Here is a 60,948-nt window from a genome sequence, read left to right as displayed (position 1 = left end):
ATGACATATTACAAATAGAAAACCCTGAAGACTTATACCTAATTTACAAATTCAGTAAAGTTGCAGGATACAAAATCAGCATACAAAAATCTGGTGCATTTTTATACACTAATAAAGAACTATCAGGGGCTTCCCTGGTGGCGCAGTGGTTAAGAATCTGCCTGCCAATGCAGAGGACACGGGTTCAAGCCCTGGTCCGGGAAGATCCCACATGCTGCAGAGCAACTAAGCCCATGCATCACAACTACTGAGCCTGTGCTCTAGAGCCCACGAGCCACAACTACTGAGCCTGCGTGCTGCAACTACTGAAGCCCACATGCCTAGAGCCCATGCTCCACAACAAGAGAAGCCACCACAATGAGAAGCCCGCACACTGCAACGAAGAGTAGCCCCCGCTTGCCGCAACTAGAGAAAAGCCTGTGCGCAGCAACAAAGACACAACACAGCCAAAAATAAAAATAAAATAAATAAATTTTAAAAAAAAGAACTATCAGAAAGGGAAATTAAGAAAACAATCCCATTTACAATTGCATCAAAAAAGAATAAAATACCTAGGAAGAAATTATCCAAGAAGCTGAAAAACTTGTACACTGAAAACTATAAGACGCTGATGAAAGAAACTGAAGATGACACAAATAAATGGAAAAACATTCCATTCTCATGGATTGGAAAAATTAATATTGTTTATATGTCCATACTACCCAAAGCAATCTACAGATTCAGTGCAATCCCTCTCAAATTTCCAATGGCATTTTTTCAAAGAAATAGAACAAACAATACTAAAATTTGTATGGAACAACAAAAGATCCCAAATACCCAAAGCAATCTTGAGAAAGAACAAAGCCAGAGGCATCATGCTTCTTGATTTCAAACTACACAATACACTACAGTAGTCAAAACAGTATGGTACTGGCACAAAACAGACACACAAATCAACAGAATAGAGCAGAGAGCCCACAAATAAACCCACGCATATATGATCAATTAATTTATGATAAAAAAAGCCAAGAATATACAATGGTTAGTCTCTCCAATAAAACTGGACAGCCACATGCAAAAAAATAAAGCTAGACCACTATCTCACACCATACACAAAAATAAACTCAAAAAGGATTAAAGACTTGAACATAAGACTGGAAACCATAAAACTCCTAGTAGAAAACATAGGTGGTAAGCTCCTTGACTTTGGTCTTGGTAATGATTTTTTGAATTTGACACCAAAAGCAAAGGCAACAAAAGCAAAAATAAACAAGTGAGACTATATTCAACTAAAAAGTTTCTGCACAGGAAAGGAAACCATTAACAAAATGAAAACGCAACCTATGGAAAGGGGAAAAAATTGCAAATTGTATATCTGATAAGGGGTTAATATCAAAATATATAAAGAGATCATAAAACTCAATATCAAAACCCCATACAATCTGATTTTTAAAATGGGAAGAAGATTTGAATACACATTTTCCCCAAAGAATGTATACAAATGGCCAACGGGTACATAAAAACATGCTCAACATCACTAATCATCAAGGAAATGCAAATCAAAACCACAATGAAATACTACTTCACATCTGATAACAGCTATTATTTAAAAGACAAGAAATAACAGGTGAATAGATGTAGAGAACAAACTTCAAGGGGGGATGCGGGGGGTTGGATGAATTGGGAGATTGGGATTAACATATATACACTAATATATATAAAATAGATAACTAATGAGAACCTGCTGTATAGCACAGGGAACTCCACTTCACTGTACAGTAGAAACTAACACAACATTGTAAGACAATACCCCAATAAAAAAAAAAAAAAAGAAAGAAAGAAATACCAGGTGAAGATGTGGAGAAAAAGGGAACTCCCATACACTGTTAATGGGAATGTAAATTCCTTCACTGGTAATGGAAAACAGTATACAGGTTCCACAAAAAATTAAACATAGAACTACCATATGATCCAGCATTTCCACCACTGGGTATTTATCTTAAGGAAATGAAAAAAGTACCTGGAAAAGATATCTGCACCCCCATGTTCACTGCAGCATTATTTACAATAGCCAAGACATGAAACAACCTAACTGTCCATCAATGGTGACATGGAGAAAGATGATATATATATATATATACACACACACACACACACACACATATGTATATATACACACAACTGAATATTATTCACCCAGAGAAAGAAAGAAATCTTGCCATTTGCAAAAACATGGATCGACCTTGAGGGCATTATGCTAAGGGAAATAAGACAGAGAAATACAGATACTGTATGATCTCACTTACATATAGAATTTTTAAAAAATGAAGTCATAGATTCAGAGTACAGATGGGTAGTTGCCAGAGGCAAGGGGTGGGGATGTCAAAGGTACAAACTTCCAGTTATAAGTCCTGGGGATGTTATGCACAATATTTGCTAAGATAGTAGATCTTAAAAGTTCTTAACACAAACAAAATATTTATAACTGTATGTGGTGATGTTAACTAGACTTGTTGTGGTGATCAACCTGCAATATACACATACACTAAATCATATTTTTTTTAATAAATTTATTTATTTTTGGCTGTGTTGGGCCTTCGTTGCAGTGCACAGGCTTCTCATTGCGGTGGCTTCTCTTGTTGCAGAGCACGGGTTCTAGGCGCACAGGCTTCAGTAGTTGTGGCTCACAGGCTCAGGAGTTCTGGCACGCGGGCTCTAGAGCACAGGCTCAGTAGTTGTGGCGCAAGGGCTTAGTTGCTCCGTGACATGTGGGATCTTCCCGGACCAGGGCTTGAACCCGTGTCCCCTGCATTGGCAGGCAGATTCTTAACCACTGTGTCACCAGGGAAGCCCTAAATCATATGTTTTACACCTGAAACTAATATAATGTTATGTGTCAATGATATTTTAATAAAAAAGAAGAAATTTAACTGAGAAAACTTATTTAAAAAAAAGAATACCACAGTAATAACTGCTTCAGGCAAAATGAAAATTAGTCAAACTCCAGGGTGAAACAGGATATTTGCATAGCCTCAAATTATCTCCCTCAAAATATTTATTAACATGGTGGTTTTAACATATGTCTACAAACTGTGATACTCCTCTCTCCAGGAGGTGTATCTCTATTTTCCTCCCCTCGTGTGTATGCTGGACTTCCTTCTAACAGAGTACAGAAAAGGGAAAATAGTAACTTCAGAGTGGAGAAACCTGACAGACACAACCTTAACGAAGTCGTCAAGGTTAACATCACCACTAATAGTTGCTGATATCATGTACTCCTTGATATGCCACAAGATGCACACTTCACCTCCATAGTAGTCTTACCAAATATCCTTAACTCTTGTTTAAGCATGAGAAAACATCAGGCAAATGTAAATTCAGGGCCATTCTACAAAATATCCAACTGGTACTCTTCAAAAGGATCAAAGTCATAAAAAACAAGGAAAGACTGAGAAACTACCATAAACCACAGAAGACAAAAGAGACATGACTGCTAAGTGCAATAGGGTATCCTGGGTTGAATCTGGACATTAATTAAAAACCTGGTGAAATCCGAATAAAGTATATAGTACAGTTAGTAGTTTTGTACCAATGTGAATTGCTTAGTTTTGATAAATGTACTATGCTATGTAAGATGTTAACACTAGGGGAAACTGGATGGAAGAGTATAGAGGAACTCTATCTTTACAAGTGTTCTGTAAATCTAAAATTATTTCAAAATAAAACATTACATACATATGCTTTATGTTTAAGAGTAATTTTTAACCATTCCTTTTACTTCTTTAGCTTCTATTTCCATTCCGTGTCCCTACTCAAATTGATCCTAATGTAATTATATATTTTTGTACTTAAAAGTTTTATTCACCATCCTTGGCACACTTCTTGGCAACATTTGAACTTTTTAATCTCCTGTAAGCGAAAGTTTCTAAATATTAAAGGAAAAATAACCTAGACTGAGTTATCATTACAGTTATCAACGAGCACTTGATCAAAACGTCATAATCAACACATTTTGATAACCACTAAAGAATATGCTGCTTTTATTGAAAATGCACTACTTAATGAGAGAAATGATGCTGTTTTTTCTCCCAATTAACCCATGTATTTGTGGATGGATATTACTTCTTGCTATAATGAGGTAGCACACCATCAATTGTTATTTTTTCTATTTTTTTTTAAAGTGATTTAACCCTTGAGAAGCCTTTCCCACGTAAAGAAATAGACGGGCATTTAAATTTTGTTATAACAATCTCACTCAATTCCATGAGTTACACGCCAAAACTCGTTTAGTAAAATACTAGTTAAAATATTTTAAACGGTCTCTCAGCAACACCTCCATCAGAGCCTCCTTCAATTTTCACAAGAGCAAAGAATTGAGGACAGGTACACTGGGTTTGCCATACCTGTTTTCAGGATTGTTCCTGGCTTGGCCCCATGTGAAGCTTCTGCAAGAGTCCAGGGTGGTTTTTTTCCTGTAAACAATAAAGACACCGTGAGGCCAAACCCTGTCCACACGGACCTTCTCAGAGTATAACTGGGGACAAAGCGAAGGGTTTCCTTGAAAAGTACCCACACACACAGGTAGCCCTAGGACTGCCTCCAAGGACCCTAGATAAGGAGGCCCCATTCCAGTGCTCTGTCAGGATGGAGTGGGTAGGGGGCAGGTGTGCGTAGAGGGCGTCGAGCAGGAGAGTGAAGGAGCCGAACTGCTCGACGTTACCGGCGTGCTCCAGCAGTCAAGGCGGCCAGGGGGCCTGGTTACCCACTTTCTCTCGGAGAGCTGGGCGCACATCCCGCGGCCTTAAACGTGCACGACGTTCCACGACGTTCCGCGGCGTCCCGACGCTTGGCGATGCAAGCCGTGGAGCGCGGCGGGCACGCGCAGGCGCAGGCGCGGGGGGCGGAAGCGCGGGCCTAGGAGACGGTTGGTGATTGGATGAGGCAGGGCGCGGGGGCGTCCGTCCCGGGCCTGCAGGGACGCCGCGAGGCCGCCTTTTGAAAGACGCAGCCCTGGCCGCCTGGTTGTCAGGCTGAGCGGTCTGAAGTGAGAGGTTGAGGCAGGGAGAAAGAAGCCACGGCATCGGCGGCGGCCGGCCGGCGAGCCCCCGGCCTGCGGCTCGGTCAGAGCTGCCCGCCGGAGGGGTCTGGCCAGCAGGGTTAGAAGGACAGTTTTGGTGGGTGGGAGTTGGGCTGGGATTTGGGAGGCCGCCAACGGGCGGGCCGCTGCGGGTCTCAAATGTATTCTTTTTGTTGTTGTTGTTTTCCCTGACACCCGAGGAAGGGCTTTTCACCACGGACCACCTCGTCCCTTCTTTCCTCCTTGTAGCAGTGCTTTGGGGAGGGATTTAGGAGAGACAGTTCTGTCACCCGTAAAACTGTAGGCACAGAGCAGTCGTGACATCATTTAGAGGTTTAGCGCTTGTCACGTGAGTGTGTGTAAAGGCCGCTTATGGGAATGTGGTTGGTTTTTATTTCAGAGTATTTTTAGTTTACGTAGTACTTTTTTTTTTTGTCTTCTGACAATTTTCTTACAATTTGTAGGTGAGAAAATGTCTGGCCACGATGACTGGTTTCAGAGTTCTCGGGTCCCTAGCTTTGCCCAGATGCTGAAAAAGAACTTGCCAGTTCAGCCATCAGCCCAGACGGTAACCACACCCACAGGGTGTTCCTCGGAAAGTTACAGCCTGTCGAACATGGCATCCAAGGTTACGCAAGTGACGGGTACAAACTCTTTTACATTTGTAATAACCCCTATGTTCTTTAAGATTCTGAGATGGCCAGTTAGTTTTGTTGAGCCCCCAGTTTAAATGTTTCCTGAATATATATCCATTTACCTGTGGCCATGTCCCAACTGAAACTTGGATTTGACTCCCAGCACAGTAGAAATCCTTCCCCTGGCTACTGACTTAATTGTTCTTTACCACTTGGGTGTACAACCACTTCCAGTGTGTCTTGCCTTTTTGAGGTGAGGCTGTGTCATCCCCTTCAGGAGAGAGGACTGGATTTATACTGGTTTCTATTCCACATATCACTTAGCAGAGTGTTAAGTGTAAAGCAGGGACAGACACACTAAAAATTTGATTGAATTCAACGTGAAAGGTAATATGAAATAGTGAATGGGAAGCAGAAACTAGGTTCTAGTCCCAAATCTGTCTTAATACATTTTAGGCCTTAGTGACATCATGGGTAAAACTGGATTAGAGAGCCTCTGAAGACCTTGACATCACTGAAATACTAGGATTCTTTGATATCACTTAATTATATGACAATGATAGCACTTTGCAAAATAGTACTCTAAAAGATATATACAATAACAGGTTACACTTCTTTAGTAGTAGAAACTCATTGTTAATGAAAAACACGTGACTAAATGTGTCTGGAACACCTTCCATTTTAGGAAAGGGTTTGGTGCTTTTGCTTCTCTTATTCTTTTTAATTTAACCAAGTTGACAAGCGTAAACATTTATTTTTAGGTAATTTTCCAGAACCATTGCTCTCCAAAGGGCTTTCATCTATTTCAAATTCTCTCCTTCCTCCGAAAAAAATATCTAAGGAATTTATAATGAAATACAAGCGTGGAGAGATAAATCCTGTATCAGCCTTGCATCAGTTTGCGCAAATGCAGCGGGTTCAGCTTGACCTTAAGGAAACAGTAACAGCAGGCAAGTACGAAGTCGTATCTGGTTGTTCCAGTGCTAGAAAATATTTTCCTATTGAAAACAGAGTATATAAGTGGTACAAAATTTGATTATCTTGTTTATTTGCCTAATGTCGGGGTTAGATAATTGCTAGTATGTCTTGACAAGGGTACTTAAGACATTTTTATGTTCATACTTCTTTAGCCTTTTGTTTTTTTAATTTTTATTTATTTATTATTTATGGCTGTGTTGGGTCTTCGTTTCTGTGCGAGGTCCTTCCCCAGTTGTGGCAAGCGGGGGCCACTCCTCATCGCGGTGCGCGGGCCTCTCACTGTCGCGGCCTCTCCCGTTGCGGAGCACAAGCTCCAGACGCGCAGGCTCAGTAGTTGTGGTGCACGGGCTTAGTTGCTCCGCGGCATGTGGGATCTTCCCAGACCAGGGCTCGAACCCGTGTCCCCTGCATTGGCAGGCAGACTCTCAACCACTGCGCCACCAGGGAAGCCCTTCTTTAGCCTTTTGAGCCTCTAAATTTACTCATACAAAAGTTCTAAAATCACTGAATTTTAATTTTTTGTGTATGGCTAGTTTAACGGAAATCTCATCAGCCTTGTAGATTATTTTCAAGTGTAAGTACTTCTTATAGCATAAATATACTTTTGTAGGGATGTTGAATATTTGGACTCTGATGATTTTATGAGTATTCTGTGATGATGATGCCTAACAAAAATTATAGTCAAATTTGGCTTCTGCAATTTATATTTCAGAACCTAATTTTTATAAAGTATAAGGGAAAATAGTAGTTACCTGATGGATTCTCTGTCTGCAGACTTGTCTGTGACTAAATTTCTCCATTCTCTCTTAAACTGTCCCCTGCCAGAAGAATCTGTTAGCAGATTGGGCCTGTGGAAGGCTACAGGAGTACAGATTAGTAAAACATAAAAAGAAGTTTCTGATTTCTTAACCTTACGACTAGTGATTAGGAAGATTAACAGGTGACAAAAATAGGGTCTTAATAATGAAGTGAAGTTTTCTTAGGTCCTATCACTGTAGGTTGGATAACTTCATGTGATCAATACTATGGACTGAATTTCTGTGTAATTAGTTAGCTTTCTGCCATTCTTCTCAAACTGCCCTTGGAAAATGTAAACTATTGGTCACAGTATGAAAAAAACTTACCAGGGCAGCTCTTCGTTGAACCAAGCAAAAACTCAAAAACACAATCCAGTGATTGTTAATGGTGTTCATTTTATGTGCATAGTACTAGCTGAATAATCAGATTCAGTAGATTTGGTAGAAAAACCAGAGTGTCAGTATCTTTTAACAAGCTCTTTAGTATGGATTTAGATGATGATCAAGTTTGAGAACTTGGGGTAGAAACAGGATGAAGCTTAAAGTCTCAGCACTCTGACGCAGAGTACTTATTAACAAATTTGACACATAATATCTCACAAATAAGAATCATCTGGGCCACTTGTTAAAAATATAAAATAGTCTCAGGTTTACTAAATTTGGATTGGAACCCAGGTGATCATGAAGGAAGGAATTTGGGAAACATAGATGGTCATAGATGTTAGGAGGAAAACAGTTTACCCTGATGCAGTCTGGAGTTGCTTCTAAAATCTTGATGTACATCTTAAAGAAAAACCCAGCAGTTAATGGAATATGTAAGAAAACAAGATAATACAATAATAATGAGGCTTATATGGAGTGACACTGTATGTAGCCATTTGTAACCGGAATGGAGACTTAAAAAGGCCTCCTATAGTCTGAATACCAAGTAAAACTTGAACCAGAAAAATCTTTGGCTTCTAAATTTAGAAGATGGTTCCACTTCATTTTTCATCAGGCAAATATGAAAACTAGGTAAATGTAACTGTGTAAAGGTAATTTTTCCGGTAATTTTGGATGACTGGACAGTTTAGTTCTTTAGCATATCTTTTTTTATTATTATTTACGGTTTGGTTTTCCTTGTAAATCCCCCACACACACCGTAAGGCTATGATGGGTTGGATTGCTTATTGTGACTCCCTGATAGAAACGTTAAGATTTCTTCAAAGGGATTCCTTCTGTTCCGGAGCTTATAAGAGTATCAGGGCACTCAGAGGGTAGGAGTTGTTCAACTTCATTGGTATTGAAGTTCGAAAGAAGAGACATGTTGCCAGAGGCTCCACATCTTCCCTCTCATTGGTCATTAGATAGATATTGGGATGCTTACCATTGCCAGGCATTATACAAGGCACTGTCACTCTGTGTGTGACATGTACTCTAAGCTGGCCCTATTCATGCTGAATCTGGAGCCAAACTGGCTGCTTGAAGGATTCCTCAGAACTAGTTCAGGGGCCCACTCCGCTTTACTTTTAACCTGTATTGGCTCTGCAGAATAACTGATAGGCTGAGATAGTTTTCTGCAGTTGTACTGGGATGTTTTCCTATGTCACAGACATCTTTTGCAAGATCATACTGTGAAGTATTACAACATTCATTCTGAGTTATTTTTCAAGGTAATGTTTTGGGACCATATTTTGCTTTTTGTGCTGTGGTGGATGGTATTCAATACAAGACTGGACTGGGACAAAATAAAAAGGAGTCTAGATCCAATGCAGCAAAATTAGCTCTTGATGAGCTTCTACAATTGACTGAAACTGAACCAAGAATTTCAGAAACATCAGGTAAATATTCTTGATTATAAAGTAGTGTTTATAAAGTGTATCATTTTCCAGAAAGAGTCACCTGAAAGATTTATGTTAATGAAGAGTTACTTGGCAACTACAAGATAGAAGTAGCAGGATTTGAATAATTTTCTTCCATTGCTGATTGCTGACTTATTTAATAGTAGTTAAAATGCTCTTGTATATTTCAACACCAAAGATGTAAACATGTTGCTGAACTGTTTGATAACTTGTCAGATTGTAGATGGGTTTGAGTCCTGAAACTTAGCTTTCTCTGTAATTTATTGGATTCTTATTATGAACTTAACACTGTGCACTTCATATGTAGAGGTCTTTAATGCAATTTTTGTGAAGTTTGCCTATGTTAAATTCGGTAATTGTAGGGTTACTTGAGAAAATAAGGGCCTAAGGTTGCATAGCAAATAGGTTGAGAGTGTAAAGTCCACAATTAGATTGCTCAGGGTTGAGTATAGACTCTGGACAAGACAAGTTGTTTGCCTCCTAAGCCTAAGTTTCATCATTTGAAAAATGGAGACAAGGATAGATACCTACTATGGCTGTCATTAGGATTCAGTAAATAATGGATGCAAAGCTTATAACCAGTGCCTGGTGAACAGTAACATAATCAAATGACAGTGGTTCTTATTAAATATTAATCGATTTGAGGAATATATATGTTAGCATAGTAACCAGTTTTTGTCAATATTCATTCATGTTAGATTACATTTTGGTTTAGCTATAAATGAGGCAACTTTAGTAAAGAAAAACATTTAAATTTGATTTAAACAGTGACAATAAATTCTAGTTAAATTCAAATCACCTTATGACTGGGCTTTTTTTGTTTGTTTATAACCTATTAATTTTAATATTTCTTTTTTAATACTTTCCTTAAAGTCAGTTTGTTCTTTCTTTAAGTTCAGTTCTTATTCCATATATTTTAATTTTTCTGTTGTTTAATTAAAACCATTATTAAGTTTTGATGTGTAGTCTTTCTCATTGTTTTCAAAATACTGATAGTTTGTCATAGTTTGGATTAAATAAGTACTGAGGAAAGTATTTTGTTAATTTTCATATTTCTGTTCACTATTTTTTAGATTTATTAATTAATTTTTTAGGGCTGGGTATGATAATTTTGGTGTCTTATCCATGCTGGCAGTTTATCAATGGAAATTCTTTATATGTGATTATTTTATAAGCTATCAACCCACCTAGATATGTCCCCAGCAATATTTTCCCCGTTTCTTTCCAACCGTCACATGCATTTGAATCAATAAATCTATGTTTTGAGGATGTGCTATGGTAAATACTAGGACTGTGATAACTTCCAGGGACTGTGGTAAATACTAGGAATCTAGAATCAAGTAAGACCCATTCTCTACCCTCAAGGAACTAAAAGACTTCGTTGAAATCAAGTTAAAATATATCTACAGAATTTCCCATGCATCTAATTTAATTATCAGAAAATGATATTTATAATTGGCTTCTCATGAAAAATGCATTTCCCCTAAGGGTTTTCAAAATGTTTATCTACAGCTAGCAAATCTTTTGCCCTGTGGGCCACAATTTTTAGTCTCTAAACATTTATCTTTTCCCTTTTTGTGAAAATTAAAGTAACATTTTCCCATCTCCACTGATGCCACTTTTATATTCACCATTGTTTTCTCAAAAAGTGCCAGTAGTGCCTTAATGATGACTAAGAGTTCTTTAATAAAAGGTTTTCTCTTGGCATAGAGCCTGGAAATAATTCAATTAGGTCATCTTTTCCCTTATAATGAACTACGTTTTCTTTAAAATGTTTGTCCTAGACAACTGAGAGCTTAACTATTTATTTTTCTTGTGAAGGGATATGGAAGATAAGTATTGAGTATTTATTTCTTTTCTTTGCTGTTAATGTTATACTTGTTTTTCTAGTCTCCTTCTCCCTATTTATAATGTAAAATTTTAAAAACTTATTTTTAATTTTTTCAAAATTCTGAACTCATCAGAATTACTTTTCATGTATATCTTCTTTCATATATTGTACATGGTGTTTTTGAGAGTATATTCTTAGTTTTTTGTTAACCATATAAATACTTTTTTGCTCTCTCTTCAAGAACAGTATGATTAATGATATTATGTTAGGTTTTGAAAATCTAACACTTTTTGACACAGTGATTTAAGAATCTGGCTCTGTGTTTATTTTAGTTCAATACCCCTTAAAAAATCATTTAATAATGTGGTAAAAGTAATGTAAACTTTTTGTAATGCATGTATTTAAAACATAAAAATTACCAAGTTAACCATTTTAAGTGTACAGTTCAGTAGTGTTAAGTACCTTCACTTTTTTGTGCATCCAATATCCATAACTATTCATCTTGCAAAACTGAAATTCTATACTCATTAAACAGTTACTCCCATTCCCCCCTCCACCAAGCCCATGGCAATTACCATTCTACTTTCTGTCTATATGAATTTGACTACTCTAGGTACCTCATTTAAGTAGAATCATACAGTATGTGTTTCTTTTGTGACTGGATTATTTCACTTAGCCAGTTTATCCATGTTGTGGCATGCGTCAGAATTTCCTTCCTTTTTAAGGCTGAATAATAATTCTATTGTATGTGTATACCACATATTGTTTATCCATTCATCTGTTGATGGACATTTGGGTTGCTTCTCCTTTTGACTATTGTAAATAATGCTGCTATGAACATGGGTGTACAAATATCTCTTTGACACCCTGCTTTCAATTGTTTGGGTTTTATACCCAGCAGTGGAATTGCTGGGTCATATGGTAATTTTGTATTTAATTTTTTTGAAGAACTGCCATATTGTTTACCATAATGGCTGCACCATTTTACATTCCACCCGCAGTGCACAAGGGTTCCAATTTTTCCACATCCTTGTCAACACTTGCTATTCATTTTTTTTGATAGTAGCCATCCTAATGGGTGTGATATCATGTCTCATTGTGATTTTGATTTGCTTTCCCTAATTATTAGTGATGTTGAGCATTTCTTTCATGTGCTTATTGCCCACTTGTATATCTTCTTTAGAGAAATGTCATACTCGTGTCCTTTGCCCATTTTTGAATTGGGTTGTTTGGTTTTCTTTTGAGTTTTAGGAGTCTTCTGTATATTCCGGATAACAATCCCTTATCAGATATGTGATTTGCAAATATTTGCTCCTCTTTTGTGATTTGCATTTTTACTCTGTTAATAGTGGCCTTTGAGTCACAGAAGTTTTCAATTTTGAAAAAGTCCAATTTGCCTATTTTTTTTGTTTCCTGTGCCTTTCATCAGATCCAAGAAATCATTGCCAAATCCAATGTCATTAAGCTTTTTGCCCATGTTTTCTTCTAAGAGTTTTATAGTTTTAGCTCTTATGTTTGGGTCTTTGATCCATATTGTGTTAATTTTTGTATATAGGGTTAGCTGAGGGTCCAACTTCATTCTTTTGCATGTGGCTATCATCTAGTTTTTCCAGCATCATTTGTAGAAAAGACTGTCCTTTCCCCTACTGAATGGTATTGACACTTTTGTTGAGAATCATTTGACCACCTTTGTAAGGATTTATTTCTGCGCTCTCAATTCTATTTCATAGGTCTATAAGTGTCTGTCTTTATGCCATTGCCACACTGTTTTGATTAATGTAACTTTTGTAATTAAGTTTTGAAATCAGGAAGTGTGAGTCCTCCAACTTTGTTCATCTTTTTCAAGATTATTCTGTCTGTATGTGGTGTTTCAAAATGCAGACCAACTTGCACAGTCACATTTTCTTATTTATTGAAAGCATTTGTGCTTGATAAACAGGATTTAATATCTTTAGTTTTCATTTCACTTGATCCTCACTGAGTAGATGGAAAAAAATCCATCTTTCTCTGAGTTTTTAAAGTTCTGCTTATTTAAAGTCCAGAGTGTATATATCTAACTATAGTCAACATTTACTTAACTAATGTGAACCCCAAGATGACATTGTCAGTCTTTCTTTGCTAATTTCTGTGTTACAGCCAGTTTCTCATTTTACTCAAAATGAAGTCCAGAGTAGCAGTTCTATTTTCTTTCTTTGTCTTTATGAATGATTTCTTGAGAGATATAAAGTAGATATCAACTACTTTAGTTGAACCTTTGCTCCTGGACCTTTCTCATTTAAGCTTTCCTGATCTTTTGTCATCCCTTTAGTTTAGTGTCATGTTCTTTTCTTGTTTTTCCTGGATTTCCCAACTTGGGAACCAAATTGGAAAGCTATTGCAAAGAATGGGACTGAAAGCTTAGAAAACTTTGAATGAAGTATTCCGCTACAAACTACTCTGATAAAATAGCATTAAAATGGTTATTTTTTACTTACTAAATTTTTCGTAGAATATTAAGTTTAAATGTTTTACTTAGTATTATTGTAAATATAAAATTGTTCATAAGCATTTAGAACAGGGTTTCATTTTAACCGATTTTCAGAATGTTGAATCTATTACAAAGCAAGCTATATAGTAGCATAAAAATAGGCAACCCAGAAAGGTATTTGGTGTTTGTAGAATTGATTTCAATATAGGAAAGACATTTAGCAAGGCTGAGCTAATGGATAATAGATGGCCTAGAGTTGGCAGAAGTATACAGAAAAGATAATCATTCTTGGATTGCTGTTTTATTACAGAGTAGTATGATACCTGCTCTTTGGAACATTTGATGTTTCATTTTTCCTTATGTTTTTGTTTTATTTACAGGTCCCCCTCCTATCCCTGCAGAACCTATTGTTCCACCTGAACCAGTATATGTTTCAAAAGTACATTATGGTAGGAAAGTCCTTTATGATAATTTTTTTTTTTTAATTTTATTTATTTATTTATTTATTTATTTTTGGCTGTGTTGGGTCTTCGTTTCTGTGCGAGGGCTTTCTCTAGTTGCGGCGAGCGGGGGCCACTCTTCATCGCGGTGCGCAGGCCTCTCTTGTTGCGGAGCACAGGCTCCAGACGCGCAGGCTCAGTAGTTGTGGCTCACGGGCCTAGTTGCTCCGCGGCATGTGGGATCTTCCCAGACCAGGGCTGGAATCCGTGTCCCCTGCATTGGCAGGCAGATTCTCAACCACTGCGCCACCAGGGAAGCCCTATGATAATTTTTAAAGAAGATTAACCCAATTAAAAATTTTAACAGCATATAATTAAAATATGCATAGGTATGAAAATGTACATTAGTATTATTCAAACCTGTTACACTTCTACAAAGATGAGTATTTCCTTCCATACTCTGCTAAAAATTAGAGAAATAATAAAATTGGAGAGGAATTATTGAAGAAGTGGTTTTTTTCCTATAAAGAGATGGCTTATCAATATCATATAACTGCTTTTTTGAGAACTCTTTGCTTCAGTGGGCTGGTCATTAATGAAATCCAGTGGCTTTCTGGTGTTTGATGGTTGGGGTATTCATTTCAAGTAATCTATTCACTTTCTTTTAATGTTAGTTATTTGTCACTCAAGCCCAAAGAAAACTACAACTGCAATTGAAATTACTAGTTATGTGACCTAGGACCAGTTAGCTCTCTGTGCACCTTAATTTCTCTATCTATAAAATGGGTACAATAATAATTATCTCATAGGGTTATTGTGAGGATTAAATTATGCATGTAAAAAAAAACTTGATCAGTGCCTGGCACACAGTAGGTGCTCACTAAATAGTAACTACTATTATTTTAACATTTTATTATATTCAACATTATGTGGATTATTGTATACTTTTCCCATTAGTTTGTGAATCCCCTGAAAGGCAGGAAATTATCCTTAATTTCTACATTGCCTACATAGTAGTAACACTTCAGACTTTAAAGTTTAGAGTATTTGTACAACTAAAGTGAAGAACAGCGTTTCTTTCTTTGTCTTTTCCAGGTCTGAGGATTAGGATTTATGCCTTTTCAGGTTTGGTTTTCCATTGTCTTTCTGAGACAGAAAAAAGCTACATTTGTGTGCTTGTTTGGAGTAAAACGACCAGACCAGGGAAAATAGGCACATTCAAAAGGGAAAGTCTACCAATAGTAAAATGTAGTCAGTCAAATATAGTCATTTACCCTAACAGTCATAGGAATTGTTGAACAGAAGGACAGTGAGTGATCAGTCCAACAGCAATGATTTCTTAATATGAGAAGGGACTCTAGTCTTTCTTTTCAGCCTCTGTGGACATTTTTAATGAATAGTTAGAAAGAATCCAGGGTTGGCAAATAATATAGACTACTGTTACCCTGAGAAAACAGATCAATCTATGCGGAAGAAAGAGTATGTGGTTAACAGTATGTTTAAAGAAATACATTAGTAGAGTCAGGTTTGGTAGGCTCAGGTAAGGAGTTAAAAAGTTAAAAATTGACAGTTTTCTTTTAGTCAGGAAATGGAGAACAGACATCATTATCAGGCTTATAGGTAAACACGGGAGTTGGATGTTAATCACTTTTGAAGAAAAAAAGATTTGAGATACATAAAAATCTGAACAGGTCCTGTTGGGCTAGTTATGGAGGGCATCACCATTTCGCAGCCTGTGTGCTTTGCCATATTTTTACTGGAGTGTATCTTCATTTAATATAGTGATATTTTGGCTCTGAAGATAGGTTCAGGTTACTTATGATACTAAAGATCACTTGAAATTAGCAACTGGAAATCAAAGAAATGGTGTTAATTAGCATCATGTATGTCATGTTTTTATGTCACCCTTCACTTCCGATAGTTTGTGAGAACATTTTATTTCCTCAGCAACCAGCGCACATGTATAGGAAAAATAGTATTGTACTTGCTCCTTATTCCTTCATATGCATGCTAGTAAGAGATACATTTAGTAACTAAGATTTGATTATATTCACAACATTTGTTACTTCCTTCAACATCAGTTAAGATCAAGAGCTATATCAGTATGTTGTTAACTTCCAAACATTCTTTATGATATTCAGGTACAACGTTTTTAATATGCAGCAAAATATTCTCTTGCCACACACATAATTCTTGATCTGTCAGTACTAATTGCAGTGTATTTTTCTGTTCTATATCATTGCACAAAATAATTGCTAACTATATAGGACATGATTAAATAAATTACAGTGCATTCATTCTGTGGAACCATTAAGAAGAAGGAGGGTAGCACTCATGTCTACCTCTGAATGATGCCCAAGACCAAGTACAGTAAGTCCCTTACATACAAACGAGTTCCATTCCGAGAGCATGTTTGTAAGTCCAGTTTGTTCATAAGTCCAACAAAGTTAGCCTAGGTACCCAAATAACACAATTGGCTATATAGTACTGTACTGTAATAGGTTTATAATACTTTTCACACAAATAATACATAAAAAACAAACACAAAAAATAAAACATTTTTAATCTTACAATACAGTACCTTGAAAAGTATAGTAGTATCAGCTACATCACCGCTGCTTTTATACTTGCTTCCAGGCATCCTAGGCTTGAAATAAAGATACTGTACTACTGTATACAGTACTGTACAGTAAAGTACACAAAAGCACAACCACTTGTAGAGGATGCACACATGTGACAGTGTAATGACAGACACGTGAACTAACTTACGTGATTGGACATGTGAACGCACCTTTGCATCTTTGAAAGTTCACAACTTGAAGGTTCGTATGTAGGGAACTTACTGTAAATGCAAAGTGGATTTTAGCATGCCCCAGTTTTTATTTTTTAAAGTAGTGTATGTTTAGATGTATTTTTTGTTTATCAAAATATCCATACTGGTAATAGTGGTTGCATTTGGAGAGGGAGACTTGTGAATGTACATCTCTTATATTGCTGTTTCAGTGGGAAAAAAACGTTTAACTTTATAATATCATCAAATGAATATGCTTCTCCTGTATCATAAGTTTTTGGTAATAAGCTGAGCCAAGTTGTTGAGTGCTTCTCAGTCATATTTTTACTGCATAAACACCAAAAGCTAATTTTTACACCACACGATAGTTTTACTAATTTAAATGAAATATATGCTAGCATGCAATTACAATAATTTGCACCTTCGCATTGTATGCTTTGTGGTTAGATAAAAGAATATAGCAAGTAGTTCATTCTTCTGATTGTGTTTATGATGTTCTTTAACTCTTTTTTGATGTGACTTTACATGTTTTTGCTAAAAGAGCATTAACAGTATTAACAAAGAAAAATTCAAGTTTGACAAATATAAGTAAAAACTTGTAAATGGCCTAACTGAAATGAGTTGTATTATCTGAGACTACTAACGTTAAATTTTTATCATGTGCCTTTTCAATATAATTATTAAGCAGGTAAAAAGAATTTCTGTGAAAAATATAGTTATACAATTCATATATATGCAAGGTATGAGAGCAAAATTGTTTCATTTACTTTTTTCTTCTGAAGATATAATGGACTGCGAACCACTTGATAGACTACTTAGCAACTATCATGCAACTAACAGGAACTATCAGTGTTTAGTAGACAACTAAACTTTGAGAAATACTATATTAAGTGATTCTGCAACCTCTCATTCTCTAGAATAATGATTCTTCCCTGGGGATATGCAAGCATACATACACAAAGCAACAGATGGCCAGGGCCCTGTCTCAGAACCTCAAGTCTTTCAGTTTTTTTAAAAGGTCCGTGGGTGACTTTTGATGTATATTCTTGGTTATAACTGTTCTATGGTAATCCTGATTACTTCAGACTATCTCCTTTCAAGATTTGGGACTTTTTTTTTAGTGGGAACGTGGAACTATATCAAGAGTCTAAGTGTTTAGTGCTTTGCAGTGGTTCTCAGTGGGGCAAATACTTAGAAGTGTATTTTGATTGTCACAATGATTGGGGAAGACTGCTGGCATTCATTGAGATGTTGCTTGTCAGGCAATGTGGGACAGTCCCATACAACAGAGAATTGTCTTGTGTCCTGTGTGACTTTTGAATGTTTTATCAATTATAAATTAGTAATCCTCTAATGTGTAATACTTGTACATCTTTTTACAAGAATCTATCCAAAAAGCTCAATAACTTGTGTTCTTTTAGAATGGAATACTTTAAAATCTCAATCATGACATAAATTATAAATTTGCTTACATATCTCTATAAATTAACTCATTCAATTGAAAGGTTATAAGAGGAATAATAGAGACCTCTGGGAGAAAGCACAGTGTTCCTCAAATTCATGTTGCATTTGATTTTTTTTTCTAGACGGGAGACATATTCAGTTCGCAAAGATTTCACAGATTGTTAAAGAAACATTTTATCAACTAATTTCTAATCATTCAGAGTATCTGAAATGTAGCGACTCATTAGCTGCTTTTATAATTGAAAGAGGTAAGTGCAAGTACTTGGGATGTGTTCATTTGTACAAAAACTATTAAGTAACTTAATGATCTGAACTATGCTATAGTAATATTTTAATTAACTGTCTTTGCCCCTGTTGACAGTGGTGCTGCATTGATTTGAAGTGGCCTTTTCTAGTAGGTGTGGGTCATTAAACACAAAGATTCTCAAAGGTAGAGATAAAGTATACTGAACAGGAACCAATAGAGAACTGCAGAATGGTAAAATAATCTAATATTTTAATCAGTAACTGTGTTGGAGTCACTACCAGCTTGAAATCTAACCTTATTATAACAAATATTGAGAGGGACTCTATAAAAATTAACATATTTTCTTCACTTTCAAATAATAAAAGATTAAAGTGAAAAATCATGAATCTGTTTTTTCCTGTGAATATTATGATGTGATTCCAATTACATTTTATCTTTTATTTATCCTGTAATGTTCTAGATTGATCATTCATTAAACACGTTTGAATTTTATATTCATCTCTGAATAAGATATTATAGATGACACAAAAACAATTTGATATTTGCTTCTTATTCTTGAGGATTTTTTGTGACCTAGGTGGGGAGAAGATATGTATGATTGTTCAAGGGTCAACTTTAGTTTGAAATCATGGAGCATGATACCTCCATGCTTTCTCATTCTCTCTCAAGATCACTTTGGCTATTTGGGTGTTTTTGTGTTTCCATACAAATTGTACAATTACTTGTTCCAGTTCTGTGAAAAATGCTGTTGATATTTTGATAGGGATTGCATTGAGTCTGTAGATTACCTTGGGTAGTATGGTCATTTTAAGAATATTACTTCGTCCAGTCCTTGAGCACGGTATATCTTTCCATTTATTTGTTGTCAACTTCAATTCTTTCATTAACGTCTTACAGTTTTCTAAGTATGTCTTTTACCTCCTTGGTTAGATTTATTCCTATGTATTTTATTCTTTCTGATGCAATTTTAAATGGGATTGCTTTTTTAATTTGTGTTTTTGATAGTTCATTATTAGTGTATAGAAATGCAACAGATTTCTATATATTAATTTTGTATCATGCAACTTTACTGAATTCATTTATTAGTTGTAATAGTTTTTTGGTGGAGTCTTTAAGGATTTCTATATATAGTATGTCATCTGCAAACAGTGACAGTTTTCCTTCTTCTGATCCAATTTGTTTTCCTTTTATTTCTTTTTCTTGTCTGATTACTGTGGCTAGGGCTTCCAATACTGTGTTGAATAAAAGTAGTGAGGGTGGGTATCCTTATCTTATTCCTCTGATATAAGAAGAAATGCTTTCAGCTTTTCACCATTGAGTACGATGTTGGCTGTGGGTTTGTCATATATGGCCTTTATTATGTTGAGGTATGTTCCATTGCTACCCACTTTGTTGAGAGTTTTTTTTTTTTAATCATAAATGGATGTTGAATTTTGCTGAAAGCTTTTTCTGCATCTATTGAGATGATCATATGCTTTTTAATTTTCAGTTTGTTAATGTGGTGTGTCACATTGATTGATTTGTGGATATTAAACCATCCTAGCATCCCTGGAATAAATCCCACTTGATTATGGTGTATGATCCTTCTTTTAATGTATTGTTGAATTTGGTTTGCTAATATTTAGCTGAAGATTTTTTTGCATCTGTGTTTAGGCATATTTGTCTGTAATTTTCTTTTTTTTTGGTATCTTTGTCTGGTTTTGGTATCAGGGTAATGCTGGCCTTATAGAATGAGCTTGGAAGTGACCCCTCCTCTTCAATTTTTTGGAATAGTTTGAGAAGAATAGGTATTAACTCTTCTCTGAATGTTTGGTGGAAGTCACCTGTGAAGCTATCTGGTCCTGGACTTTTGTACGTTGGGAGTTTTTTAATTACTGATTCAATTTCATTACTAGTAATTGGTCTGTTCATATTTTCTGTTTCTTCCTGGTTCAGTCTTGGGAGATTGTATGTTTCTAGGAGTTTATCTGTTTCTTATAGGTTGTTCCTTTTATTGGCATATAATTGTTCAGAGTAATCTCTTATGATTCTTGGTATTTCTGTGGTGTCAGTTGTAACTTCCCTTTTTTCATTTCCAATTTTATTTATGTGGGCCTTCTCTCTTTTTCTTGATGTATCTGGCTAAAGGTTTATCAATTTTGTTTCTTTTCAGAGAACCAACTCTTAGTTTCATTGATCTTTTCTATTGTTTTTTTTTAGTCTCTATTTCATTTATTTCTGCTCTGGTCTTTATGATTTCTTTTCTTCTAACTTTAGGTTTTGGTTATATCTATTTTTCTTGTTCTTTTAGGTGTAAGGTTAGATGATTTATTTGAGATTTTTCTTGTTTCCTGAAGTAGACTTGTTTTTTTCTAATTTTTTTAGAAGTTTTGTAGTTTTATTTTATTTATGTATGTATGTATGTATGTATGGCTGCATTGGGTCTTTGTTGCTGCACTCCAGCCCTCTCTAGTTGCGTCGAGTGGGGGCTACTCTTCATTGCGGTGTGCGGGCTTCTCATTGCAGTGGCTTCTCTTGTTGCGGAGCATGGGCTTTAGGTGTGCGGGCTTCAGTGGTTGTGGCACGCAGGCTCAGTGGTTCTGGCTCACGGGCTCTAGAGTTCAGGCTCAGTAGTTGTGGCACACAGGCTTAGTTGCTCTGTGGCATGTGGGATCTTCCCAGACCAGGGCTCAAACCAGTGTCCCCTGCATTGGCAGGCAGATTCTCAACCACTGCGCCACCAGGGAAGCCCTGAAGTAGACTTGTTTTAATTTCCTTCTTACATCTGCTTTTGCTATATCCCATAGGTTTTGGGTCGTTGTGCTTGCGGTTTCATTTGTGTCCAGGTATTTTTTTATTTCCTTTTTGATTTCTTCAGTGATCCATTGATTGTTTAGTAGCATGTTGTTTAGACTCCACCTGTTTGTGTTTTTTTGTGCTTTTTTTTCTTGTGATTGATTTCCACTTTCATAGCGTGGTGGTCGGAAAAGATGCCTTATATGATTTCAGTATTCTTAAATTTACTGAGACTTATTTTGTGGCATAACATGTGATCTGTCCTGGAGAATGTTCCACGTGCACTTGAAAAGAATGTGTATTCTGCTATTTTGGATGAAATGTTCCATATATGTTTAATTCCATCTGGTCTGATGTGTCATCCAAAACCGACGTTTTCTAATTGATTTTGTGTCTGGATGGTCTGGCCATTGATGTAAGTGGGGTGTAGTCCCCTACTATTACAGTATTATTGTCAATTTCTCCTGTTATGTTTATTAATATTTGCTTTATATATCTAGGTGCTCCTATGTTGAGTGCTTTACATTTACAATTGTTATATATACTTTTAGGATTGATCCCTTTATCATTGTGTAGTGTCCTCTTTTGTCTTTTTACTGTCTTTATTTTAAAGTCTGTTTTGTCTGATAATAAGTATTGCTATTCCAGCTTTCTTTTCGTTCTGTTTGCATGGAATACCTTTGTCCCCTTCACTTTCAATCTGTGTGTGTCTTTAGATCTGAAGTGAGTTTACTGTAGGCAGTATATATGTGGATCTTGTTTTCTGATTCAGCCACTTTATGTCTTTTGATTGGAGCTTTTAGTTCATTTACATTTAAAGTAATTATTGATAGATATATACTTATTACCATTTTGTTAACTTGTTTGCAGGTTATTTTTGTAGTTCTTTTTTGTCCCTTTCTTCTTTTGCTCTCTTCCCTTGTGATTTGATGACTGTCTTTAGTGGTTGTGTTTGGATTCCTTTCCCTCTTTTGTGTGTGCATCTGTATTATAGGTTTTTGGTTTATGTCTACCATGAGGTACATATATATATATATGTGTGTATATATATATATACACACACATATATATATATATGAGTGATTATTTTAAGTTGATGATCTCTCAAGTTCAAATGCATTCTAATCACCCTGTATTTTTACTCCCCCCAAAGGTTAATGTATTTTACATTTATCTTTTTGGCGTGTGTATCCCTTAATTACTTTTTGTGGCTATAGATGATTTTACTGCTTTTGTTTTTTAACCTTCCTACTAATTTTATAAGTGGCTGATCTATCAACTTTACTGTATGTTTGCCTTTACCAGTGAACTTTTTCCTTTCGTAATTTTCATATTTCTAATTGTGATCTTTTCTGTTTAGAGCAGTCCCTTTAACATTTCTTGTAAAGCTGATTTTGTGGTGCTGAACTCTTTTAGCTTTTGCTTATCTGTAAAATCTTTGCTTTCCTTCAAATCTAAATGATAACCTAGTCAGGTAGAGTATCCTCTACTGTAGGTTTTTTCCTTTCATTGTAGGTTTTTTTCCTTTCATTGCTTTGAATATATTGTGCCACTCCCTTCTGGCCTGCAAAGTTTCTGCTGAACAGTCAGCTCAAAGTCTTATAGGAGTTCCCTTGTATGTAACTAGTTGCCTTTCTCTTTCTGCTATTCTCTTCCTTTATCTTTAATATTTGCCTTTTTAATTATAATATGTCTTGGTTTGAACCTCTTTCAGTTCATCTTTTTGGGACTGTGTGACTCCTGGACCTGGATTTTTATTTTCTTCCCCAGGTTAGAGAAGTTTTTAGCTACTATTTCTTCAAATAAGTTCTCTGCCCCTTTCTGTCTCTCTTCTCCTTCTGGGACCCCTATAATGCACATGTTAGTATGCTTGGTATTGTTTCAGAGGTGTCTTAAACTATCCTCATTTTTTAAATTCTTTTTTTTTTCTCTTTAGCTTAGGTGATTTCCACCACTCTGTCTTCCAGATCGCTGATTCATTCCTCTGTACTAGCTAATCTACTGTTAATTGTTTTAGTGTATTTTTTATTTTAGTTATTGAATTCCTCAGCTCTGTTTGGTGGTTCTTTATATTTTCTACCTCTGTGTTCATCCATTCTTCTCCTGTTTTCAGTGAACATCTTTATGATCATTATCTTGAACTCTTTAATCAAGTAGATTGCTTATCTCCACTTCATTTAGTTCTTTTTGTGAGGTTATATCTTATTCCTTCGTTTGGAATATAATTCTCTGTCTCTTCATATTGCCCAATTCTCTATGTGTTTATTTCTATGTGTTAGGTAGTTCAGTTACATTTCCCCCTCTTGGAGAAGTAGCCTTTTGTAGGAAACATCCTATGGGGCCCAGCAACACATTCTTCTCTGGTCACCAGGGCTGTATACTCTAGAGGTGCCCCTCTATTTGGAATGTGTGTGCCCTTCTGTTGTGGTGGGGCCTACTACTCTGGGCATGCAGGTAGGCAGGGCTGGCCCCTGACCCAGTTGGCTGTAAGACCAGACCCTGTGTGGTGCCTGTGAGCCCAGTGGAGGACAGGGTAGGCTTCCCTGCCATTTCCTCTTACATCTTCTTGGATTTCTTCTTTTGGTTATTCCCTCTTTTTCCTACATTATCAAACTCTAGTGTCTCCCTGAAACATTGCAGTTTGAGTTACAGAGAAAGAAGCTGAGCTCTTGGCTACACTACTGCCCGTTATAACTCAGAACATACATCACCATTCCAGAACTTACACTGACACTATATGATTCCCTTATATCACCCCATCCCCCACGCCCATACTAGAACTTTTTGGCCAACCCAATACATTAGAGATAATAGAACATTTTTACTTTTCTCATCTAATCCTACTCCTCCAGCTTCCTTTATCTCAGTAAATGGCATCCATCCAGCTGCTAAAAATCTAAGTCATCCATTATTTATCCCTTCCCCTAACATCTTACAATTTATCTTCAAGTCCTGTTTATTATATCCTCAAACTCTATCTCAGATCTGATCTTTTTTTTTTTTTTTCATTTAACCTCCATCATTTGAGTCTTAAGTCATTATCTCTGACCTGGACTACTGTAACAGACCCCCTAATTCAGCTTCTTGGACCTTACTGGAATATCCTTTACCCTGCTCCTTGTGCTGCTCACTCCTCATAAGGAAACTTAAATTTCAGTTTCATAAGGAGGGATTCTGCAACTGGTCTTCATGAGGTAATCTTTCCTCCTAATATTCTTTAAATTAGCCGTGTATCTGTTTCCTTCAAAGCTTTTATTACAATTTGTGGTTTTAGTCTTTTTTTCTTCTCTCCTATTAGAAGCTTCATGAGGGCCTGTCTTGTTCAGTGTTTTATTCCTAGCATCTATTTCACTGCCTAGTATTTGGTAGGACCGCAACAATTTTTGTGGAATTAATGGAAGTCCTTTCTTAGGTAGTTGCAAATGTGGAACTGAACTTTGAAAGACTAAGACTAGAGATTTTCTGAAATCATCAACACAGAGGTAAAATAGCGTGAGATAGGTATTCAGAGAAGAATATTTAGAGAAAAAAGAACAACGATCTAGCGACTAGGGTATAGAAAGGCCACACAGTTAGGAGGTGAAAGGAAAAAACTATCTTCTGAGCATAGAGTTTCAAAGAAATCTCAAATGGGGTACAGCAAAAAATGATTCTATTGATTGTAGGAGAAATGTAGACAAAGTATAATATAAAACATCTGCCTTTTAAATTGAGATATTATTGAAGTATTTTTAAAATTTTGCTTCTTAGAAGACTCTCAAACTCTTATTTGAAATTGTGGAATTATTTTTCCAACTTTTTGGTCAATATATTTTACTAACTTTAAAATGGTAAGGTAGACTTCTTCATTGAACTACTGGTATAATTAATTCATTTAACCTACTCTCTTTTTATACCAGGCATTTACTAGATGCTCAAATAAAAGTTTGTTGAATATAAATGGGAAAAAAAATGGTAAGAAAGAGGTGGAGGTTGAACATAGGGAAGAGGAAGGTAAAAATAACCTGCTACTGTTAACCTTTTCTTTCAGCTGGACAGCACGAAGTTGTAGCTATAGGCACAGGTGAATACAATTATAGTCAGTGCATTAAGCCAAATGGAAGAGTGTTGCACGATACTCACGCTGTTGTTACGGCAAGGAGATCTCTCCTTAGGTAAGGTAACAAATATATTTAATTAAATATATTAAATATATATAAATATATCTGTTAATATTTAACAAATATATATAATGCCATCAAATATTAATGCTCTTAGCCCAAAGCAATCACATATATATGTCTTTATTTACAAATGGAATTTTACTCATCATTGAGCCAAGGGTATGGCAGTCTCTTACTTATCCAAGCCATCTGATATTTTCATGTCACTTTTGGAAACCTTATAGTAATTTCAGTGTCTAGCCTATGAATTTTAGTGGCTTCTATTATCAAGACCTTATGAACTCAGTTTTAAGAGTCATACAACCTTTTTTTAAGATAAAAATACTGTCTTTATTACTGATAAAAGTAATTGGAGAGTATAGCTTTAGATCTGGACCAAGTACGCTTGGTAATATTTCACCCCTGAATTAGCCATACTTATCCAAAGGCAGAAATCAGTGAGTTTCCACTCATGAGGTCTGTACAAAGTTTACCATATAGCAGAGTGTCGATAAAGTATTTTTTAGGCTGGCAGATATCAGAGAGAAAGAGAGAAAGGGGCTGAAGTGAGGATGCCTAGTTTCTTTTTACAAACTTATCAGTCACTCTGCTCCTTATAAGAGGCATAAGTAGCAGATAGTAGAGAAATAAACCAAGAATGTTACTCTTTGGAATTCCTTTTCTGTAAAAACATGAAAAGTGGGAAATGAGCATTACCTCCTGCAGTATTTACCAGCTTTTGTTCTCTTAAGTCATTAAGCTTACTTTTTATAAAACATTGTTAATCAAATTTTTCAAACAAAAGTGAGAATCATAATTCCATCATTCAGTTGTCAGCATTCTGATACCAATACCCAATGATCATATCCAATTATTAGCATATCCAGTTATTAGGATTCTGTTGTTCTTATTTAATTTATGCACCCTCACTTTTTGCTGGTGGTGTTTTTTTGCTGGAGTATTTTAAAACAAATTTAGACATATTATTTTATCTGAAAAACTTAAGTATATATCTCTAATAATAAGGAAAGAATCCTGTAATCTTAAAAGGAAAGCTTTTGGGAAGTCCGTGAAGGTAATGCAACTCATTGTCCTCCCATCCCCCTTGGTGCTTAGTGAATTATTTGACCCCTTTAAAACTACCTCTTTTGTGTTTATTTCTTGTCATGCTTGGCACTGTCATTTATACTGGTGCTTAATATTTTATTATATATTTCTGATGATAGGATTAAAATCATGGTTTTTTAAATAAGCAAAATAGTATTTGTCCTCTGATTTGATTAGTAGTTGTCTTTCAGGAAATCTATTTCACTTCTTAATTTAACTTACAGGCTTTGTTATGTTATTCCTACGCTCTTGTGTTTTTGTCTTCAGAACCACTAAGCAGCAGGAACCACAGTTGTTTGTCTGCCTGTTTTATCATGGAAGGGAAAATAGCAGTAAAGCAGAAAATTGATACTTCACCTAGGAGGCTGGGAGCAGAGCTGTCTAAGAAAGAAGGGAGGAATCAGTAGAGAAATGGGTCTTTTGCAGAAAATGATAGTTGAGTACTTTAATGTGAAATGAGAGTGGAGTGGCAGTCGAGGAATGATGCTTTAAGGCAGGTCACCGGGCAGACTGGGCTCTAACTGAAGACTTCTCAAGGGATTTAATTCTTCATTAAGTAAGGCTAAGATTATTTTACAAGTTTCCTATCAATATGAAAACTTTTGACATATAGGGACATTGTTCATAACATGAATATAATGTTTGTTTAAGATACTTCATTTTTAAATTTTCTTACTTGATAAAGTTCTATCTCATTAATTTTAGGTACTTTTATAGACAACTTCTACTCTTCTACAGCAAAAATCCTGCTATGATGGAAAAATCAATATTTTGTACAGAACCAGCTTCTAATCTACTCACTCTCAAGCAGAATATCAACATTTATCTCTATATGAACCAGTTGCCTAAAGGATCAGCCCAGATTAAGTCACAATTGTAAGTATTATGCAAGCTGTTTTTAAAAGCATCTAGGATGGCCATATCATGCATTCTGAATCCATACAGCAAAAGAACAAGTAAATTCATATCTATCCATATTCTTCCTCCAGCCTTGAGGTTATTTGTAGGCTGCAAGAGACCACAAATTCTTTCTCCTTCCCCACCACTCAGTCTGATCCATTACTACTACTTAAATATTCCATGTACTTCACCGCTCTCCTTTTGATGCTGTTGAAAATCTTCTATTCCTTTCTAGTTGTAATACTTCATAAACTTTAGGAAGTATGGATTTATACACTCTTCACATACTAACACAAGAGTTAAGGAATGCAGTCTATTCTTCTGGTAAGTCTGTGGCCAAAACTTCATTATCTTGATGAATGGGTAGCATCAGTTAGCATGAAGTTTGAACAACACAGGCAAACGCAAAAAGAAAGTAAAATTCACTTCAAGTCCAACCATCTAGAGATAACTGCGGTTTATAGTTTGTTTAAAAGCCTCCCTGTAACACCTTTGAAAACAAGAGTGAGTGTTTCTCTTGAGAGAAACCTCAAGAAAAATAATTTTAGATTTTATTGTTTTAACATATTTTATTGGAGGTGAATCTTGAATATAAATTGTCAGTTTTCTTTTTTTCATTCTCTAATTTTGTAGTGTTTAAAAATTTTCATATGGAGAAAGGAAATAACTCACAAACTATGGCAGGGACAAAAATTAGGTTTTCATTTGATTTTAAGGGACAAAGAATGGCAATAATATGAAATTTATCCTTGCTGGAAGCTCTAAATATGGTTAATTTCTGTTTGGTTTTAATCTTGTGGAACGAAGTCACTCCATCCTACCTTGCTTTGGGTTTGCATCTATTTCTGTTACTGGAATTAAATGTACACTGGCAAGTTAAATATGTTTGAGGACAGTTCTTAGGTACATGCAGATTTTACTTTGTCGGCTTTGGGGTTTTTTTTTTGTTTTTTGTTTTTTTAACATCTTTATTGGAGTATAATTGCTTTACAATGGTGTGTCAGTTTCTGCTGTATAACAAAGTGAATCAGTTATACATATACATATGTCCCCATACCTCTTCCTTCTTGCATCTCCCCCCCTCCCACCCTCCCTATCCCACCCCTCTAGGTGGCCACATAGCACGGGGAGATGAGCTCGGGGCTTTGGTTTTTAAAGGAAGAAACTTTCTTTTCTTTCTCTAGGCGTCTGAATCCACATTCTGTGTCTGCATTTGAAGCCAATGAAGAGCTGAGTCTCCATGTGGCTGTTGAAGGCAAAATTCATCTGACTGTCTACTGCCCTGCAGATGTTGTTAATAGAATAAGCAGCATGGCTTCAAGTGACAAACTGACGAGATGGGGAGTGCTTGGTGTACAGGGAGCATTGCTGAGTCAGTTTATACAGCCAGTTTATATCAACAATATACTTGTTGGTGAGTCGGATTACAGTACCTCTTGACCTCTTTCACTAAGTCATTTCACTATATTTTATTTACCAGTGTAAAATCAGAATTTGCATGCATGAAGCTTTACTTAAGGTAAAATTCAGATCCACTATTTTGTTGAGGTTTTCATTTCATGGTAACTGGTCATCACATTTAGTATAATATGACTTTTGCCATCTTATCAGGAGGCTAATAAGAATTAATATTTTACATTAGGCAATTACATGTATTCTATTTTAAATGTATACTTTTGTTTGTACAGTAGTCGATTTTTCCCTTTCTTTTGGAAGAAGATGCTTCTTTGAACTTATCAAATTTAAAAGCTTATATTTAGTTATTCCTGAAATAAAAAATATTAAATGCCCATTTTGGTTCTTTCTTACTTTTATGCTTTTTTTATACATTTGGTTATGATTTGGATCCTTTTGATTTGTGAAGTGAGTGGGAAGTAACTAGAACACAAATAATGTGAACTAGTAATTTATTTCTTTCTTTGGTAGGGGCTATTATAGAATGCTGTATTTATATTTGAATGGTTTTCCAGATATTATCCCATTGACAGACATTTTGGGCACTCAATTCTATAGTTTTCATAAAGCCCTAAGAGTTTCAAAGCTTCAGTTACCCTTGGGAAACAATTTAAATACTACCATTACTTGGCTGTTCTTTGTTTACTGCTAATTTTTGGTAATGATGGCCCATATGCAAGCTTTGGATCCTCACATGAGTAGTAGTTTTACTTTTAGAAAGTGCTGTTTCTTTTATTCTTGTGGTTTTTTGTTGCTGTCGTTCTATATATTTTATACCCATTTCTTTAGGAATTTCTCCTATAGACAGTATTTTTTCAGTTCCATGTATATACAAAATATTGTATTTTCTTGCCATTTTTGTTTGGTTTGGCTTTAATAAATGATAAAAAGGAAATAGTAGTTATTTATTTTTCTAATATTAAGCTTATTTTCTTTTTTAGGAAACGTATTACTTGGTTCACAATTCAAAAGATTCAAAAGGGTATTCAGTGAAGTCTTCCTTCTATCCTAGTGCCCTGGGAACCCATTTTACCTCTGTGGCATCCATTGTTACTAGTTTGTTTTTCTTTCCAAAGATAGTTTATGCTTATAAAAGTAAATGCATACTTTGTATTTTACACCAGTGGGATCATACAATTCATACTTTTCTGCACCTTGCTCTTTTCATTTAACAAAGTGTCTTGGAAATTTTTCCATATGAGTATATGAAGAATTTTTCATTATTATAATTCATAACTCTATGGTATTTCTTTGTACAAACGTATTATAATTTATTTAACCAGTTGTGGGTTGATGGAACTTTAGATTGTTTTTAATCTTTTGCAGCTACCAAATGCTATCGTGAATCATGACCTTATTACATTTGTTATTGACACGTGTAAAATATATCTATAAAATGAATTCCTAGAAGTAGAGTTGCAGGTCAAAGAGGTATGCATTTGCAATTTTGAAAACTATTACCAAGTTACCCTCCAAATCATATTCTCACTAGCAATATTTGAGAGTGCCTGTTTGCTCACACCCTAAAAAGTGGTTATTTCTAACTCTTTTTCCAAATATTTATTCTTGTAGATGATTTATTTCTTAGATTTAATTTGGATACCAAAATTATGCTTTATGACGTTTTCTTTTAGTCAGTTCAGATACTCTGTCAGACATTTCAAACTTTTCTCAATCTTCTTTAGGAAAGGCTATTTTTGTTCTTGATAAATGTCTACAAAATGTCTAATAAATGTCTGTGCATTCTCTAGAGTCACAAGTTTGGCATGCAAGGCTTTCTTTGACTTTTGTGAAGAAAGATATTTTACAGTTTGTCTTTTGTATGACATAACTCCGTACTGTATTTAGTTTCTTAAAAGGGTAGAATCTTAAATAGATTCTTTTAGAATTATTTAGTATTTAGTGGTTTGGACAGGGGCTTAAAAATTAGATATCATCATTTTGCCTGTCATCTTGCACGTAGCAGTAGGAATACCAGGTAGCAATAAAAATACTATAAAACTTGGTAAAATTGCTTCTGATCTCTTTCTTTGCATCTTTATGGGACATATCTAAAGTTAATTAATTGGTGTTCTCTCTGGCATAACCTAAACAGATTTTAGTGTTTGTTAAAAATGCAGATTTCTCAGCCTCTTAAGATCTCTACTGTATGTCTGGGGGATAGCCCCAGGAACGTATGTTTTAAAAGAGCACCACCAGATGATTCTGATACAGATGATGTGAATGGCTTACTTTGAGAAATACTCAAAGTGTCTGTGTACTTAAAAGTATGATATGTACAGCTAAAAGAATCTTAAGAGTTTATTGAACTAGTGTAGTACAGCTTCTCACTTATTATGCAAACTCTTTTTTTTTTTAACTTTTTATTTTACATTGGAGTATAGTTGATTAACAGTGTTGTGATAATTTCCGTTGTACAGCAAAGTGATTCAGTTACACATCTTCCCGTTTAGGTTGTTACATAATATTGAGCAGAGTCCCCTTTGCTATACAGTAGGTCCTTGTTGGTTATCCATTTTAAATATAGCAGTGTGTACATGTCAATCCCAAACTCCCTAACTATCCCTTTGCCCCACCCTTCCCCCCTGGTAATCATAAGTTTGTTCTCTAAGTCTGTGAGTCTGTTTCTGTTTTGTAAGTAAGTTCATTTGTATCATTTCTTTTCAGATTTCGCGTATAAGTGATATAATGCGATATTTCTCTTTCTCGGTCAAACTTACTTCACTCAGTATGACAATCTCTAGGTCTGTCCATGTTGCTGCAAATGGCATTATTTCATTCTTTTTAATGGCTGAGTAATATTCCATTGTATGTATGTACCACATCTTCTTTTTCCATTCCTCTGTCGATGGACATCTAGGTTGCTTCCATGTCTTGGCTATTGTAAACAGTGCTGCAGTGAACATTGGGGTGCATATATCCTTTCGGACCATGTTCTTCTCCACATATATACCCAGGAGTGGGATTGTGGATCATATGGTAGCTCTATTTTTAGTTTAGTTTTGTTTTGTATTTTTAAAATATTTATTTATTTATTTAGCTGCGTCAGGTCTTAGTTGCAGCATGCGGGATCTAGTTCCCTGACCAGGGATCAAACCTGGGCCCCCTGCATTGGGAGCGCAGAATCTTAGCCACTGGACGACTAGGGAAGTCCCTATTTTTAGTTTTGTAAGGAACCTCCATACTGTTCTCCATAGTGGCTGTACCAATTTACATTCCCACCAACAGTGTAGGAGGGTTCCCTTCTCTCCACACCCTCTCCAGCATTTATTGTTTGTGGATTTTTTTATGATAGCCATTTTGACTGGTGTGAGGTGATATCTCATTGTAGTTTTGATTTGCATTTCTCTAATAATTAGCGATGTTGAACATCTTTTCATGTGCCTCTTGGCCATCTGTATGTCTTCACAAACTCTTTTTATGCCATTTCTGATAGAGGATCATCTAACCCTACCTTAAAAGGATCCAATAACCTGGAGTATAAGATTTAAAGACAATCTATTCCATTATTGATTGCTCCAATTGTTTTTAAAAATTACTGTTTAGAATTGAAATTTGTTTCCCTTTAATTCTGAACTAAATGACAGTACAGATTAAATCTAATTATTTGATGATAATGACCTTGTCCCCTTTTCTCTTAAGTCTTATGAAATCTTTTGCAATTCTTTATTTTGATTCTTAAAAACCTAAGTTATTTTAATAGATCAATTAAAAATGGAGAGATTATTATAAGACTTCATTTAACTTTTCAGAAAGTTTTCGGAAACTAATTTTATACTGTAGATGTTCTCAGATAATTCATTTTGTCATTTTATGGTGATAGTCTTTCTTTTTTAAGAAAAAAGTCTTAAGCTTGCACTGTAAAAAGGCACTATTATTTGTATAGAAAATAATCCAGAGTAATCTGGGAAAAAATTCATTTTGCTTAGTTATTAAAAGAGCTGGATTTATATTAGTTTTCAAGCTTTTTAAGGTGTATTTGCAAATTTGTTATCCTGTTAAGATAAAGTTATCTGAATAAATACCTCAAGAATGTTTATCCAGAGGTGTTTCCATTCAGGAGTCCTTTTCATACGCTGATTTGAATTGTACAATTCCATTATAGGGAATACTAAATTCTGATTCCCTCTTAGTGAGGGAATCTATTTTCAACATAGTTCATGAACTTTTAAGAAGCATGTGATAACCTTAGAGATTCTGTTGTTCATTTCTTTCTTTTTTTTTTTTTTTTTTTTTTTCAGGTCAGTAATAGGAGGTTTAGAATGTTAATAAAATACGTGCCCAAAATCATTCAGTTTGCCTACTGGCAGAGCCTGGACTCATACTCAGTTTTCATAACTTCTCATGCTTCTGCCTTTTGTATTAAATTGAGCTTTGACAGCTTTGTCTGAGCCTAGCCAGTGACTAGAATCTCACTATTGTGTCTGTTAAACTTGACACTCTTGAAAGGCAGGTGCTTTGCGACCCTCATCTTGGTCTGGTTTGTACCAGGAGGTCAGTAAATGTTTCATAGATAAATGCTTTGAGTCAGCATGTTTTATTTTTTAAAGTGCTTTTATTTTTCTTCTTAATACTAATTCTGCCACCTGGAACACTTGAAAAATAAATTTTAACTATTATTCTTTACTCTTGTTGCATTTCAGGTTCACCTGGATAGCTTTTAAAATAATATAGGAATGGCATTGGTGTTAATATCCCCATCCTTACTGATTCTAATGTGTATCCAGAATTGATGATTACTGCTCTCTGATAATCTAATCTTTTATGTTCCTTTTTCATCCGGTGTTTATTGAGCCACCTACTATACGCTAGGTGCTGTGCACTGTTACATAACTCTCAGGGGCACCATTCACATAAAATATAGAATGAGAATTAAGAATACAAAGATAAGATGCTTCTGCCTTCATATCTTCTCCTATCTAGACATCATTTGTGTTTCACAGGAGCATGATTTGTTTTCTCTAGATGTTCTGTAATTTGTGGGTGGCGGTATTAAAATGTAATGCCTCAGACTAAATATGATGTTTCAGATATGATCTGAGCAGTGCATAGTTCTATAATAATGCTGAATTCTTTGACTTAGAGACTGTATTTTTATTAATGCAGCTTCAGTTTGTATGGGCACACCTCAAAGATATTGTGGGTTCAGTTCCAGGCCACCACAATAAAGTGAATATCACAATAAAGTGAGTCACATGAAGTTTTTGGTTTCCCAGTGCACATAAAAGTTATGTTTACACTATACTATAGTCTGTTAAGTGTGCAATAGCGTTATGTCTTAAAAAAAGCAAGCGTACATACCTTAATTTAAAAGTACTTTATTGCTGAAAAAGGCTAAACATCATCTGACAACACAGGGTTGCCAGAAACCTTCAATTTGTAAAAATCATAATATCTGCAAAGTGCAATAAATTGAGGTATGCCTTCATTACCTGTTTCAGCAGCTGTTTCTATTCACTTATATTAACTTATGGTAGACTAAGGTCCTGAGAACTTTTTTTTTTTTTTAATTTTATTTATTTTTTTATACAGCAGGTTCTTATTAGTTATCCATTTTATACATATTAGTGTATATATATCAAGCCCAACTGAGACCTTTTGATGCAGAAAAGTTCTCAGGTCAGGTTTGCTATAGTCTTTGCTAAGATTTAACCTTTGCCTTTAATCTTTGAGTTTTATGTTATTATTTCAAATCATTTTAGATGAATCAGATCAAAATTATGTGATATAATTTTAGAGATATATTTTCCTGGGAACAAGATTTAGCCTCAAGATATAATCAAAACCATACCTCAGATATAGTTAATAATTAAAGCATACATATATAAATGGAGAAAGTAAAATTTGTAATAAAATATTAATATACTTGATTTTTTTCTATTAACTTTTATACCACCACATTAAAACATCTAGGTGAAACAATTTGATGTTTAGAGAATCTTAACGTGGGGTTACTGGTAGGTTTTTTTTTTTTTCGTTTTCCAAATGTTATCTTGCTGTTTTAGGCACAACCAATGTCATTATCTTATTACAGTATGTCTTAGTCTGTTTGGGCTGCTACCAAAAAACAAAAAAATACCATAGACTGGGTGGATTAAACAATAAACATTTATTTCTCACGGTTCTGGGGGCTGGGAAGTTCAAGATCAAAGAGCTGAGAGATTCAGTGTCTGCTGAGGACCTGCTTTCTGCTTCATAGATGACTGTCTTCTCAGTATTTCCTCCTATGGTGGGAGGGGTTAGGGACTCTTTTATCATAAGGGCACCAATTCCATTCATGAGAGCTCTGACCCTCATAACTTAATCACCTTGCAAAGGCCTCACCTCCAAATACCATCACATTGGGATCAGGTTTCAGTATATGAATTTTGTGGGGACACATTTAGTGTGTAGTACAGTGTGTAATACGTAACATTTTTTTTTTAATCCATGTTTTCTGTTCATTATAGGTACAATGACTATTCCACAGACCTTATTTCTTCTTAACTTTTTTCCTGTGTCTAAGTATATCTTAACTAGCCTGCATTAGTCAGTATCTCTTGATTTGGAACATTCAAAGGAGTGCTTAGAAAAAGAGTGTCAGAAGCAACTCATTTTCTTTTTTCATCATTTTCTAGTTCCCAAATAATCATAGTGAGTGTAAGCCCAGTAGCCATCTCAACAGTTCCAGTGATGTGAAAACAAAACTTTATCTGTGAAATATGTCTAGTGGTATATAAAGATTCTCTTGTTGTGAGAACTTCAGACCCTCTAAGGAGGAAAGAGATCTGCTTTGGAATTATTAATTTTTAAATAGGAATGACTGTTCCCTAACTTCTATTTTAAGTTTGATGCAGCCCATTTTTTTATACTAATCATCTTCTTGAGCTCTCTTCTTCAACAGTAATTTTAACTGAGAACTCAAAGCTTTTGGCATTGGCCACAGTTATAATCAGAAATGGTCATTCTTTAAATTACTTCGTGTTGTGAAACTAAACCATGTGGTATTGGAACAGTTGCAATCTGTGGCTCTCAGATGTGGAAAAATAACATACTTTAACCAACTATTTCTCAGCTACATATATCTGCTACATTATATGCTGGTTTCATGTTGTAATCTTAGAAATCAAGACAGAATGAGCCAGTTCTCTCTGGCAGAACCCTGTAAAAGTACTGATTTGTTTCTTGTCAGGTCTGGCTTTTTGCTTTTATTCACTGGAATGTCAATTCATTATTTTCTGTAGAAGATTCTTTTTTGAATGGAAATTCTGACTGTTATTACCTTGTCTTGATTCTGGTAAAGAGTATAGAAGTAGCTACTAAGAGTAGAAGTAGGAAAGAGAAGGTTGCATGATACAGGATAAAGAAGTGAACTATTTACAATTAAACTTTTATTTATATCCTTTTTTTCGGTATAGTCTTTTCATATTGAACTTCTGAGTATTTACTTTGTTTTTGCTTTGCTTTCTAGGTGATGGGAATTGCAGCGATACTAGAGGCTTAGAAATTGCTATAAAGCAACGTGTTGATGATGCACTCACTTCAAAACTTCCAATGTTTTACTTGGTCAACAGACCTCATATTAGTTTAGTACCTTCTGCATATCCATTTCAAACAAACTTGGAATATAAATTCCTGAGTCTGAATTGGGCACAAGGGGACATTTCTTTGGAGATTGTGGATGGCCTAAGTGGGAAGATCACCGAAAGGTTAGCGTCACTAATTTCTTCAAAAATCACATATTAAGCAAAACAATACATTTTAATACGATTTTTAAAAACTGTCTTGTTTTTTGAATACAATTCTTTGAATTGTGATTAATAATAATAATAGTTATCAAGTGTGACTATGTTGCAGGCATTGTACTAATTAAAAAACATTTTTTTTCCTGATGAGAACACAGGCCTGGAGAAGTTATATAATTTACCAAAGTTACATAGTAAGTGGTGGAGCCAGTATTCAAAATCAATCTCCAGATCCTTTGTTTCTCTAGTGATCATTAGCATTAGAATTATATAATGTATTTGTTTTAAAAATTCAGTTTTTCCTACTGAATCTGAATGTCTGGATTTAGGGCTCCGGAATCTGTATTTTTGACAACTTTCCCAAGTATTATTTATGTACACTTGAGTGTGAGAACTATTGTACTATGTTACACTGCTTTCTTATAAAAACCCTGTGGGTTAGGTGATATTGTTGTTTTTTTTTACAGGTAAAGAAACTGAGATTCAAGCTAGTTTAAATATCTTGCTTAAAGTCACCCAACTATTAAGTGACGCAACTAGGATTCTGATCTGGGCATTTTATTTACAAAGCCTTTGTTCTTAGCCATAATACATTATGCCTTTTAGACATTTCTTTGTAATATCCCTGACATTGATTATCAGGTAAAATTAAAATCCTCCTTTTAGTGTGAACATACATTTATAATGTGGTAATGAATAATGTTAAAAGTTTAAGTGCCTAAATTTGCTTTCTTTGTGAAAGACAAATTAATCTTAAATTAAGATCACATACAAATGTTTCTTGGTATGAACTCAGTCAAGCATACTATTGATTATTTCAACTAGGATGAATTATACTACTTATGCATTGAGTCAGCATAAAGAAGTGTATTTCTGTTAATAACAGACTACACACATACAAACAAAACAGGCCTTCTGTGGAAGACATTAAAAAACTGTTTACTGAGGGACTTCCCTGGTGCTGCAGTGATTAAGACTTCATGCTTCCAATGTGGGGGGCATGGGTTTGATCCCTGGTCAGGGAACTAATATACCCCACATGCCGCATGGCTAGGCCAAAAAATAATAATAAAAAAACTGTTTACTGAAAACATAAAATAATAGTATAACAAAGATGAAATTAATGTAAAATGAGCTTAACTCATTTATTATGGCTAAGTGCTTGCCAGGTGATTGCAAACGCAAAGAAAGGAGATATGATCTGATTATTCATCCCCAAAGCATTACATAAGGCAAAGAACACTTTAGCAATATAATCCACGAAGAACAACAGTTCTGAGTAACTGCAACAAATAACATAATATCAACCTTCATAAGGCAGAAATTACAGAAAATAAGAGGATAAATAGAAATACACTATTAGTTGAGGCAATAATTCACCTCTTTCAGTTCATAGTAGATTGAGTAAACAAAACAATAAGCAAGAATATAACAGTCTTAAATAACAATAAGGTAGATTTGATTAATTTCTTTAAAACTCTGTACCATAAAATATAAAATATACCTGCTTTTCAAGAACCTGCAGAACATTAACAGAAATTGACCGTATGTTAGGCCACAAAGAATATCTGAAATTCTAAGAAGTAAAAGTGATGTAGACAGTGTTCTCTGATTGTGATGCAATCAAACTGTAAATAACAAAATCAGAATATTTAAAAACCACTTTCATTGGGAAAAAGAAGTTCTCCAACTTTTGGCTCAAAGAGGAAATATAAAATGAAACCACAGAATATTTAGAATACAGAATATTTAGAAAATATTAGAATATTTAGAAAACAAGGATGTTTAGTGCATTGCCCTTCAGAACTTGTAGGATATATAGCTAAAGCAAAGTGAATGGAAAAGCCAATTCTTTAGATGCTTATAGCAACAAATAATGAAAATAAACAAAATGAAGAAGTTCATAAAACTAGAAATGTAAATTAAAGAGCTAGAGAACTGAAGAAGTTAGAAATGATCATAAAAAAAACATTCTGTGGAAAAAAATCAGTAGCTAATCTCATATATACTAATGATAAGGGAGTAATTACAGAGAAAATTAAAAGAAGTCATAAGAAACTTCTTTGCTCTACCATGCAAATATATTTGAAAATCTGGGTGAAATGCATATATTTCTAGGAAAAAATTTTTCTAAAATTGGTACAGAAGAGGGAAAAAAATCTAACATTATTTTCTTGAGAAAGTTACCAAGAAGGTGCCCTACCTCTTTTTCAAAGAAAGCATCATTCTGAGGTGGTTCGGATTAATTTTATAAACCTTTAAATAGCAGAAACTTCCAATGCTATCTAAAAAGATAGAAAACATTCAAATGCTTTTATGAAGCAAGTGTATCATTGATACTTAAACCTAATAGAAGATTGCTGCCCCCCTACCACAAAAGTTACAGACCAAGCTCACTTTTATGTCCAAGCAAAATTGCTAAATAAAATATTAGGAAGCAGAACCTTAAAATAATATATTTTATACAATAATACCAAGCGGCATTTTTTCTAGAAATGTGAGAATAACAATAAAAATAATACCAAATTAGAAACTCATATTAATATAATTTGTCATATTAATTGATCTAGGGAAAAACACCGTGTATTCATTTTTATAAATTCTAAGAAGACATGTAATACAGCTCTACAACTATTCTAGATAAAGATACTCAATAAAAAAGGAATAGATATTTTTGTTAAGGGTAAAATATATCTTTATTAGTCCAAAAGTGCCATCATGATTAATGATGAAATCTCAGAGTCATTTCTACTAACATCTGAAACAAGACATGATTGTTTACTGTTATTGCTGTTATTTAACATGTTATTTAATGCATTTGAACAAAAGAAAGAAATGAGAGATATAAAATATTGGAAAGGAGGAGGTAAAATTACGACTCTTTGCATATGGTATCATTTTATACCTGAAAAGCCCAAGAGGATCATCTAAAAAACCACCACCAAAAAAACGTATGATGGTGGAAAATTAATATATAGAGATTAGTACATTTCATTAATAGGCATGTATGTTAACTGTTACTGCATATAAACTATCTCAAAACTTAGTGGCTTAAAACAACAACCATTTATTGCTGTTCAAGTCCTTAGGTCAACTGAGCTAGATTTGGTAGCACTCTCCCATGTGTCTGGGGTCCACTCTAGGTCAGCTGTAGGGCATCTTGGCTGATCTTAGAGGGACAGCTGGGCTCTGGTCCATGTGTTCTCTCGTCTTCTAGTAGACCAGTCTTAGGAGGCTCACGTGGCAGAGTAAGGGGTCCTGAGAGAATGAGAACACAAAGCCTCTTGAGGCCCAGGCTTGGAACTGGCACATAGTCTATTTTATACACCAAAACAAGTCACAGGGCCAGCCCAAATTCACGGGGAGGAGCAATCAACCATAGTTAGTGATGGGAGAATCTGAAAAGTTACATTGTAAACAGCATGGAGACAGGGAGGAATAAAGGATTTTGGCAATTTTTGTAATCTATCACAAGAACAACTAATGAGAAGATATAATGAAGGGAAAGAGTTACAATAGCAAGAAAGCTCATGATCTGTGGATCCACTTCTATTAGAAACATAGAAGAATACGTATCTACATGTGCATACATACACACATATATATGGTGGGTGGTGAGGTGAGTGTGTATATTTTACTTTTTTAGTGAGTCAAAATTTACAAAGAGTGAAATGTACTGTACAATTTCATGAGTTTATATATATATATATATATATATATATATATATATATATATATATATATATTTATATATATGCCTGTGTAACAATTACCCCAGTCAGAATACAGGACATTTTCTTCATTTCAGAAAATACTTCTATGCCCTCTTCTAGTCAATCCTTGGTAGAACCACTGTTTTAATTTGGATCACCATAGATTAATTTTGCTTCAAACAAAAGAAATGTTCCAAATAACAATCTTCTGCTTTAATTTTTAATGCAATACTCTGATAACTTAAACTATAATTTCATAAAAGAAATTAGCTTCAGAAAGTTAAATATTCAGAATAATTTTATGTAAAAAAATTTCACTATATGCACTGCACATAATTGAGATATTTGTAGATTCTGTGTTGATTTTAATCCCTACAAGTGCCAACATAAATCACTGAATAATGATTAGTGAATGTTTCATTCTTTTCTACTTCAGTTCCCCATTTAAAAGTGGTGTGTCAATGGCAAGTCGGCTTTGTAAGGCTGCAATGTTAAGTCGATTTAACCTGCTTGCCAAAGAAGCTAAAAAAGAAGATTTACTTGAAGCTAGTACATATCATGCAGCTAAGGTAAGTCTTTAAAGGAATGAAGCTAATCACTGAAATAAAAATTTAAGACAATAATAATGTGGTAATTTTATAATGATGATGATACATAGCAAAAGTTGGGTAAATAGTTCCTGAAAATAAGAGATTGCCATGTAGTGGTAAAATTAATTTTTAAGTGAACATGCTGGAAATTGGATATGTAAATAAGTGTTGCCCCTTAAAGTAGCTACCTCAGTATGGTGTGTACCTACTTTGACAATATTGATCAAAACCTACTGTCGTACCCAGAGGAACAAAATGGTAATAAAATTTCTTATGTATATGATATTAACTATGTTAACTATAGTATTTAAGTATTCTAAAATGATATATTAGTATATTCATATAAATTAATTTGCCTGTCTTAAAATTGTGAAACACCTTTAATTTGAGTTTGTGATTTGGGCTTAAGTGATGTAGATAGCCTTTTTCTATCTTTAAAAATATATATTCCTTTTTTAGTATTACAAACATAATTCATGTTTCAGTAGAGAATTTAGAATTTTCTTTTTAAGTACAGAAGGGAAATATTACTTGTAAATCCACCTACTACTCAAATATAATACTCCTAATCTTGTAATGTAAGCATGTTATTTCAGTTTCTTGTCATGTATTTATATTTTTGTGTATGCATATATTTTAAAATATTAAGCTTATATTATATATGCTTGTTAATCTGATTTTTTCATTCAACATACTATGACCTGAGCCATTTCATAATATGATATATCCATGTTATCAAATTATTAAATACAAACTGTTTTTGATAACCTAATTTCAGTTTCAGTAATAATATAGTATTATGTGAAAGTCTCTTAATTTCACCAATATCTTAATACTCAAACTGTATAATTCCATCCTGTAAAGCAATTAATATTAACTATAGGTTTGTTTGTATATACAAACATTTTTAAGTATAAAAGCTTACCTAGACAATTTCTGGTTTTGGCATAAAGAGGTTGCAAGTCATCTCTGTAAAAAATATAAAACTGGACAAAATTATCAGGGGAAAAAACCCCTTTTCACAACTCTGGAAATTAACTAAAGGCAGAAAACACACTGAAAAGTGTATATTCTTGTAAAACTTTTAGAACTTTGGGTAAGAACAGCAAGAATTTGTGGCACCTTTGCCCAAAGCTGTTCCTGTTCTGTCTCCTTCCTCTCTGCTAGTTTGAACGGCAAGAACTGTAGTTTTATCAGATTGAGAATGCCACCAAAAGTAGTAGATTTTCTGCTAGAGGGGATGAACTTGATTTGTGGCAGAGGGTGAAAATTTGTGACTTTTTCAGCTAAATGTGCCAAACCAAACCTGGTAGAGGAAAAAAATGGAGAAAATCAGTAACTTTGCTGGCCCAAGGTTGCAGTCCTTGGGGCAAGTGGTATACCAATTAGTAACTTAACAGGTAGATCTTGGAAGTGAAAGAGCCATGGAAGGGTTGAGAGAAATTCTCTGTATATCCTTGGCTGACTGAGAAATTACACTCATGTGCAATGGAGACTCAAGAGAACCCAGTAAAGAGTGAAAGTGTGAAATAGAACTGCCTGCAACATTAAATACACTGTACCACCCACCCCTCCCCAAATGAATTGATCAGAAAAAGGTGGAAGCCTTTTAGGTTTAAGGTGTTTGAGCATAATGTCTGCTGAAATCTTTTCCTTATCACTAAGCTATTTGTTTATCACTAAGCTTTGCAGATACAGGGTAACCACTAGGAAGCCAGGCTAAAACATAACAAAACTGGAAAGAGACAATACACACCATGGGGAAAACAGATCTCACAATTGCAGCAAACTTAAAAAAAATAAAATAAAACAGAATCCGGAGTTGCTACAATATATTATCTAAAAAAGTCTCTTTCGACCAAAAATTATGGAATATGTAAAAAATAGGAAAGTAAAACCTATACTAGGTTTTAACATTCAGTAGAAACTGGTTCTGAGTGGATCCCAATGTTGAATATAGCAAAGGCTTCAAAGCAGCTATTATAAATATGTTCAAGTAATTAAAGGAAAATATAACAATGTTTCAGTAAATAGGTAATCTCCGTAGAGAAATAGAAACTACAGAAAGAAAAACCCCAAATGAATATTCTAGGATTGAAACAATATATACTAACTGAAATGAATAATTCTCTAGATGGGTTCAACAGTACATTTGAGATTGCAGAAAAAATATCAGTGGACTTTGAAGATAGATCAAAAGAAATTATTTTAAAGGACAGAATGAAACAGGTTAAAGAAAAATGAACAGAGCTTCAAAGATTTGTGGAACAGTATTAAGTGTACCAACTTATGTTGGGTTGCCTCCGCTTTTTAAGTAAAAATAAAAGACACATTTTTCATTTTCACCAAGAACTTGATTGAACAATGTATTTACCCTTTGTTCCACTACCTTCTGCCATTTTTCAGGCAACTTCATAATTCCATCTTCCCAAAACTTTTTCTTTTCAAGTAAAGAACTGCTCTGTGTACCTTTTACAGTCTTCCAGGGAATTGAAATTTTTTCCATTAAGAGAATTTTGTAAAGAGCGAAATAAATGGAAATCCAAAGGTACAATGTCTGGTAAATACAGCAGGTGAATCAGAACTTCCCAGCCAAGGTGTAACAGCTTTTGCCTGGTCATCAAAGAAACATGCTGTCTTGTGTTATTCTGATGGAAGATTATGCATTTTCTGTTGCCTAATTCTGGATGCTTTTCATCTAGTGCCGCTTTCAGTTGGTCTAATTGGGAGCAGTACTTGTTGGAATTAATCGTTTGGTTTTCTGAAAGGAGCTCATAATGGAGGACTCCCTTCCAATCCCGGCATATACACAACATCAACTTCTTTGGCTGAAGACCGACCTTTGGTGTGGTTGGTGGTGGTTCATTTCACTTGCCCCACGATCTCTTCCGTTCCACGTTATTGTACAGTATACAATTTTCATCACCCGTCACAATTTGTTTTAAAAACGGAATGTTTTCATTACACTTAAATAGAGAATCACATGTGGAAATACAGTCAAGAAGGTTTTTTTTGGCTTAACTTATGTGGAACCCAAATATCAAAGTGATTAACATAACCAAGCTGGTACAAATGGTTTTCAGCACTTGATTTGGATATTTTGAGTATGTTGGCTGTCTCCCACGTGGTATAACGTTGATTGTTCTCAGTTAATGTCTTGATTTGATCGCTGTCAACTTCAACTGGACTACCCGACCGTGGAGCATCCTCCAGCAAGAAATCTCCATCACCACACTTCAAAAACCACTTTTGACACGTTTGATCAGTCACAGCACCTTCTCTGTACACAGCACAAATCTTTTTGTGCATTTCGGCTGCGTTTTACCTTTCTTGAAATAATAAAGCATTATATGCTGAAAATGTTGCTTTTTTTCTTCCATCTTCAGTATTAAAATGGCTACACAAAAATTCACCAATTTTGATAAGTCTTTTTTTAAATGCACAGTGATATGACAGCTGTCACATACAATCTAACAAAATTGTTTTGAATGAAGTTAAAGACAGCTAAGTGATACTAGAGCCATCTTACGGAAAAAACCAAACGAACCTTTTGGCCAACCCAATGCTAGGAATCCTAGAAGAAAAGGAGAGAGAAAAGGGATCAGGAAAAACATTTGAAGAAATTACTTTAAAAAATCCCCATATTTGAGGAAAAATATTAACAGATCCAAGAAGCTCAAGAAACCCCAAGAAAGAAAAAAATAAAGATTCACACCTAGATACATCATAGTCAAACTGCTTAAGACCGAGACAAAGAGAAAATCTTGAAAGCAGCAAGAGAGAAAATAGTTATCAACCATAGACCAATACATTTTAAGGCTGATTTCTCATTAGCAGTAATGGAAGCAAACCCAGAAGAGCCAAAGCAATCTTGAAAAAGAACAAAGTTGGAGGATTCACACTTCTTGATTTCAAAGCATACTACAAAGCCATAATAATCAAGATAGTATAATACTGGTATTAGTATAAACATATAGATCAATGAAATAAAATTGACAGTCCAGAAATAAACCCTGGCAATTATGGTCAATTGACTTTTAACAAGAGTGCCAAGATCATTCAGTGGGAAAAAATAGTCTTTTCAGTGAGTAGTCCTAGGACAACTGAATATCCCCATGGAAAAGAATGAACTTGGACTTCTATGTCATACCATATACAAAAATGAATTCAAAATGGATAGACCTACATAAGAGCTAAAACTATAAAACTCAGAGAAAAACATAGGAGAAAATATTTGTATCCCTAAGTAAGAAAAAAGGCTTCTTAGATATAACAAAAACACAATCCAGAAGAAAAAAAAATAGTATTTTAAACTTCATTAAAATTAAAACTTTTGCATTTCAAAAATTATCATTAGGAAATTTACAAATCATATATTTAATAAGGGACTTGTATCCAGAATACACAAAAAACTTTTGCAACTCAATAATAAAAAGACAGATGACCAAATTTTTTGAATGAGCAAAGGATTTGAACAGACAGTTCCACAAAGAAAATTTTAAAATGGCCAATAAGCATATGGTGTTCAACATAGTCATTAGGAAAATGCGAATGAAGACCACAGTGATATACTACTTTACACACATTAGGATATAGCTATAATAAAGAATTACATTAACAGGTGTTGTCAAGAATGTGAAAAAATTGGAACTATCAGGCATTGCTGATAGGAATATAAAATGGTACATCTACTTTGGAAAACAATTTAACAGTTCCTCCAAAAGTTAAATATGAGTTATCATGTAACCCAGGAATTTCACTCCTAAGTATATGCATAAAAGAATTGAAAATACTTATCCACACCAAAACTTATACATAAATGTCTGTAACAGTATTCATAATACAGAAAAGGTAGAAACAATCCAAATGTTCATCCACTGATGAATGGATAAACAAAATGTGGCATGTCCATACTATGGACTACCATTCGTCTGTAAAAGGAACTCTGAAGTACTGATACATTCTACAGTGTGGATCAACCTTGAAAATGTTAAGTGAAAGAAGCCAGCCACAAAAGACTGCATGTATGATTCCATTTATATGAAATGTCTATAATAGACAAATTCATAGAAACAGAAAGTAGATTACTGATTTCCAGGGGCTGTGGGGAGGAGAGAATGAGGAGTGACTGCTAATGGGTACAGGATTCCTTTAAAAACAAAAGCAAAATAAAAACTTTGCCAGGTAGACAAAAATTAAGAAAATTTGTTGTTAGCAGAACTTCTCTAGAAGGAATTCCAAAGGAAGTCCTTGAGGCTTGGAAGAAATTATACCAGATGATAACAAGTCTACAGGAAGGAATAAAGAATACTATAAACAGTAATTATGTGGGTAGATATAAAAGATGTGTGTATTTTTTCTCTTATTTTCTTTAAAAAACCAAAGTTTAAAATTATTTTAGCACTGTATTATTGAATTTTATAATATATGTAAGTGGAGTATAAATGGCAATAATAAAGGACAGAGAAAGAAATGGATCAATATTGGAACAAAGTTGCTATATATTAGCAGGATTAAGTCAGTATGAATCTGAAGCAGACTATGGTAAGAGAAAAAGGCATATTGTAATTCCTAAAGTAACCATGAAGAGAATAGCTGGAAAAGTACAGCTAAAACATCAACAGAGGAATTAAAATGGCATACTAAAAATGCATTTTTAAGAGGACTAGAAGGCAATAAAGAAGCAGAGAAATAAAGGACACAGGACTTGGAAAATAAAGTGAAATGGCAGACATAAATCCACTATATCAATAATTACGTTAAATTTGAATATTCTAAATGCTCCAGAAAAAAGACGGAGATTTTTCAGATTGGGCTAAAAAGCGAGATCCAACTGTATACTGTCTGTAAGAGGCACATTAAATTCAAAGACACAAACAGATTGAAAGTAAAAGGATGAAAAAAAAAGACATACCAGGCAAACAATAGCAGTAAGAGAGCTGAAGTGTTTATATTAATATCAAACAAGTACACTTCAAGATGAGCAATATTACTAGAGACAAAGGGTAACGTGTTATAGTGGTAAAAGGTTAATACATTAGGAACATACAACAATTATATAAGTATATGGGTATAACAGCAGAACCCCAAAATACATAAGCAAAAAATGACAGCATTTAAAGGTGAAATGGACAATCTACAATTATAGTTGGAGGTTTTAATGTTCCTCTCTCAGTAATTGATAGTTCAACTAGACAGAAAATCAGTAAGAATATAGAAGGCTTGAATAACACTACAAACCAACCAGACTAAACACTATACACAACAGCAGAATATACATTCTTTTCAAACACACATGGGGCATTCTCCACTATAGGCCATACAGGCCATAAAGCAAGTCTCAATAAGTTTAAAAGGATTAAAATTATACAAAGTATGTTCTAACTACTATGGAATTGAATTAGAAATCAACAACAGAATGAAATCTAGAAATAATTATACATTTGGAAATTAAACAACTTCTAATCCACTAGTCAAAGAAAAAATTACAAGGGAAATTAAGAAATATCTCAAACTGAATGAAAATGAAAATACAAGATATTAAAATTTAGAGAATATAATCAAAGAAATGCTTAGAAATGCATAGCTTTAAATGCTTATATTAGAAAGGAAGAGAACCATAAAATCAGTTATTTAACCTTCCACCTCAAGAAGTTAGAAGAGCAAATTAAAAAAAACAAAGAAGAAATAATATAGGATGGGTTGGAAATTAATGAGATAAAAGGAAAATCAATAGAAAAATCAAAATTTGGTTCATTGAAAAAAATGAACAAAAAAAATCATAATACTTTAGCTAGACTAAAGAACTAAGAAATAATTGAGAAATAAGAGACAACGCAAGTGACCAAAATCTTGATGAAAGGGGAGTCATCACTGAAGACCCCAAAGAGCTAAAATAATTATAAGGAAATACTATAAACAATCTTTTGTCAACAAATTAGACAAGTTAGATGAAATGGATGCATTCCTAGAAAGACAAATTACAAAACTTGACTAAAGAGAACATCTGAATTGAACTAAAGTAAAAAAAAAATTGAATTATTAGTTAAAATTCTTTACTTAAAGAAAAGCACCAGTGCAGTTATGGCTTCGCTGGTGAATTCTACCAAACATAACAGCAAAAATTAACATAAATCCTACAAAAACTGTTTAATAAAATAAAGGAGGAGAGAATGCTTCCCAACTCATTTTATGAGGCCAGTATAATAACCCTGATACCAAAAGTGGGCAGAAACATCCAGGAAGTGAAAACTACAAATCAGTATCTCTTAGGAACATAAATGCAAAAATTCTTCGTAAGATATTTACAAACCAAATCCAGCAACATATAAAACGGATTATACACCATGACCAAGGAGGTTTATTCCAGGAGGCAAGGGTGATTTAACATCAGAAAATCATTTGATGTATTATGTGAATATATTCAAGTTCAAAACCCACATACTTATCTCAGTAGATGTACATAATGCATTTGACAAAATCCAACACCTATTCACAATAAAAACACTGAACAAATAAGAAATAGAAGTGAACTTCCTCAACCAGATAAAGGGCATCAGTGAAAACTACAGTTTACGTGACAATGCTGAAAGGCTGAATACTGTTTCCCCTTCCCCCAAAGATGGCTCTCACCACTTCTAGACAGCATGATCTATACGTCCTAGGTAGAGCAGCAAGGCAAGAAAAAGGAATAAAAGGCATCCAGACTGGAAAGGAAGTAGAAAAACTGTCCTTATTTCTAAATGATCTTGTATGTAAAATATCCTGTGGAATCTACCAAAAACAACTATATCATATGTGAATTTAGCACACAGTATAAGAACAATATAGAAAAATAAATTGTATATTTATATACTAGGACTGAACACTCCAGAATTAAACTTGAGAAAAAAATTTCATCCACAGGAGCATAAAAATAAACTTAGGAATAAATTTAACAAAAGAAGGTAAGACCTGTACACCAAAAATGATGAAACATTGCTGAGAGAAATTTAAAAAGACCTAAGTAAGTGGAGAGATGTACCGTTTCATAGGTTGGAAAACTCAGTATTTTTAGAATGTCACTTCTTTCCTAAATAATCTATGGATTCAGTGCAAGTTCTATAAAAATCCCAGTAAGCTTTTGTGTAGAAATTGACAAGCTGATTCTAAAATTGTTACGTAAAATCCAAAGAACATAGAAGAACCAAAACAATTTTTTAAAAGAACAAAATTGGTAGAGTTACCCTACCTAGTTTCAACAACTTACCATAAAGCCACAGTAATCAAGACAATGTATTGATGTAATGATAGACATATAGATCAATGGAACAGAATGAGACCAGAAATACACCCACACACTTACAATCAATTGATTTTGTACAAAGGTACAAAGTAATTTAATGGGAGAAAGAACAATCTTTTCAACAAATGGTGCTGGAACAGTTGGGTATCTGTGGGCAAGCCAAAAAATTAACTTAGACTTATATCGGTCTTACAAAAGCTTCAAAATGGATCATAGAACTAAAAGAAGTAAAAACTATAAAAACTTCCAAAGAAAATGTGAGGAAACATTTGTCTTCCTAGGTTAGGCAAATTTTTCTTAGATATGACACCAAAAGCACAATCCATAAAAGAAAAAATTGATGGACTCCAGAATTTAAAACTTGGATTAAGAAAATGAAGATACAAGCCACAGAATGGAAGAAAATACTTGCAAATCATACACTTGACAAAGGTCTTAGATCTAGAATAGATAAAGAACTCTTATAACTCATTATTAAGTGGGCAAACAACCCAGTTTTTCAAAGTGGCAAATAATATATACAAATGACTAATACACGTATAAAAGATACTCAGCCTGATTACTCATTAGGAAGATGCAAAATCAAACCACAGTGAGATACCACTGCACACCTACTAAAATCCAAAGGACTGACTACACCGGGTGTTTTTGTGGAGAAACTAGAAACCTGTTGCACTGCTGACGGGAATGTTAAAATGGTATAAAGCACTTTGGAAAACAGTTTGGCAGTTTGTTATGGAGACAAACGTATATTTACCATGTGATCCAGCACTTCCATTGGTATCTATCCAGGAGAAACAAAAACTTATATCCACACAAGCCTCTACATAAATGTTTACAGCATCGTTATTTATAGTAGCCAAACCTGGAAACAGTTCAAATGTTCATCAGCTGGTGAATGCATAAACAATGTGATATATCCATACGATGTAATACTAATCAACAATAAAGAGGAACAAACTGATACATCAAACAACATGAATGAATCTGAAAATGGTATGCTAACCGAAGGAAATCTGACACAAAAGAGCACATGCTGTGTTAATCACTTTTAATGAAATTTCTTGAAAAAGGAAAACTAGAGACAGAAAGTAGATTCTTGATTGCCTAGGACTGGGGCTGGAAATATAGAGCACAATGGAACTTTTTGCAGGTGATGGAATTGTTTTACAACTGGACAGTGATGGTTGCACACATATATAAATTTAGTAAAAAAAATCAAACAATACTTACTAGTGGGTGAATTTATGGTATACATATATTACCTAAGTATAGCTGTTTTTTTTAAAGTATGTTCATTTAAAAAAAATGAAAGGAAATAAACCAAAATATTAATGATGGTTATCTGTAGTTTGGGGATTACAGGTGATTTTTATTTACTTCTGTTTTCTCTATTTTTCAAGTTTTCTGTAATGAGTATGATTACTCTTCTAATTAAAAATTAAAGAAGAAAAATTGTCTTTTAGGAGTGTTGGGAAGGAAAATTTTTAGTTTCAAAAACAATACTGAGGAAAATGGGAAATCAAAAAGATTTTTCTTAATTTTTAAAATGTCAAACTAAAGAAAGAAAATTAGGGCTACTTACTTTTCATAAGCCTAATTCTGCCTATATTCTATAATTCAATATTTTTTTCTTTCTGTAGCATATGTCTGGATCCTATCAAGAAGCTAAAACTTTGTTGAAATCCTACTTACAGCAGCATGGCTATGGCTCCTGGATTGTGAAATCTCCCTGTATAGAGCAATTTAGTATGTGAATTAAGCAATCCATTGTCATGTTAAAAATCTTTTTTTTTCTTCGTGTGTTTTGACTACTAAATTGTTTTTTTAAATACTGGTGGTTTTCGGCTTTTAAAATCAGTCATACAACAGCAGTGTTCAGAGATTGCTGAAATTTTGTAAATATTCATGTCAATTTACGTTGAAACATTAGGGTTTTAAATGTTTTTTAGTTTTTGAAAAAATAATTACCTGCTTCAATATATAGCTATTTTGTATTTATTTTTATAGACATTATAAAGCCATTACCCTTTTGTAATTTAAAAGAATATTCATTTTCTTTTAAGTTTTTGCTTTAAAGTTATTTGTTCAGCAAAGATATTCAGCATTGTGTCCTGATATCTCAAGTTTTTTTCTTAATTAAAAATTGGAATTCAAGAATATAAATAATTCTTACTCATTTGTTGATTAAATCAACAGACATTTGAATGTCTAATATTTGCCAATAACCATAGTAAGAAACAGTAACTAAAACATCATTTCTCATGTCAGAGAAGCTCTTGAATGCAAACTGAACATGTAAATGCAGAAAAATGTTAACCTTATTAGGGAATAATTTGATACATTTGTTATTCTGATTAATAGAGGATTATCGTAAATGCTTTAAGATTGCCTATTTTCAGGTATTCTGTAAGATCCATCCAAATGTTATTCTTTATAATTTAGATTGGTAGGGATTTCTAATAATAGATCAATAAAAGATTATTTAGCTTTATATTTGTATTTGTTTATACAGTTAGATGAAAGAAAAAGTTCAGTTACTCTTGGGTTAGGATATATATCTTTATTGAAGTTGGGAGTTTGTGCCATACTCTTCGATCTCTTCCTTAGTTTAAATCACAGATGAATTAAACATTGGCTCTCAGACTTTGTTCCTCTTAGCTTGGATCTTTATTAAATTAGTAAGTCTCACTCCAACTCCAACCCATATGAACTATTATAATCTCTGATAAGGTTAATGTAGGGTTTTTGTGTTTTTGGATTTGTTTTTTGTCTGTTCTAAAAGTATGGTAGAGTTTAGTTGATGAACATTGAAGTCATTCTGGAAAGACATACTTACATGTCTTTCAGTAGACTAGATTTTATACTTATCAGTAGGTTGAACCATGTGAAATTGCCATTTTTATGGGAGGGAAGTAGGTCAAAAATGGTCAAATATGGGCAGTTTCATGTGGATCAACATAAATATACTATTATTAATAAGTTCCATTTCCATCAATTAGATGATATCTAGTGCTTATTTCTCTAAATTGGTATTTCCTTCTAAAATCATTTTAGTCTCTTATCTGGGTTGATTCCATCTACAGCTAATTTCCAGCCTTTATTTCTATTACTTTACCTCTCTTTGATAGTAAATTGCCTCTAAAAATACAACGCATTTCATCTTCTCTTGGCTCTTCACATTTGTGGGTATTTTGTTTTTGACTGACACAAAATAAGGAAGAGCACCAGGTGGTTAATATTTGCCTCTGAAAGTTTTGCCTAACTAGTAAAAGGTCATTTGTTAGACAATTTATTTCCTCAAGAAATTTTTAATTTTAAGGGTAAGGTAAAACAAATATACCCAGCTGTTTTATAGACAGAATCTAGTAAGTGCCACTTATTTATTCAACAAGTGGTCACTGCGTGTCTCTGTGTATGTATTATGTCAACTTACATATGGTGTTGTGATTTAGAGAAAGATTATATTCTAGAGAGGGATAAGCTATATAAAGGGTAAAGGAGATGGCATTTAGTAGAAGGCAGTCATTTAGTAGAAGGGGCAGGATATAGATGTGAAACCCAACATTGGCTATTATGACTCTTGACAATTGTAAATTATTTCATTTCTTTTAGCTCAGTTTTTTATCTTTGCAAGGATGAAATTGGTACTTGTGGTTGTTATTCTTTGTTCAGGGTTGGAAGCTTAATAGAAAGGACTTCAGGCTGCCCTTCATCAAAAGTGGAAATGCTTATTATCTCTTCTATATATAATGTATTGGGGTTGTACAAAATATTTTGCTTTAAGAAAAGCAAACTTTTTAATATAAATCATATGTAATATTTAATTTATAAGCATGCTGAACACAATATTTGTAAGTATGATAAATATGTTATTTGTGGCAGATATTTTTCAAAGATTTTTATAAGAAAGGTAGATAATTATGAAATACTTTTATGTAGAAGGATTAGGGGTAAGCTATTTTTCAATACAGGAAAAACATTTTCTTCAAAGTTCCATTTATTTTTAAAGTTCTGTTGGGAAAAGCAAACTTCTAAATTTAGACTTCTAAACCTCTACTTCTAAAGTGTTCAAAAACCCATGAAACTAGTTTAAAGTCCTCTTTTAGCTCCAAGGTTCTGTTATGTTACCTGAAGCAAGCACTGAAAGATGGGTAAAATTTAGAAGGTTGAAATGAGAGAGAGAATGCATTCCACTTAGAAATTATGAAGCAAAGATTAGAGGGGAAATGTTACAGTGTTTGAGGCCAATATAGAACACTGGATGGAAGATTTGAGAAATGAGTCTAGCAGATGTTCTCAGTTTGGTAGGCAGAAGGGAGTCCTTGAAAGATTTTGTGTAGGGAAGTGACCTACAATAAAACAGCATTTCACAACATTTTCTTTGTTTACTTATGGAAATTTTCAGACATACAGAAGTAGAGAGAGTAGTACCCATCACACCTGTATTATTAAATCATGGCATGATTATTAAAACAATCTTGTTTCATATATACCTCCCCAAAGTAGATTATGTTAGAGCGAATATCAGACATGTTATTTCATCTGGAAATACTTTGATATGTATCTGTAAAATATGAGGGCTCTTTAATACACACACACCTGTGTGTGTATAACCACAATTCAATTAGTATACCATAAGAATTAATAGTAATTCTCTCATCTCATAAATGTTGTATATATTTTTGGAATCAAGATCAAAATTACATCCATTTATTGAAATTCGAATTTTTGTTAAGTATCTCTTAATCTATAGATGCCCTCTCATTTTTTTCTTTTAATTTAGTTCTTGAAAAAACTGGGTTCTTTGTTTGCAAAGTTTCCCACAGTCTCATTTTGCTGCTGTTATTGGTTATTGCTGTTATTTCTTTTGCTCTCTCGTGATTTGATGACTATCTTTAGTGTTACATTTGAATTCCTTTTTCTTTTCTTGCATGTGTATCTATTACAGATTTTTGGTTTGTGATTATCATGCAGTTTTTATATAACAATCTATATATATACATGATGGTTTTAAGTTGCTGGTGTCTTTTTTTTTAACATCTTTATTGGAGTATAATTGCTTTACAATGGTGTGTTAGTTTCTGCTTTATAACAAAGTTAAGTTGCTGGTCTCTTAATTTCAAATGCATATTAATAACTCTGCATTTGTTCTCACCTCCCATCACGATTACTGCCTTTTATATCATATTTTACATCTAATTGTTTTGTGTATCCATTAACCGCTTATTGTGGATATAGATGATTTTACTACTTCTGTCTTTTAACCTGTCTACTAGCTTTGTGTGTGGATCATTTCTTACGTTTGCTGTATGTTTGCCTTAACTGATGAGCTTTTTCATTTCTTAATGTTCCTGTTTCCAGTTGTGACCTTTTCTTTTTCACTTAAAGAAGTTCCTTTAACAGTTTTTGTAAAGCTGGTTTGGTGGTACTGAATTCTTTTACCTTTTTCTTATCTGTAAAACTTCTGATCTGTCCATCATATCTGAGTGAGAGCCTTGCCAGGTAGAGTATTCTTGATTGTAGGTTCTTTCCTTTTATCACTTTAAATATATTGTGCCACTCCCTTCTAGCTTGCAGAGTTTCCGCTGAAAAGTCAACTGATAGCCTTATCGGAGTTCCCTTATATGTTATTTGTTGCTTTTCCCTTGCTGCCTTTTTTTTTTTTTTTTTAAATAAATTTATTTATTTATTTATTTTTATTTTTGGCTATGTTGGGTCTTCGTTTCTGTGCGAGGGCTTTCTCCAGTTGCGGCGAGCGGGGGCCACTCTTCATCGCGGTGCGCGGGCCTCTCACTATCGCGGCCTCTCTTGTTGCGGAGCACAGGCTCCAGACGCGCAGGCTCAGTAATTGTGGCTCACGGGCCCAGTTGCTCCGCGGCATGTGGGATCCTCCCAGACCAGGGCTCGAACCCGTGTCCCCCGCACCGGCGGGCAGACTCCCAACCACTGCGCCACCAGGGAAGCCCTCCCTTGCTGCTTTTAATATTCTCTCTTTATCTTTAATTTTTGCCATTTTAATTACAGTGTGTCTTAGTGTCTTCCTCTTTGGGTTAATCCTGTGTGGGATTCTCTGTGCTTTATGGACTTGGATGTCTGTTTCCTTTCCCAGATTAGGGAAGTTTTTAGCTATTATGTCTTTAAGTATATTCTCAGCTTCGTTCCCTCTCTTCTCCTTTTGGGACCCCCTATAATGCAAATATTAGTGTGCTTGATGTTGTCCCAGAGGTCTCTTAAGCTGTCCTTATTTTCAGTCTTTTTTCTTTTTTCTATTCAGTATCAATGATTTTTAACTACTCTGTCTTCTAGCTCACTGATCCATTCCTCTGTATCATTTAGTCTTCTGATGTATTTTTCATTTCAGTTGCTGTATTTTTCTTCTCTTTTTGGTGGTTCTTTATATTTTCTAACTCTTTTTTAAAAACTTCGAACTTCTCGCTCTATGCATCCATTCTTCTCCCAAGTTGTTTGATCATCTTTACGATCCCTACCCTCAGCTCTTCTTCGGGTAGGTTGCCTAACTCCACTTCACTTATTTCTTCTTCTGGGGTTTTATCTTGTTCCTTCATCTGGGACATGGTCCTCTGTCACCTCAGTTTGCCTAAGTTGCTATTTGTATTTTTATGTATCTGGTGGATTAGTTATGTTTCCTGACTTTGGAGAAGTTCCCTTTGTATGAGGCGTCCTATGCATCCCAGCAACACACTCCCCTCTCATCATCTGAACTGTATCTCTAGGGGTTCCCTTTATGAGGGCTACAGGGTCCTTCCGTTGTGAAGGGCCTGACTAGTGGGCAGTCAGTCTTTTAGGCTTTGTTGGTCCCCAATTGGTTGCCAGGTCTTGCCTTGTGCACAGGCTGCTGGCTGCTGGTTGGTGGGGCTGGGTCACAAGGAGGTGGCTGACTGCAGAGCCGCAGGGAACCTCAGGACTAGTGCTGCCTTACTGGTAGGCAGAGGCAGGGTCCAGAAGACTCTGAGGCTGTTGCCTGCCCACTAGTGGGTGAAACGAGGTCCTCGGGTTAGAGCCGGACTACTGGCAGGCAGAGCCAGGACCTGGAGTCTGGTTGCAGGACCTAGGGGTCCCAGTGCTGGTGTCAGATGGCTGGTGGGGGAAACTGGTTCCTGACACAGTTTGGTAAGGGGTCTGGGGTGTCCTGAAGCTTGTGCTGGCCTACTAGTGGGTAAGGCTGTTGCCCAGCTGGTCCCAGGACAGGGTCTGGCCTGCTGATGGCAGGCTGGGTCCACAGGCTGTAGGATTGTGGTTTTCTTGCATCTGGTGTTTACCCCTGGTAGGTGAGGCTAATCCAGAGGCTAGAGCAGACTTCCTGGGGGCATGGCCAGGGCCCAGGGGATTCTGGGACTGGTGCTTGCCCACTGGTAGGTGGAGCTGGGTCCTGGGCCCTCTGGTGTGCAGGGCTGTGACCAGAGGCAGCTGTGGGCTCAGTGGGTCTTAAGGCAGCCTATATGCTGAGGGGTAGGGTGTGTCCCTGCCCACTTAACTGCTTGGCCTAGAGCATTCCAGCACTGGCACCTACCAGCTGTTGGGCCAGGGCAGGGCTGGGTCCTGGGGCTAATAAGCTAGAGGGATGATTCCACAGTGGCACCCACCAGCACCAGTGTCACTTGGTAGAAGGAGCTCCCAAGCATGGCTGCTGCTAGCATCTGTGTCCCCAGGGTGAGCCATACTTGCCTCCTGCATCTCCAGGAGACTCTCCAAGAGCAGCAGGCAGGTCTGACCCAGGCTCCTATCAAATTACTGCTTTTGTCCTGGAGTGTGTGAGATTTTGTGTGTGCTCTTTTAAGTGAGATCTCTATTTCCCCCAGTCCTCCGGGACTCCCAAAATTAAGTCCCACTGCCTTTCAAAGCCAAATACGTTGGGGGCTCATCTTCCTGGTGCAGGACTCCTGGGTTGGGGTGTTTGACGTGGGGCTTGGACCTCTCACTCCTGTGAGAGAACCTCTGCCACAGTGGTTGCCCACCCAGGCATGTGACCTGACTATATCGTGAATCTGCCCCTCCTACCCATCCTGTTGTGGTTCCTTCTTTACATCTTAAGTTGTAGAAGATCTTTTCTGGTAGGTTCCAGTCTTTTTCATTGACGATTGTTGTGTAAATAGTTGTGATTTGGGTGTGCTTGTGAAAGGAGTTGAGCCCAGGCCCGGAGACAGCTGAAGCCTGGACAGTCAACTGTGTCCTTAGGCAGCCTGTTATTTACCCCCATGTCCAGTAATGCCAGTTTCTTATCTGTGCCATGGTTTGAAAAAGGTTAGAAAGCAGTATTCTAAACTTTTTAATGAAAAATGTGATGGTGTTGATCATGTATTACGTCACTGCCTATTGAGGTAGAATAGCCGTTTAATTATATCTGTTATAGGAACTTACAATTTTTTAGTTGGGAGGTATTTTTAGATAATAATATTTCATTTTGCACATGAGGTAGTGACATGACTGAGCATTATTTTAAGGAAGCCTTAGATGAAACTTGTGAAAAATAATTTAAGGATAATATGTACATGAAATAGGTACAGATACTTTAAAAATATTGTTGCGGAGTGGATATGAGTGTTGTCAAGCTTCATAATAACAGTTAATGAAGGATCACTGTGACTTTCAAATGCAAGTTTATTTTCTTTGAGAATGAGCTGAAATTGATGGTTCCTAGATAAAGATAACTTTTCTTTGATGTGAGAAAGGAGAAAGAATATTGTTAAGTAAACAGGAAGCATGCGAATTTCCTCTTTAGAAATCTTTTGATCCTGGTACCATACTATAAATTAAGTTGATTTAAAATACAACTTTCTACTCTGTCACTTCTTGTGTTATAATAGATGTCAAAAGTATTTTTGTTTAGTGTAATAGTTTTAGTAGTATCAAAGGAGCATCCTGACTACCAAAACAGTATTTGTTCCTGGAAATAACATACATGTTTCTGTTGTTAAAAAGTCTGCTGAGCCTGAATTCCCTTTCTTTGTGATATTTTAAATCTGGATTATTTTCTTAGAAGCTATAGTTTTTATTGTTACATGATGGTAGAGGTTAAAAAGGTATACTACTCCTGGGAGATTGGTATTACCATTTAAAATCTTTAAATGAATTATTTTGAGAGTTGTGGTTTAAATTGTTCTACATATATTAATATGTTATGTTTGTTAAGAGTTTTGATCTTGATCGTCCAAGCAGCGTTTTTTTATTTTTAATAGCTCCCAGTAGTTGAGGGTGTGCCAAGACCAGCTAGTGTCCCAAAGGGGAAGAATTCAGCATCTAGAACCTAGGTTGATTGGAAGCCAGACCCTCAGGCAGCAGCTGTTAAAGTATACAAACATATATAGTTTTATGGGACCACAAGCCTAAGCCCCACTGGTCCCCCTGAGCCAGACAATCTGGAGGTATCCCCTGGGCAGCATTCACAAAAATCAGGGCTTCAGACAAGTGTATAAGCTCCTTTCTGGGAGGTACCGTTGAACGGTGGCAAGGCAGAGGAAGAGTGCAAAGATGATTTTTCCCGGCCTGTGTTCCCTGAGAGCACCTTCGTGTCCTCTAGATGTGTACCAAACTTGAAGCCTGCCCCTAAGGCCAAAGGTCCACGACTAGCAAGTCCCTCTTTCACAGAAAGTCTGGGCGTGTATTTCAGTCTGCTATCTGTGTAGTGCCCTGAGGGGGAGGCTGCCAAGAGCTGTCTCTCCAGTGTTACAGTCCCGTGGTACCCAAGAATGCAAGCCCCCCTGGCCACCAGAGCCAGGCAGTCCAGGGCAGCAGTTACAAAACCAGAACATCAGAGAAGGCTATAAGCTCCTTTCTATAAGATACCAATGAGCTGAAGTGAGGTAGAGGGAGAGCACGAAGATTGCATCCACTGGCATTCTCTGAGAGCACCTCTGTAGGTCCCTATAAGTGTGTCAAACCAGAAGCCTGACCCTCAGACTAAAGCTCATGGACAAGGAAATAGGCCTCTTTCTCAGAAAGAGTGGGGGTGTGTTTCAGCCTGCTACATGCGCAGTGCCCTGGGAGTGATAGACTTCCAAGAACTCTCTCTGATTGTTACAGTCCTGTAAGACACGGGAATACAGGCCCCTGGTCTCTAGAGACAGGTGATCAAGGGGCATCCCCTGGGTGGCAGCCACAAAAACTGGGTCACCATATATAAAAAAACCAGGGTGAACAAAGTGAGAGAGTGGCATGGACTAATATATACTACCAAATATAAAATAGATAGCTAGTGGGAAGCAGCCGCATAGCACAGGGAGATCAGCTCCATGCTTTGTGACCACCTAGAGGGGTGGGATAGGGAGGGTAGGAGGGAGACGCAAGAGGGAGGAGATATGGGGATATATGTATATGTATAGCTGATTGACTTTGTTATAAAGCAGAAACTAACACACCATTTTAAAGCAATTATACTCCAATAAAGATGTTTAAAAAAAAAAAAAAAAAACCAGGGCAGCAGGTGTGTGTAGAATCTCCCCTCCAGGAGATACTGGTGTTCTGAAGCACGGCAGAGGGAGAGTGTGAGTGGGAAGATGGTGCCCTCTGGCTTTAGCAAAGCAGAATGAAAGCAGGAAGATGGTGCCCACCTGGAGAGTATACCAACAGGCCCCTGCCCCTCAGACCAGTGCTTTAAAATTAGGAAATGAATCTCCTTTACATAAAGTCTGGACACTTTTCAAAGGACTGCTTCTACATTGGGCCCTGGGGCAGGTGAGTCTGTATACAAGCCCTCAGTTTGCCACAGCTCTCCAAGTCTCACGGGTGCAAGCCTCATTGGTCTTCAAAGCCAGGTGTTTGGAGGACTGTTTCTCAGGTGCTGGCCTTAAAAGTTGGAGTCCAGTGTGTGGTATCATGAGCCCTCTGCTGCTCAGTGAGAAGCTCCAGGTTTTGAGTTCCCTCCTGGTTGTGGGTCACCTCACAGTAGATGGGATTTATGGTGAGATTGTGTCTTAGGCTTTCCTGTCCACTTTGATGTGATGTCCCTCTCATTTGCCCAATGTGAAGGGGCAAACTGGTTTTGCTGGTTTTTAGTTTTGTTTCCAGAGGAAATTATTCCATATATAGCTGTAGATTAGGTGTGTCCATGGGAGGAGGTGAGTTCAGGAACTTGCTACATTGCTGTCTTGAATTGGAGCCTCTCCTCTCCATCTTTATCCAAATTCTTCCTATTTTAAGGACAGCTCCAATGTAACTTTTCCATTAAATTTTCTCTGAAACCTTCTAGTTGTAAATATCCTTCCTATCTCTGAACTCCCATATATCCATCCCTCTCTTAACACATTTATTTTTACTTCTTATCACTGTTACTAAATTGTAAATTTGTTCATTTTTTTCTTATAGCCTCCTGGGCAGTGACTTTAAGTAATTAGTTAATAAATATTTACTTATTGAAAACTAAGTTTTTATATTTTTTCCCAAGAATGAAAGATGCTATGTGTAGACACGTCTAGAGACAACTAAATTTACTACTTCAGAAACTGGGGGCATCTCTGAGTCCCTTAGATATATGCTGTTATAGATGAATTATCTTATTTGATCATTTACTGCTAGAATTTTAATGACTACACTTCCTGTATAACTGCACTTACTAAGATGACTTCTACTTTTAAAAGCCAAGGACTTTCTGAATTAAGAAGGTATACGACACCAAGTTTAATGTGTTGTTCTTTTTTTTACTAAAAAAACTTAAAAGGAGTTATTTTCTCTCAGAATTTTAAAAACCTTTT

The 60,948-nt window shown here is 35.2% G+C and overlaps 1 protein-coding gene across 2 annotated transcripts; it reads left to right on the top strand.

Annotated features, from left to right (window-relative positions):
- The first annotated feature begins 5,528 nt into the window (after positions 1 to 5,528).
- ADAD1 (adenosine deaminase domain containing 1) lies at positions 5,529 to 50,994 on the top strand. Of its 2 annotated transcripts, none has more exons than XM_061191112.1 (11): positions 5,529 to 5,700; positions 6,453 to 6,641; positions 9,119 to 9,286; positions 13,986 to 14,054; positions 18,423 to 18,548; positions 25,353 to 25,476; positions 27,310 to 27,447; positions 28,656 to 28,885; positions 36,377 to 36,614; positions 40,800 to 40,932; positions 50,881 to 50,994. In XM_061191112.1, exons 1-11 carry the CDS (start codon positions 5,529 to 5,531, stop codon positions 50,992 to 50,994), a joined length of 1,701 nt encoding a protein of 566 aa, XP_061047095.1. The 2 variants fall into 2 exon arrangements, with proteins under 2 accessions (XP_061047095.1, XP_061047094.1); XM_061191111.1 differs by having other exon boundaries at positions 27,277 to 27,447.
- Positions 50,995 to 60,948: the final 9,954 nt, after the last annotated feature.

This window comes from Eubalaena glacialis, chromosome 5 (genome assembly GCF_028564815.1).
Source record: "Eubalaena glacialis isolate mEubGla1 chromosome 5, mEubGla1.1.hap2.+ XY, whole genome shotgun sequence".
Classification (NCBI taxonomy): Eukaryota; Metazoa; Chordata; class Mammalia; order Artiodactyla; family Balaenidae; genus Eubalaena; species Eubalaena glacialis.
The sequence above is the reverse complement of the archived record's forward strand: the minus strand, read 5'-3'. Positions and strand labels throughout refer to the sequence as shown.

Bases quoted from the DNA above. Each gene is read 5' to 3' on its own strand.
- ADAD1 (XM_061191111.1), top strand. From the start codon at position 5,529: ATGTCTGGCCACGATGACTGGTTTCAGAGTTCTCGGGTCCCTAGCTTT. The intron at 36,615-40,799 runs GTTAGCGTCACT...TTTCTACTTCAG, and splicing joins AGTGGGAAGATCACCGAAAG to TTCCCCATTTAAAAGTGGTG. The intron at 40,933-50,880 runs GTAAGTCTTTAA...TTCTTTCTGTAG, and splicing joins GTACATATCATGCAGCTAAG to CATATGTCTGGATCCTATCA.